This window comes from Ochlerotatus camptorhynchus, unplaced genomic scaffold (genome assembly GCF_037179485.1).
Source record: "Ochlerotatus camptorhynchus isolate MF236.1 unplaced genomic scaffold, CSIRO-AGI_Acam_v1.1 ptg000664l, whole genome shotgun sequence".
Taxonomy (NCBI): domain Eukaryota; kingdom Metazoa; phylum Arthropoda; class Insecta; order Diptera; family Culicidae; genus Ochlerotatus; species Ochlerotatus camptorhynchus.
The window spans coordinates 1-72,089 of record NW_027041143.1 but is presented as its reverse complement, the minus strand read 5'-3'; the positions used below and the strand labels follow the sequence as shown (position 1 = coordinate 72,089).

The following is a 72,089-nucleotide window of genomic DNA, read 5'->3' as shown; positions in this document are numbered from 1 at the left end:
TCACACTCGCGCCCCCGGCACTACACACTTTTTCTATTTCGACTTTCTCTTTCTTTCTGGTTCCAGGGGAGTCCGTCCGTGTCGTGTGAAAATTTAGGGAAAAAGACCATGACTATTAACAAAAATACACACTATCTTCCCCCACAATCCCTTGAACGGCGACACTTTGGGCTTGAGCTCGCTTGAGGAAAAACACCAACACACTACAGCGCAATTATGTATGCAGTTTTTGAATGAATTGCGATCACTGGGGATCTCCCGACACGCAACACTCGTCTCTGACCTCTGTGCAGCTGTTTGGATGTAATATTCAACAACTTTTTTTCCTGTGTAGTAAAGAAAATAGTTAAATTTTCCAAAAGACAGAAATAACGGTGGGCGGTGCAGTAAAAACATGGTACATAATGGTTTACAAACTGATTTTGAACTATGGGTTTGCTGACGATACATGACAGTTACGTTAACAGTTAACTCATGCATTGATTTTGACATCGAAAGAGCACGCAATAATCTTCAAATGCGTAGAAGAAGAACATGACAGTTACGTTCATGAATGGAAAGTGTGTTTACAAAAAATTAAAAATAAAGGTTCAACGTTAGTTATAATAAAAAAAAAAAAAAAAAATTCTTGCTCATGAGATTGCATCTAAAACATTAATAACTCCAATAAGGGTATTATCGAAGACAACTAATCAAGAAGACTGGCAACTCTTCTTTATTTTATCATACGAACGTTATGAGACAGGTACAATCGCGTCATCTGCCGCTCAAAGGTAAATGCTTCGAACGAATTTGATAGCAAAGATTACATCCTCAGGAGAAACGTTTGTGTATTTGTTCGTTTTTCTATGCGTTGCTTCCACCTTCACTCAAGTGCAGCGCTATTGTATCTGTCGCTTGGATTCTGGAAAAGTTGCCAGTTTTCTTGATATGATGTATTCGGTATTATTCAAGTAGCAACAGTCATCCACAACTGAAATTTTGCATACCTGCTAATCTATCTGATTTCACCGTACTTCTTAAGCACGTTTTGGCTGTATCCCATAGGAATGTATTTTTCACTTTTAGGATCATAATTAAATTATGGACAGAAGTAAATAAATGAGGTAGCTATGATTTCATATAATGAGAATCCAGCCCAGAACATGTGAAAAATAACATAACAATATTATTGTGCCATCACCATGAAGGAATTCAAGAAAAAATAAAAATAAATTAAATAGCATTGATTTTTTACCAGAAAAGCTTAAAACTACCTCTCACTAATCTGTGAGTAATCTCTTCTGAAAGTTTAAATTTTTAAAAATCTCGAAAATACAGTGTTGTAGCCCAGAAGGATCTGGGCACTTTAGAGCAAAATCAAAAAAGGTGTTTGTTCAGAATGCCAAAATAAGCGTTTTGGCCAGGTTTGGCTCAAATCGGTGGCATTGACCACAGGTGGTGTACCCATTTGAGCTGGAATGACCCATATATGAGTTGCATAAACTCCAGATCGCGTCTAGCCAAAATATCCCGAACTGGGACATTGGTTGTCTACCTCGAGCCCGAAGGGAATCGTACAACTCGAATCTGACTCCGCATATGACCAAATAATGTGATCTGCGTCCTGGTAACCTTGTCCACATTCACAGAGATTACTGTCCCCCAGCCCAACACGAAACAAGTGAGCGCTTAGCGAATAGTGATTGGACATGAGGCGAGACATCACACGAATACATTAACCTAATTTAATAAATAATTGAAATCTCTAATCCACCCAATCAACCATAACCCATGCTTTATTAAGTACCTGCACTTGTGCATGCGATCCAAAATTTAACGTGTTTCATGTTATTTTTAACATTGATCTATATATAAGTTACCGAACGGATCCAGCCAAGCCACAACGATAAACACTTAGCCGCACCACACTGTGCGGCAACCACTGAGACCAGCAACATCAGCATTTCCTTGCCCGCGCAGACGACGACCACACGACCCATCAGCACTACACGTTCTGCTGACGTAGGAAGACAACCGACACCCCACATCCACACATAGGAACAGTCCAGTAGTGCATTCTTAGAGGATAAGACATTCGATGTAACTTAGCATTAAAATAAAGTCATTCTTATTTCGGCCTTCAGCCAAGCAAGTTCTTTTTTTAAAGGGTCCGTCCGAAGGCACGAAAGTTATTTGGCGCAGTCGGTAGGATGCGCTTAGTGTTTGCTAAAAGTGATTCTATTTGTGAAACTTTCTGTTGACTTGTGATATCAGTAGTGAGGACCTGAACTCAGTGATTCATATTGGAAAGCTAGCGAAAAGCTTTGTGAAAGTTAATCGTATTAGTACCAGTGATAATTGAAATAAGCAATTCATATTACGATCAAACGAAGAATTATCCTGGTCTACAAGGAATTCACGGCCGGCGGCACAGCGTATCCAAGAACAAGGGACTTATCCGTGGAAACACATTTGTGACGGCTTCTCACGAATGCGATGTAAGTTTCTTCACCTTTTAGTTTAAGACATAAAGTGTAGTGTAACGTAGTGCAACGAAGTGTAGCTTTAAGAGTAACCACCAGAAAGAACAAGTGCTAATTTAAATTAATTCATTTCAGAGAAAAGTGTAGAAGTGCGTGTTAGAAAGTGATAATTTCAATTTTTATCCTGCTACAATTTTTGTGTTGAGTGACAAAACTTCATTTAAGTGAATTCCAATCTTGAATTTCTCTTGATTTTGATTTCTGAATGAGACCAGGTTTGCGATATGGCAACAATATGGTTCAAGATCAGGTTAATCAGCAACAGCAAATTGCCAATCTTAATAGACTTTTAGACGATCGCGACGAACAAAGTTGGCAAAATCGCTAAAAGTTGCCAAATCAACCGTTACAAATGTAATTAAAGTCTTTGGGGAACGTTTGTCGACAGCCAGGAAGTCTGGATCGGGGGGAAATCGAAAACCGGAAGCCGCTGAGACGACAAAGAGAGTTGCCGGTAGTTTCAAGCGAAACCCTAACCTCTCTCTCCGAGATGCCGCAAATAAGCTGGGTGTATCGTCTACAACCGTGCATCGAGCCAAAAAACGAGCCGGACTATCGACTTACAAGAAGGTAGTGACTCCAAATCGCGATGATAAACAAAATACGACGGCCAAAGCGCGATCCCGGAGGCTGTACACGACGATGCTGACGAAGTTTGACTGCGTGGTAATGGACGACGAAACCTACGTCAAAGCCGACTACAAGCAGCTTCCGGGACAGGAATTTTATACGGCAAAAGGAAGGGGAAAGGTAGCAGATGTTTTCAAGCACATGAAACTGTCAAAGTTCGCAAAGAAATATCTGTTTTGGCAAGCCATCTGTACCTGTGGCTTGAAAAGCAGCATTTTCATAGCTTCCGGGACTGTCAACCAAGAAATTTACGTGAAAGAGTGTTTGAATAAACGTCTGCTGCCTTTCCTGAAGAAACATGGTTGTTCCGTATTGTTTTGGCCGGATTTGGCATCTTGCCATTACGGTAAAAAGGCCATGGAGTGGTACGCCGCCAACAACGTGCAGGTGGTTCGCAAGGACAAGAACCCTCCCAACACGCCAGAGCTCCGCCCAATTGAGAAATACTGGGCTATTGTCAAGCGGAACCTAAAGAAGACCAAAAAAACTGCTAAGGGCGAGCAGCAGTTCAAGGCAAACTGGCTTTCTGCGGCGAAGAAGGTGGACAAGGTGGCTGTACAAAATCTGATGGCAGGGGTCAAGCGTAAGGCCCGGCAATTCGGATTTGGAAAAGTGGAAGCCTAACTGAATATTTTTCCTGAATTTTATACTAATTGAACTTGAAAAAGAAATTTAATTTGATTTTTTAAATAAACGATTTCACCGATTTATACGCGTTTTCCCTTGACCAAATTTTGACCGTATCACCCTTTAGTTACATCAGAAGAGGTTAAACCTAACCCTGACAAAGTAATGGCTATCAAAAATTGGCCTATTCCAAAAAATGAATAATAAAATAAAAAAATAATTTAATTTAATTTTATATCATTGTAAATATATTTTTGTAGCCCCGTTACAAACTAAGGGCTGGTTGGTTATCGGAAATTATTTTCTTTGGGATTGTGTAAGTGGTTATTAATTTTATTAAACCAGCTCTTACATCTGGGATGGACCAAAACGCGAGAACTTATCGACCCCAGAAAGAAATAAATTTGGTTGCGCAATAAAGATGTCGAGGTGAAGGGTTTCAAAGCGTTTATTTAGGATTTCTGGTCCATGGAGTGTTATGTGGTAAGGGTTTCGTTCGTATTTATTTTCTAAGCATGTTTCACACAAATTGACGTATCGTTGAATTTGTCGCTTCATGCCTGGAAAATAGTAGCATTTTATTATTTGAGCGTGGTTCTCCTGACCACCTCTATGAGCACGTTCATGTGTCTTAGCGATTACTTCATTCTGCTCCTCATCAGTGCGTAAGTCAGTTAAAATCTTCTGACTTATCTTCACTTTGAAGGATTTAGATTTACTGAAGTAATTGCGATAAACTATCTGTAACGTGTTAATGAGTGATTCATCGCACATTACGCAATTTACTTTACGTGGACTCATGAATTCTTTAAATAAGTTCAGAACTCGAGCCACGGAAAAATCTGTTCGAGTTATCGTTCGCCTGATAACCTTAGGGAAGATTTCCTCGTATTCATTGGAATCTGATTCGCCCTTTTTCAGAATGATTTGGTTATTGAAAAAGCTAATGGGTAGTCCCGTCATTTTGATCAGATCGTTTGCATCAGATTCTGCAGAGTGACATGTTTCGACATCTGCTGAATTAGTTTCATTCTCATTTGACAATTCGTTAGATGCGGAAGAAGCATCATTAACGTTCAACTCTTCGTGTTTTATTCTAGAAAATCCGTCGGCATCAATATTTTGCATACCTGGGTGGTACTTGACATCGTCCTCAAATTCTTGCAGTCTTAGTCTCCATCTGAGCATCTTTTCATTGGGATCCTTCAGACTAAACATATAAGTAAGGGACTTATGGTCTGTAAAGAGCGTGAACTTCTTGCCGTATAAGTATGGCCTGAAGTACTTGCAACCCCAAGTGATCGCTAGAAATTCTTTTTCGATCACTGAGTATCTCTCTTCTGTTCTCGTTCTCGAAGTAAACGCAACAGGTCAGTCTTGGCCTATTGGTCCTTGCGAGAGAACAGCTCCAATCGCGAAACTGCTAGCGTCGGTTGTCGGTATAAACGGCTTAGAAAAATCCGGATACTGAAGGACGTGACTGCTAGTTAAAAGGATTTTACATTTGTTAAATGTTTCAATAAATTCTTCTGTGTGTTAAACTTTCTCGCCCTTCCTGAGAGGTTTAGTTAATGGTTTCAGAATTCGTGCAAAATCCTTAATAAAACGACGGTAATGCGGTTATTACTTAAATTAAATTCAAACGTACAGAATTACAATGGGACAAGTCCCCTCGAGCACGTTGGTAGCGAGTAGCGACAAGCTAAAAAAATTCATGACGTTCATATGGGGTTACATTCAACCAATAAAAAACGAACACGTCCTCGCGGTAGAATGTACAATAGAACCCAAAAGGGGTTTGGGAAAAAAATCCGTAGCATCGTTCTCAGTCCGGTTTGATCATTTCGCTAGAATCTTCCACCCTGTGTAAGTGGATACAGTAAAAAAAAAAACGTGGTGAGAAAATAACAATCAATTGTATATTAAACAGTAACTAATTGTGTGAACTAAATTGAAACGATTAATCAGAAATTAAAGGCAAGAAATTATTGCGTACAATTAAATGCCAATGATACCTCTGCGAGTAGTGCAAAACGTTTATCAGATTTCCTTTAAACGAAGGTCGCCGGTTGGGGCATAACCTGGTTTGCCACCGGAAATCACCACGTGCGAGATCCCACCCTTGACAGCCGGAGAGTACCGGCTAGGGAACGGTAACGTCGTATGACCGTCATTTTCATACGGCAGCCGTGAGAAAAATCGTTACATCCCCGGAAGCACGCCATCGGTACGGAAAACTGCGGTACCCCTGTACTCCACCATTCGGTCCGTCATACTACCGTACGATACTGAAGGTATCCAGTGACGTCACGATTGCAACCCATGCTTCCCTTCTCGAAAACGGCATCCAAGGACCTAGTAAACGTCCTTATACACCACGGAGAATATTAGCGGTTGAGAAAACGGTCACCTGCTGTACTTCGACCATCAAGCACCGCCCGCTGCCAGCATAAAGCACGCGGGGTGGAGAGTTCATCGCATTGATGCTTTTTAACATCGTTTATCATCCCGTCGCATCGTACCGGTACGCAACGCTACACCTCCGGAGTCAACTAGTATCACCAGCCACCTACGGTTCATCAGCCGCCGGAAAATCTCGTTCATTCAGGTGATACTACATATAGGACAATAAACGAAGAGGAAACCATTCCAATTGGAATAGTTTCAGTCTGTTAAACTAAGTAGTATAACCGTAGGCGAACGTAGTAGGCGTCTTGACTAGACTGATCGAGAATATATGCTATAAAATTTTAAGTTTTGTTGGGCAGTCGTAGTACTAATAATTTGAGTTAGAATTCTGGACTAGTTTGTTGGATATATGGTTGCACGTGTTCAGGTGTTGCAGGTGTTCGGAAGTGATCCTACCAGCAGTCTCATCGGGCATTCATCACATCGCGGCTTTGCGACAGCTTTGCTGTCTGGAGCGGAAGCAAGGTTCGTTTTTGTTGAGCTTCCACGCTTGTTACAAGATCCATCGAAATCCGATCCCTTTTCCAAAGACTAAATATTGATACTCAATATACACCCTCCAATCATAGTGGAACAATCGGCATAGTGGAAAGATTTCATTCCACAAAAAGATTTTTCAAATTGTCTTGGGACTGTATAATAGAACTATCTATACAGTGCACTAACGAAAACCATTTGAGATAATATTCGAACAAAGAGAGGAAGACGATCTCCGATTAGACATTGACAAACTGTTTGACAATCGACTAGACATCATAGACGAAGTGACACTCCAACTCGAGAAAACAGCAAAAAAAGATACAGATTACCACAATAGAAATAGAGAAAAAGAGCCAAATTTCCGGGAAGACGAAGTAGTTTATAACACAGTCCAAAGAATAAAGAAAAAAAGCCAAAGTTTAAGAGGACAGTAGTAAAAGTAAATGGATTCAAAACAATTGTTGATGCAAGAAATATTAAGCTTCATAAATCTAAATTGAAACGAAAACAAAAACACTAATGTAAGAAATATAAAATTCCTTTCCAGATGGAGATAACGAGAACCATTATATTGACTATACTGACTATAACGACTATGACTGAAGCTTCACAAGCAACAACACAAATCCAACTCCACGACTTATCAAACAACCCCGGATTAGTAACATTACAAACTGGCATCGGACGTATAAGGATAGGAACACATAAAATGTTTCATGTAATAGATTCAAGCTATTTAAAATTAACCATAGACAAACTTAGAACCATGTTGAAAGATTTAAAAATGTTCAATGTTGCGGACTGTATTGCGCTCATGACAAGAAAATCAGATATGATCAGGCATGGAAAATCATTCATACATTCATTTCATGCATTCATTTACATTGATTTGCCTCTAACTTTTTTCATCAACAGCATTCCGCAAAATAATTATAGAGCTTTATAGGTTTATAGGTTTTGTTATAAGCTAGAACTTTTGCTCATATCTCAAATCTGTATCTCTTATGCCTCACGAATTAGAGCGGGCACAACTTGTTACTGTTTTACAGTGAATGTAAAATACATTCACTAAAAACAGTAGTGGCTTCTGATCGCTCTGGTCCGTCACGCAGTAGTTGAAAAAAGTTGTAGCTAATAACAAAACCAACAAAAGTTCCGTACATCATTTTGCTGAATTCCGTTGATGAAAAAAGTTAGGGGCAAATTAATGTAAATTATTTAATGCACGAAATGAATGCAAATGATTTTCCATGCCTGGATATGATGGAAACATCATTCAGACATATTTCACCTACAAAACGAAGCAAAAGAGGTCTTTTTAATGGAATCGGAAGTATGATTAAAGTTATAACGGGTAATTTAGACCACAACGCTTAAGTAAAAATTTACGTGCAATTAGATAACCAATAAGAGCAGAATAAGGATTTAATTTGATTTTACGGTTTAGTGACTTTGCAGTCAGTCTTAGAGATGAACTAGCCTAAGGCTAAACATCTCTTTAATAAAGATTAAAAAAAAAAAAACTTTACAGTCAATTCAATTGTTTATTAGAAAGTTTGAACATACTGAGAGGTAAGCACATATCGGTAAGAGACGTGTGTGTGAGAAAATTTGCGAAAAAATCTAAGGGCCACCTAAATCTAAAATCCCACCGGTGCCCTTAGATTTTTTCGCAAATTTTCTCACACACATGTCTCTTACCGATGATATGTGCTTACCTCTCAGCATGTTCAAACTTTCTAATAAATAAGGATTTAATTACAGAAAATAACGAACAGATAAAAATAAATTTCATGGTTCAAGATAGACTCAATCGCATAATTAAAACTGTAAATCAACAACAAAACATTTAAAAAAAAAACAATTTTATTAGATTTAGACAAAACATTATGAACGGTAAAAATATTTCAGATGAAATTAAAGTTGTAAAATAAATTTTCAATTTAAATCTCAAAATTGATATTTTGGCAAATCATGTGAACAATATTTTTGAGGCTATACAAATGTCAAAAGCCAAGATTATTTCCAAAGATATACTATCCTTAGAAAAACTCAACGAAGCTACACAAATACTAGAAAAAGAGAATGTTATAATCGGAAGTATTGATGAAATTATACAATATCTTGACCTGACTGTCGTACATAAACAATCAAAAATTATATTTATCATATTTCTACCGTTGCTGAGGAGAGACACCTTTGAAACACCAACCGATTGTTCTTGAGCCGATTGCCAAGGATGGAAAATTGCTGAACTTGAATTTTAATGAGGCTTTAACTAATAATCGCTCAACATACTTAATTACCGGAGAATGTACTACAATAGGCGACAGTATCATCTGCAACGAGCATCACCTCAGAGATGTATCTGGGGATACATGCTATTCAAGAATCCTACAAGGAATATCAGGCAGCTGTGACCTCGTAGAGGCCACAACAAGAATACAAGTCAAACGGATCTCCAGTAATTACATCATTATTACAGGAGACGAGAACATTCCGATAGCAACAAATTGTGAGCTATCGAGCCGAAACATATCTGGAGACACGCTTATATTTTTTTCGGAATTGTACTGTCAACGCTAATCATACATTATTCACATATATTGGATGGATTAAAAATTATCGGCAAATCTATCAGTACAAATTTCACACTACACACACTGAAGGAAATCAATCTTCAGAACAGACAACAGTTACAACTTCTGCACAAACAACAGAAAAATTCAACCCTTGGAACATCATTAGTAAATATTGCCGTTGTTATCGTTTTGATACTCTTCCTGTCCAAAGATCATTCTACATGCATACGGAAATCACATAGTCAAAACGAACCGGGACGGTCCGTTCTTCAGGAGGGAGCAGTTACCGAACAGATCCTGCCAAGCCACAACGATAAACACTTAGCCGCACCACACTGTGTAGCGGCAACCACCGAGACCAGTAACATGAGCATTTCCTTACCCGCGCCCAGGGCTCAGCAGCTAGCAACAACGACGACGCAGACGACGACCACACGACCCATCAGCACTACACGTTCCGCTGACGTAGGAAGACAACCGACACCCCACATCCACACATAGGAACAGTCCAGTAGTGCATTCTTAGAGAATATGACATTCGATGTAACTTAGTATTAAAATAAAGTCATTCTTATTTCGGCCTTCAGTAAAGCAAGTCCTGTTTTTAAAAGGTCCGTCCGAATACACGAAAGTTATTTTATATATTATTATAAATTATATATCAGCTCGTCCCAGGTGACGCCTTCAAGAGACTAAACTGCTTCACTTTGAAGTTAGTTTCCTAGCTGATTTTTAAATAACATAGGGTATATGCTCCAACTACGCTCACACGTTTCCACTATGTAGCACCACAAAAATACGTATGGGTATGTCACAATAGAAGCAGCAGTGCGCCACAGTGGAAATCTCGAGCTATAGTTCAAACACTTATCCCAAACCAAAATGAAGCACATATAATATAAGTTGCAACACCATGTACAAAAATGATGTTTAACATTGTTCCCTGAGTAATGCTTCAATGAAAACAATAAAAGCCCGTCACCCAAATAGAAGGAGCACCGTTGGGCACCTTCTAAAATACTTCAATGGTATAACTCCCGAACAAACCCATCTGTGTAAAAATAAATAAAACAAGATTGATTTGCGGAAAAAATACCAGCCAGTATCGCACCCAACGTCAGTGCCTATACGTAAGCGTAAGCGTCTTAAAAAAAGGAGTAAGAGGTGTGATAATATCACTTCAGACTAGAACTTTGGTTCTCTCATGCAATGGTTCATCAGAGAGGGGAAGCTCAGTAATCCTCATCGTATGCTCATGGCGCCATTCTGCCACGGCATGAGCCAACGATGCCGGACCTAAACCAACCGTCTCCAACGCTCCACCATGAAGCATAATATTAGACCCGCCCACCAACGTCCAGGTTAAAAACTAGCCAAGGGGAGGGCTTCATAATAACCCGGAGCGGATCAATTGAACATCCTACTACACAAAAATAAGATTAAATACAATTAGATTGGTCTCACCCGATATTCTTGAAATACTTGACGTTTTGAATGAAACATTGCCATTTCCAGACTTCGTGTTGTTAGTTTTCTTGAAGGTCTTGTGCTTAATGCTTGATTTGTCGTTTGCTTCGCATTTCTAAGAATTGACTCTATAAAAAGATAAAAAACAAAACAAAAACAAACACAACGTTTTCACACATTTTTTTTCCTCGATTTGTTTTCCGCCGACCTTTTTTTCCGTGCTGAGCCCCAATGGTATCGATGCCAGGGAGGCAGCTCCTACACCTGTACCCTACCTATCGACCCATCAACTCATGAATCGGGGACCAACGGCTTTACTTCCCGAAGGAAGGCGTGATCAGAGATGTTATGCCTCAGAACATCCCGGTGGCAGCGACTGGGATTGAACCCAGGCCTGCTGAGGTGAGAGATAATCACGGCTACCACTACACCACCGGCGCCGCTTTAGAAATAAATCCAATTCAATAATGGATCGATTAAAAACAGATGATTTCCACTGCGACTAAATCCAGCATCCCTACTAAAATATGAAGTGATGTGCTTAATCATTTATTATTAAAGCAATAAACAATGTACGGTGATAATTAATCTGTTAAAATGCTTATATAACCGGTTCAAATGCATTTTTGGTAAGCATCAACACTGATCTGGCAACACTAGTGTGCATCTTTCAAATGTGGTAAAGATACTGGGACCTGGTAGCCTAATTAAACTACCTCAAGGTTTTGCCAAAGCCCAGGGAGAAGCTTTCGTATTTTCATGCGAAAATACGAGTAGTGCTAAAATAATGATCTGGTGCAAGTGAGGCGATAGTTTCTAACGTATAATGTATTGCCGCCAACTCAGCAACATATACGGAACAAGGAGCATGAAGCATTCGAGAGGTGCTATGAAATTCGTTATAAATACCAAAACCAGCGGACGCCTCTGTTAGTGATCCATCTGTGAAGAACGATCTTGCGGAATCAATTTGGCCAAACTTTGCAGTGTATAATGACGGAACAATCATGGAACGATGATGTTCTGGGATTCCGCGAATCTCTTGCGTCATAGATAAATCAAAACTAACTGAAATGCCGAAGTCGGAGAAGCATACACGATTAGGATTATGCGGTGAAGGGCTGACATCCTGTGTTATGTACACGTAGTACAATGACATAAAACGGGTTTGAGGGTTCAGCTCAAGAAGTTTCTCAAAGTTTTCGATTACCAGTGGGTTCATAACTTCACAACGGGTGAGGAGCCTTAGCGACAATTCCGAAAAACGATCAGGGAGTGGCAACATGCCCGCCAACACTTCAAGACTCATCTTATGAGTCGAGTGCATGCATCCTAACGCGATACGAAGACAACGATACTGGATACGTTCGAGTTTGATGATATGTGTTTTAGACGCCTACTGGAAGCAAAAACTACCGTACTCTAAGACCGATAAAATCGTTGTCCGTTACAACGTTAGAAGATCTTGCGGATGAGCTCCCCACCACGTGCGGTAATTTTTCGGAGAAAATTGATCCTTTGTTGGCATTCTCGTCTTAGATACTCAATGGGGGATCTCTAGGTGCATTTAGAATCGAACCAGACCCCAAGATATTTGAAAGACATGGAATGCGTGATCGGTTTACCCAAAAGTTGAAGCTTTGGTTGTGCTGGGCTATGCTTCCTAGAAAAAACGACCAACTCAGTTTTCTCCGAGGAGAATTTAATACCTAGTTTCCATTAGAAAAGCTCATATGTTTCTCTGACAGCAAATTGTACAACAAGTTATTAATTAATGGAGAAAGGCCACAAGCGTGGAGTTTGTCTGAAAAGACTTCAACCGGTACTGAATCAAAAACCCTAAAAACTTTAATATCCAAGAACACAGAAGCCATTTGCTCTTTTTTAGCAAAAGCCATCTGAGTTTCTGTGAAATGCATCGCGAGACAGTCGTTCGTTCCCTTGCCTCTGCGGAAACCAAATTGAGTATCTGAGAGTAGGTGGTTCGTCTCAACCCATTTGTCCAGGCGAAAAAGGATCATTTTCTCAAACAATTTTCGAATGCATGATAACATCGCGATGGGACGATACGAGTTATGATCTGACGCGGGTTTTTCAGGTTTTTTAATGGCTATAACTCTCACCCGCCTCCAATCATCCGGAACAATATTGAGCTCCAGGAACTGACAAAACAAGTTCAACATGCGCCTCTTAGCGACGTCTCAGAGGTTCTTCAACAAGTTGAACTTGATTCTATCAGCCCCCGGAGCCGAATTGCCACACAAAAGGAGCGCGAGTGAGAGCTCCAGAATTGAATAAATCTGGCTGATCTCGTCTACCGAATTCGTCGCTTCGCGAGGAATCATCTGTGCTGGCACAGAATCAGGACATAACGGGTGTTCAATAAAAAATGAAAAAAAAATTCAGTCAAATAGCTAGTAGTATACAATTTTTTTTTCAACGGATTCAGTATTTTTTTTATTAAAAACATAATGTTTATTCTTCAAAAAACGTCAATGAATATTGGAGAAGGGACCCTGATCAGCCGTACGACGCAAATTAGTCGCGATGCTCTCACAAGAGCGCTGGACGGCACTGAAATCATTCTCATTTTTTATTGAACACCCGTTACTTTTCGCGCGAACTTGAGAATCCAACTATCCGAGTACTCCTCGTTCTCGTCGTTTGACCGGTTACGCATCCTTCACGCCGTGTTCCACAGCGTATTGATCGACGTTTCGCGCGATAATCCGTCCACGAATTGCCGCCAGTAACCGCGTTTCTTGGCTTTGATGAGGCTCTTGAGTTCGCCTTCAAGAACCGAGTACGCTTCTAAATGCACGGGTGCTCCACGTTTCCGGAAAAACTTGAACGCGTCGGACTTTTTACGATAAACCTCAGTGCATTGCTGGTCCCACCAAGGGGAAGGAGGTTTCCTACGGAAAGACGTTCATGGAACCGGCCAAGTTTGAGCTTGAAGCGCGCTGTACAAGATCAGATTGGAGAGGAAGTTATATTCCTCCAATGGTGGAAGCCCTTCTACCGACGTTAGGGCATCTTCTATCACTTTCTTAAACTTTGTCCAATCGATATTATGGGTAAGATCGTACGCGACGTTAACGGGTTCCGACGGATTGAACCCACTGGCAACTTTAACTTTGATCGGCAAGTGATCACTACCGTGGCGCCGTGCAATCCAACGATAATTAGTTAGATCAAAGTGTGAGGTCTAATTTGCTTTCATTCGAGGATGGGCCAGCCAAACGTGTTGCTTCTCCATTGTTAAGAATTGTCATATTGAAGCTGTCGTAGAGGTTAGGTTATATATCAAAATAGAACTGTTGTCATCATACAGTTCCCACCAGCCTGTTCCGTGGGAATTAAAATCTCCAATAATCAACCGTGGATCAGGAAGTACCGAACAGATATCTGAAACTTGTTTTCGATTAACAACGGCTTTAGGAGGAATATAAACAGAAGCAATACAAAGGCTCTTACCTTTAAAAATAGCCTGATATGCGACAGTTGTCAGTTGCAATACCTGGAAATTGTGGAAGATTCACTCTATATAAGGAATGACACTTTTTGATCCCTAAAAGCACCCCTCCTCCACGCGAATCCTCACGATCCAGTCGAATAATGTTAAAATCATAAAAACGAAGATCAATATCTGAAGAGAGCCAAGTTTCACAAAGAGCAAATGCATCACAATCATTATTGTGAACTAAAAACTTAAAAGAGTCTAAATTGGGAATAAGACTTCGACAATTCCACTGTAGAACAGTGATCAAATCCCCGACCTCGTTTGGATAATTATCTATCGAAGGAAATCATTGCTGCAAGGAGGGGCCACTTCAATGTTAATTGCTTCAAGAGGGTCTGCACAGTAGGAAGCATTGCCAGAACAATGCTTTACAGAGGATCAGCAATATCGAGATACTTGAGGATACCGTCCACAATGTTATCAAATGAGAACAACCCACATGAAGAAGGGGCTTCTGTTCTTGCGGAAAACAGGAGGAGTTGAAACTTCTTTTTTTTTCCCCCGCTCCTTGATTTGGGCACGCTGATTTGGGGTTCCTTATCTGCAACTTTCCGCACATGATGCGTCTTCGTTTCCGTGAATAATTGAAAGGAGTTCCCTCCTCAGCCAAATCAGAGTAAAACTCGTCCTCTGACAAGAGAGCAAAGGGATTTTTGTCGTCGGTCGATGGCGTGACTGTCTTAAGCATTTCTGCAAAAGACTGCCTAGAACGTTCCTTAAGGGAGCGTTCTAGTTTCTCTCTGCGTTGTTTGTACGCCGGGCACGACGAGATACCATGAGGAGTTCCCTTACAGTACACGCATTTTGGTGCAGTGACTGTGCAGGTGAGAACCGTTTCATCAGATCATTAGTAATTTGGATTACATTCAAAGGTTTCTTTTGGGGCTGAAAGTAGAAAACCCATAGACAAGTCCAGTATTCTCGGTAGGCTCGCGATCGGGGGCTTTTCTGTCCCTGTCCATTGCCAGACTGAGATGGTGAACCAGGGATGGCATCATCTGAATTCTGGGATCACAGACGTTTGCGACCCTTCTTGCCATCGGGTGACAAGGTGGTGTCATCTTCCGACAAAACGTCAATTTCGTCTTCCATTGTTGCCGCACTAGTGGGAGCGAAAAATGCTCTACCTGAAACGAAAATCAAAACCTCACAGACACAATATACAGACAACACTACTAACACAGACACACAAAATTAAATTTTACTGTTGAGTGAGAGAAAGAAACAAGAACAAAAACTTATCTGATAATCATATAGTACTACCACCGAGCGTTTACACAGCAGCAGCGGAGCGACGGGTAGCGTGGATGATCTTCGATCCACGTGTGCGGGTGGTCTTCTTTGGTGTGTGCTTATGTGAGGGTCGGCACTCAGCTGAACACACGAAAAAACTGATAATTTACGTCAAGGAATAGATAGAAAACTTCCAAATTAACGGAGCGCAAAACAAGTCTACCGTACTTCTTGCTAGGACGCAGTGGTGTGAACATCGAAATTGTAAGTATTATTTGAATAATATTCATAATAAATAAAATAATTAAAAAAAATTCCTGAGCTAATTTTAATATTTATTTGCATGCAATAATATTTACCATAAAAAAAGAAAGAAGCGTCAAATACATTCTCTCGAATAAATAGTATCGATGCATTGTAAGTATTTTTCGATTTTATACTATGGTAAGCATATACCATTTTTATACTAAGTTTGCATTCTCTCCCTATATACCGAGAGTTGCGATGTAGCGTAACTTTTATTCTATTTAGATTGCAATATTTTTTAAGTGAACGGAAAACAAGATCGACGAAAAAAAATCTTGGAAAAAAGCCTCTTGTTGCTACCGTCAGTTTGACAACAACAACAACAACAACAACAACAACAACAACAACAACAACAACAACAACAACAACAACAACAACAACAACAACAACAACAACAACAACAACAACAACAACAACAACAACAACAACAACAACAACAACAACAACAACAACAACAACAACAACAACAACAACAACAACAACAACAACAACAACAACAACAACAACAACAACAACAACAACAACAACAACAACAACAACAACAACAACAACAACAACAACAACAACAACAACAACAACAACAACAACAACAACAACAACAACAACAACAACAACAACAACAACAACAACAACAACAACAACAACAACAACAACAACAACAACAACAACAACAACAACAACAACAACAACAACAACAACAACAACAACAACAACAACAACAACAACAACAACAACAACAACAACAACAACAACAACAACAACAACAACAACAACAACAACAACAACAACAACAACAACAACAACAACAACAACAACAACAACAACAACAACAACAACAACAACAACAACAACAACAACAACAACAACAACAACAACAACAACAACAACAACAACAACAACAACAACAACAACAACAACAACAACAACAACAACAACAACAACAACAACAACAACAACAACAACAACAACAACAACAACAACAACATCAACAACAACAACAACAACAACAACAACAACAACAACAACAACAACAACAACAACAACAACAACAACAACAACAACAACAACAACAACAACAACAACAACAACAACAACAACAACAACAACAACAACAACAACAACAACAACAACAACAACAACAACAACAACAACAACTGAGATGGACAATTTATGCAAACATGTTTATGCATTTAGAGTATGTTATTTATTGTTTTCGAAGTATACAACATACAACTTGGTGCCCAAGAAGATACCTAGATACCTTTATCAATTACGTCACGCTTAAAAGGCCTAATTTCCCCTCTATTTCACGTATTTTTGTGTGGATCTGTAATTCTATCGTTTGCATCGTCACGATTTCTAAAACCCTCCCCCTTCCTTGCATGACATAATCAATTAGTGTTTCCTAGAGTCGGTGTATAATGAGTCACGCCAAGAGTGAAGCCAAGTCTACCTATTGAACTGTCAAACTGGCTACCTATCGTGCAAAATAAATAAACATTATGATGCTATGAATGCTACACGAAAGGTATTGCAATAAAATATAAAATTTAATCGAAGAAATGACCATACACACGCAGTGAGCATTTAAATTGTAATTAGATTCGTTTGGTAATGATTAGTAATGAGAATTTGTAATATATGTTGCTGATTTAATCCGACAAAATCACTAATATAATAATTTACTGCAGCCGGTAATTAAATTTCTCGCTAGAAGTCCTTTGAAGTTGATGCAGACGTCCTCTGTTGCCAAGTGAAAGGGAAGGGAATCTTTCGAAAACCGTGATGCGACTTCCACTGTTTTTCTCTTGGCGTGACTCATTATACACCGACTCTAGTGTTTCCTAGAGTGACAGTCCAATTTGGAGGCTGATCATAAACTACGTAGACGGATTAGGGGGTGGGAGGCGTGGCAGTTGTCTACGGTTCATTCAAATTTCTAAAAAAATTGTATGGGCGATCGTCTACGCTGGGGGAGGGTTGGGGGTTTAAAACGCCAAAAAACATCAACGTAGTTTATGTATAGCCCCTTGTTATATATTCAATTTGTTCCCTCCTATCTCCAAGAACGATATAATTGTTAAAATAGTTTAGTTAGGGTTAATAATTTTGTGCCATCTTGAACCCCGAAATAAACAATAACTTATTTTAATTTTGATTTTATTTAATTATCTTTGTTGTGCTTAAGAAAGGGAGATAACAATAAACATTGAATATCGTTGAATATTCAAACAATATTTGAAATAAGTGTAGGTTAATCTTTATTGTTGTTAATTTCTTGCAATCCATACTTCAAACGTTCCAGTCGCTCCACCGCTTTTTTGATCATTTCAATTTGTTTGTCTTCTGCTCGCTTTGCTCGTTGTTTGCGCTTTTCTTAAGCCTTTCGAAATTTCTCTTGTTTTCTTTGTCTTGTTCTCTCTTCTGATGAAGCTTTATACGTTTTCGAGAAGTCAAAACTGGTGGGCTCTTCGGTTTGTTGAACTTCCTGTTCTTCTTCTTAGGCGTACTGGGTTCACTTGATGATGATGATGGTCCCACCTCTTACCCCTACAAAGGTTTGAGCTGGACGAGTTATCTTTAAGATAATTAAATATAAACATTTTAACCAGGTTTGCAAACAAAATCGAGCTGGTTACAATTACAGATATAAATGTCCTGTTAAATATGCTATAGGCATCAACCAAAAACATTCAAAGGTGTAACTAGTTATCAAAAGTCCAAGTATAGTCCTCGACAATACTTCCATTTACACGTGACCTGGGATTTACACGTTTAAGCTTCCGCAGTGCCAGGACTATATCCAAGGAAACGACTTCCAGCCAACCCTTTACTAATTCAAGGCTTTTGCCACAATTTTCACGTATTAGTCATTTATACCTGTATTCCGCGCGCGAGGCTCAAACCATCGTAGACTACTCAAAGCTATTTTTACTATTACTACTACAAAATCAAAAAACTAAAAATCCATCATCACCATCGAGGCAAACAATGTAGTTTTTTGTATATGCTACACCAATTACTAAAATGTCTATATGACAGTCTCCATACAAAATAATCCGTTAGAGATAACTTTGTCAAGATACATGATTTATCCATTCATAAAAATTTAACTGCTCAATAAACAGCTTTTACATGTGAAATGCAGCGTCTCTTGAATTCTGTAAGTGTAGTTGCACGCTTGATGTGTCTAGGCATCGAATTGAAAACATTTATACCTTTGAAAAATAATGAATTTTGTGAAGCATTATTCAAAAGATGTGGTGTTCTTACTTCATCCGCGTTTCTAGTGTAGTAGCTCTGAATGGTCTTGTCTTGGTCAGTACAGTTTGACAAGGACAATGGATCTTTCTCAGAATTTGCATTTTTCATACATAAGATGTCCGGATCATCAAAAGAAGCATCTTCCATCAGGTCATGAAACGAAGGGATCGGATCGCTCGTGTTGATTTTATCTTGCGATGAGCGGGTGTCGATATCGTCAGAGAAATTGATTGATTGATTTATCTTTATTAGGGAGGCTTTCAGCCTGTGGCTGGTTCGCCTCCATCGTCAGAGAAATGATGGAGATCAGTTGTGTCATTAACTTGACCGAGTTCACCGGTTTCATTATTAAGCACCTTAGGGTGGGCCTCATCTTCTTCAGAAAAAGCTTTAATCTCGCTGTAATGAAAGATATCACAATGTTATTCAAAGAGACAAAGAAATAGGTAAAACTTACTCATCTGAAATGGAATCAGTGCACATCTGTTCACAGCTGAGTTCGGCTTCATCATTATTCTGACCAAGTTCGCCAGATTTTTCATTAATCACACGTTAATCGAGGGGCTGAAGAACTGCTTTATACAATTGACATACTATTCTCTCTGATTCCCCCGTGAAAAAATCCACATTAAGTTCGCGGTAAAAGGTAGCTTGCGCTGGACTAATCTGCTGAATTATTCCCTCGAGCAATTCACGCAAAACAGCAATAGTAGATTCCTTTGTGGAAGGAACACTCGGTTCCGGATTTGTCTTGCCTGCTATACATTTCGAGTAATCGACAGCGTTTGCATCGAACGGAAATATGTATGACAGTTTCTGCTTTAAAAGAAACGTCGATGGCCTGTTGTTAAACTCTACCGAACTCGTCCGTTCGAATTACCTTACCTAAATTTGGAAACGTGAAACAAAATAAGAAAAACCACAACATAACTTCATGAAATCTACTACCTTAGTGTGCAGCCTGCCAAACCCGTACCTGCTTGGTCCACCAAGCCTTCAGCGAACGAAAAATTGCTACGTCAGCTGGTTGAATAATATGTGTACTGTTTGCGTAGAGACATACAAGTTGAATACACTCTTCAGCAGTTGCATACGCGGTATGGCTCTTATGCCCGTCAATGAAATAGATCACCGGAAGTGGAATATTTTCTCGCATCAAATAAGGGTGAACACACACTTCTAATATAGGCCATAAATGTCTCTGCCGTCATCCATCCACTGTCTGATTTTCCAACTCCCCAATCGGCGGGAAAACTTCGCGCAATGTTCATAGGAATTCGCTGATACGGTAGAATGACGCAAGGAGGAACTGCTATTCCTGCTGCACCGTACGTATTCAAAACAGTGATGTTTTTCTTTGAGCCGGTATCAATAAGATAAGCGTTTTTTCCTTTTTCGCAATGAGCACAGCCTTCGTTTCTGCATCGAGACAAAATCCGATCTCATCACCGTTAAATACGCGTTGTGCGTCCTCTAAGATTACGATTTACGATCAATCAGTAACTCACGAACAGACTGGAACCATTTTCGGATGCTCACTTCAGTCACAGTGGCAGCAGCCGATGATACCTTTTCAGGTTTACGCACCGAAATTTCGGGATGACGCATCATAAATCCATTGAACCATTTGTATCCTATAACATATGAATGATTTGAGTAATATTACATACGATGAAAATAATTGCTAGCTTATAACTTACCGGCTTTCATTTGAATATTTCCCTTACGAGGATTTTCAGTTAGGAATTTCCTAACAGTTAAAACCAAGCGTTCTTTCGTGATAGGAAATTTCGTGCCATTCGCATAATCCTTTGCACTATTTCCGATTCTTCCTGGGCCGTTAGCACTGTTGGTGGTCCCTTCCGTGCTTTCCCGGACCATTTTTCACTTTGCTGAAACTTGATTGTGGATCGAGAAATGTTGTACCGTTTGCAGGCCGTCTTGATTGGAACACGGTTCTGAATCACTTGGAGACATTGAGTAACGTCCGACTCGGTGTACTACCTGGATTTTGACACTTTTCCCATATTTATACACTTCCCGAACCGGAATATACGACAGAAACCGTGAATCTGTTACCAGCACGACGATTCGATTACGTTTGTTTACCTTTTCAGTCAGTGAAAACTAGGGGTGGCCAAAATGGGAAAAAAGCGGCGCCGGTGGTGTAGTGGTAAGCGTGATTACCTCTCACCCCAGCAGGCCTGGGTTCAATCCCAGTCGGCGCCGCCGGGATGTTCTGAGGCATAACATCTCTGATAACGTAAGGGAAGTAAAGCCATTGGTCCCCGGTTCATGAGTTGATGGGTCGATAAGTAGGTTCCAGGTGTGGGAGCTACCTTCCTGGCGTCGGTAGCATTGGTGCTCAGCACGGAAATCAAAATCGACGGAAAACAAACCAAGGAAAAAAAATGGGAAAAGTGTGATTTTATTTTCCTTTACTGGACCCCGTAATTATTTAACAAATTTTGATGGTTTTCATTAATGTTCGCATGTTTTTTGTCTAACTAATTCATATTCTTTCATGTGGGAAATAACAAATGTCCCAAATATAATGAAAATTGCATGAAAATCGAAAAAGAATTGAACAGTCTTTCTAACCAAAGCCAATACTTTTAGTGATTAAAAAGAATAAAAAGCATATAATTTTTCACTGAGAGTGTTTACAAATTAAGAGTAGGTATGTTCATTGAAATTTTATTTAAAGAAATCATTATTTTAATTGAATTATCATTGAAAAACCCCTTGAGGGTGTTCAATATAGGAAAGGGGTCCACTATTGGTTAATATACCCCAGACAATTATCCATACGCAATTATTAAAATTTGTATGGGCCGTGCAAAAGGTTAAGTACAGGTTTATCGCGATATAAAATGGTACCCGTACTACGTGCGTTGACTGATCTAAGGAACATTTTCGCGTTTTCAATGTGTTAAAAATTCAAACTGCCCGAGAATATTTTCAACATTTAAAGCTTACCCACCGGAATGTATCAGTTTCTCGTTGAAACAAAGTATCCCTGAGCTATTGATTCCAAGTTCGAAAGCCATATTTTTTGGTGTTATTGCTACATGGACGGTAGGGTTTTTATAGCTGAGGATAATTATTAATACTTAATCTGGATGCTCTCTTTATCAGATGATAAACCATCGAAAATTATCCTAAAACATTTTAATAATTATTCTGCACACTTTTTGTAGGTAGAGGTATAATCCAGAAAAAAAAAATCAAAGTTGCACTACATAATTCTCTATCCAGTGATTCTTAATAACTCTCATGACGGTAAAGTGTACGACTTCATGAAAATCGTGGTATTCATATTTTCTATTTACATCAATTAGTCACTGCTTTATACAGTTTACAGGTGTAACTAAGCAATCGACATTGAATTGAGTGTGAAAGTAATGTCATCCGCAATAAATGATTTACTCATACATAAATGCACGTCACAACAGTAACAACATCTTTTGAAACAGTCCCTGTAGACCATGGTTCGTGATCCAAGATCGGTCGTCAGATAATCATATTATTGTTAATTTATCATGGCTTATAATACTTGAAAGGAATGCGGTTCCACTTTTGCTGCGTGTTCGCCAATAGGCTGTACGTATTTTAAACATTTATGTGAAAATTATTCTGGAATCTATATGATATTAAATTAAAACTAGAGTAGTTGAAAATATGTCTAACTCAAGTAAACTTTAGTCGGCTTGCGTATAGCAGCACACAATAAGATGCATAGTTTCTTAGAGTCAACAATCACCGGAGGGCTGCAAACATATTTGTCGATGGGAAGCGACGATTTCATCACTTGATGAAAATCCACCTGAGAGTGGACACCTGATCATGCGTTTCTCCCAAGCAATTTGACTTGCAGCATACATACAAACAAAACTGTCAGAGCTCAACTTCTCAGGAGGAGAAATTTTTCTACGAGCTCGTCTCCATTCAGGTGTGAGGTCCACTAAACGCTGATGGTTGCCGCTACTGCCTCGGACACTTTTTGACAACATTTTGAACATTCCATGATACCCACAAAGCAACAAATATAACAACATGTAAAGGTAAAAAGTGTAAATTTAGGACTTTTTATATTTTCAAAACTGCTTATTTCAACTGGTAGCAAAAATCACCTAAATTTCCTAAATCTTAATTTTCTATCAATAGATTTATTTCATCCTTAAATTACTCTTAGATCATTATTTTTTTTATGAAGCAGCAGATTTGAAGGCGACGATGAGAACAAGACTTTAACGCCCGGTAGGAAATATAGAAAACGAACCTGAAAAACTGACGCTACCATACCGCTTCGTATTTCTTCTACATCTCTTACAGATAAATGCTACCTACACTACTAAGGTAGGCTGCTGAAGAATGTTACCTGTCTTACGAAGACAATGATCAGTATGTGCCAGGCGGTTGAATGTGAAAGGTGTGTCTTGAGCGTAGAAATCATCGTCTTACACTTTCTCGGTTCATTTTTCTTTAGTGTTAATATTGTAATTTGAAATTAATAACAATAAATTAAGCTGCGCTACATAGTTTTATTATAGAAAGAATTTGAAGTTTTAGAAAAACTGGATGTTCAATCATGCCAAGGAATAGTGGCAAAAACTGAATACGTTGGCATTTTCTTTCTTCTGTTTCTGGATCTTGGCATACATTCTTTTTCGATGTATTTATGCGGTTCAAGTGTGTCAGTGAAAACAGGCTTATTTGTGTGAATACGTGGAAGCTTAGCGAATAACTGGAATTACTTTTAACCTGGAATTTACAGTTTACACAAGTTGAACTATTTTGGATCCCTACTAGGACTACGGCATGATTTCAACTCTAAGTACCATTTAATACAAATTCAACGAATCTCAATGCACTTGATCAATCAAGACACACACACACAGGCTAGAAAGTGTGCAACTATCGGGTGTGAAAAGTGAAAAGTAACGGTGGCCTAATAGCATGACTTCAATACTCAGTAATACTATCATGTTCGAACCTGTTTAGCTTAAAATTATCGTTTGTAGTGAATAATTATCTGAAAATAGTGTATTTTATCGTTTATAGCTGAAACTCGCAGTCTTCAATGATGAAATAGCCACAACCATTTTTGCCTGGATATTATATCGGAAGAGAAAGAAACATTCAATGTAAGTATAACTTTCTCATAAAAAGTATTGACATTTTGCTATAAATGATTCAGTTATCGATCGAAAGGAATCTCATGGTAACATTGCTAATCAATCAAGTCTTATACAAAATGCATGTTACACACATGTTATCAGTAAATGTAACATGAACTAAAATATATCTTTGATATCTCACCCTTTTACGAATATCATTTGTCTTGATTTGGCCAGAAAAAGAAACTTTTCGGTTTTTTTTTCCCTCTTTTTAATAAGTTTACGCGAGCGACAAGTAAGGCTATGCTTCTGAAAGGCTGTCAAAAATCAATAATAAATCGATTTCGACTGCATATTTTCGATTCCAGTGACTATTAATTTCGGTCTTCTGTAAAGGTAAAATTATCCTTGACGTTTTAAAGTGCTTTTCATCAACAAAATTAACAATTTAGCACACAGACTTTTAAAACGAAACTTCTTCTACTTCTTCTGTCATTTACATTTAATTTTTTTTTGATGATTTCACCGCTAAAAAGTCTAGTTGTTTATTTTTCCCCCACAACGCTAAAACTAAGAATATTATAGAGATAATTGAGTCCAAGCCTGCTAACAGTAATGTATTTTCCAAAACATCGTTATCACAAATTGGTTTTCATTGCATATCCATTACGGGCTGTTCATTAACTACGTAGACAGTTTTTTTTTGGGATTCTTGACCCCTCCTCCTCCCCTTCGTAGACAATTGTCCATACAAAAAAAATTGTATGGGCCGTGGATGATTGCCAACCCCTCCCCCCTAAACTGTCTACGTAGTTTATGAACAGACCCTTATCAGTACATATTAGGTTAATATTAAAGCCCCTTTTCCACAACACTTTATCACTGAATCTTTTTTAAATATTTTGTTTTGTCCCTGATCTTGTAAGACACCCATAAATTGCTTCCATTACTGGAGAGTTTACTTTGAGCTTCGTGATCGTGGAAATGTAGTTGGTTGGCGACAATTGGTTAGGTATATTTTATGTGTTATGAAGTGAGAGTTCGATATTGCTCTGGTTTTCTTTCCCTTTACTTTTCGTAAAAAAATTTCCTCATTGATTTACTGGCCTAAATTATGTTACTAAACGCTACATTTTCAGTCCTCTCAACTTTCGGCTATTCTTGTTTGCCTTCATATACTAATTGAATTGTCTTCAAAACATGTTTATGTTTATGTTTATGTTTTCAAAGCATAAATGATGGTTGATTGATTGATTTCAAAATGTTTTCATTTTTGTGAGTGACTTAAATCACCAACACTACAAGTTCCCTCTAAACTGGAATTTCAATACACGCCTACAGCCTACAGGTCGAACAGCTTGAGAACAAAAAATCCACATTCACCACAACTGGGAGAGTCATTATGGTTACCCTCGCCAGTTTGTATGTCTGCAGCATCACAAGTGGGATCGCATACGAGTACATCGGATATATCTTTGACTGTGGGGAAACCAAATCTTGCGCTATCACTTTTCTATTTGTCTTTCATTGGGAATGGCTTCTTCGGCGTTGTCGTCACGTTTTACATCAAAGGTAACTGAACGCAGAGTTGGAAATCAGCTGCAATTCACATATATTATTGTTTTATTGCGACCTATTCAAAAGTTTAACAAAGCTACACAATTTTCATGCAAATTTTGTTTGCTTGCGTTGCAACTTTTTCTAGCATCCGTGACATGAATTTAATCTAAACAATTTTCGATAAACCCAAATGTGTGAGTGTGTTTTTTTCAAGAAGATAAACATAGTAAGGCAACTAATCACTCAAAAATCTTGCTATGATCCTAACACATTTTAGCGTTTATAACAATTGATTCAGCCGTGTATCAATGTGCTGCAATGGTGATTCAGAGCCTAATGTTCAGCTCACATGCAATGCATAATGACCAGCAAAAAAGCAAATCGAGTATTATGATCTAAGGTCACACGATCACTTCCTCGCTGTTGTAAATATTGTTTGTGCCGTACTGTGAGGCTGTTTTAAGTCCAAAATATAGAACGAAACCTTCATGCTGCATAAGATTTTTCTTGGTTACGATAATGTCTAGAAGATTTCACTGAAGATTAAATTATGATTGTGAATATTTCAAAATGAAATCAACGCTGTTTTACCTAGAGAAAGGGTTGTCATTTATGACTCTGGATTAATATTTGTCGCTGCTTAGTACTCTCAAACGAAACGAATTATTACAATGGCTTTAATCAATAATATTGACGCATAATCAAAATAGTTGGGTTTTGTGTTCCAATATTTCCCCAGCAGCAGATGCGGCATTTTTTTTTATTAGAAAAGTTGTTATTTTCTGTTAACAGTTCATCGGATATAATAAATTTAGTGAAGAGCATCCAGGGCGGATTGGTGACCTACCAAACATATTCATGAACATATTGATCTATCATCTAAATAATGACAAAACTTCTGTTGTGTGGGATCCACTTAAGCGAGATGTGCTTTTTAATTAGTGAAAGAAATCATTTCCAAGTGTGTTAAGGTCATTGAGGCTTTCAGATGAGGCTGCTTGTACTGCTGCCTTGCTTCCGATGTTGCTCAGGCTGTAGTAGTAAAATTTCTGCCGAATTCTCAATACAACGCGTTGCACAGGTGGGCTCAATTATCGATTTAATTAAATTTTGTTTAACTCTAGGCTGATTCAAACATTATTTTCATTTTATATCGAACATCATTCAAATAGGTCAAATGAGGGGAGGGGGGTTGGTTAAAAAAAATGTTTTATCAACTCATTTGAGCAGCGCCGGTCAATTTCAGTCGGCGCCGCCGGGATATTTTGAGGCATAACATCTCTGATCACGCCTTTCATCAGAATTGAACTGATAACGCCTTTCTTCGGAATTGAACTGATAACGCCTTCCTTCGGAATTGAACTGATAACGCCTTTCTTTGGAAGGGAAATAAAGCCGTTGGTTATCGGTTCATGAGTTGATGGGTCGATAGGTTGAGTCCAGGTGTGGGAGCTGCCTCCCTGGCGTTGGTAGCATTGGTGCTCAGCACGGAAATCAAGATCGACGGAAAAACAAATCAAGGAAAAATAATCATTCATAAGAATTACTGATGCTATACATAAACTAATAATTCCGAAAAAAAAAAATTTAAATTTAGTATATAGGTATGTATCTAGAGTATTTAAGTTGTGGTTTTTACCCTTCTTACAAAGAAGGATATACATACCGCTTGGAAAACCAAGTGTAGATCCGAGGCCCAGAAGGCTGAGTTTTTATATTTCAATCAACTCTGCTTAATGATATCGGAAAATATCTGTGTTTGTGTAAAGTAAGGTGGGGCAAAAGTTCAACCTTAGTTGAAAAAATTAAAATTTCTCAAAACTCCAAGCATTTGGAATCAAACAAATTCCATACAAAGCATCCCTCACTCATGGTTTACAACTTTATCTTACAGAACATTGATGAGTTTTCAGTCCATTCGTTGCTAGAACGATGGTGGGGGTAGCGTTAGCGTTGTTATGATATACTTCGTAGATTGTATACTAGCGACACTCACGTCTCATCTGAAATTCTCAGTTATACTACTTTAAGGAATAATGCTGGGGAGTATACATTGGTTCCAATCTAAACAAGAGTAACAGAAGCATGACTGTCGCTATTCCCGGCCGCGCCCATCTTTACCATAACTAGGAATAGGTAAGGAAATGTTGATGTAGTACTTACTTCACGAGAGGCCACCGACTTAGCGACACCCTCATAAGTGCTACGGAGTTGGAGGGTTGGGTAGGGTATTCGGTTAGGATTCACCTCAAGTTGGCGATGCAACCAAAAGTATGTATTGTTTATTTGTTGTTTATTTATTTGTTGTTAGCCGGCTATCGAAAGAACGTATTCATTTTGTTTAGTGATCATGAATTTTAAGAGTCATGACGGAGAGCTTGGAATCAAACCCATGATTTTCTACTCAGTAAGCAAAAACGATCCCTCCAGGGTCATCGAGCATATCATAATCCACAGCGCTTCGCGTCAAGGTACGAATATATAGATGAACTATCTATTATTGAATAACTATTATTTACAATAATTACATGAAAGAAATAAACTATAAACTACAAACAAAACGTGACTACAAAAATCTCAAAAAGATATTCTCACAAATATATTTCACGCAACCAGGAATCTCAAAACCATTAGACGCTATACTATGTGCAGAATATGTTAGTCACAACCTTACCTTACCAATCAGGCTAAGGCCTTGTTGCCCTCTGCTGTCCGAAGAAGTCGTCTCCACTCTACTCGATCCATGGCCACAGTTCGCCAGCCTCGTAGTCTGCGAAGGGTCCGCAGGTCACCTTCTACTTGGTCGATCCACCTTGCCCGCTGCGCGCCTCTTTTTCTTGTTCCTGTTGGGTCGCTTTCTAGAACCATTTTCACTGGGTCGTCGTGCGCCATTCTTACGACGTGCCCAGCCCACCGTAGTCGCCCAATTTTTGCAATGTGGACGATGGATGGTTCTCCCAGCAGCTGGTGCAATTCGTGGTTCATTCGCCTCCTCCACGTTCCGTCATCCATCTGCACTCCACCGTAGATGGTACGCAACACCTTCCGTTCGAAAACACCAAGGGCGCGTTGGTCCTCCACGAGCATAGTTCAGGTCTCGTGGCCGTAGAGGACCACCGGTCTAATCAGCGTCTTGTAGACAGTCAACTTCGTGCGGCAGCAAATTTTATTCAACCAGAGCGTCCTCAGGAGTCCATGGTAGGCACGATTCCCTGCCATAATGCGTCTTTGAATTTCTCTGCTGCTATCATTTTCGGCGGTCACCAGTGAGCCCAAATACACGAACTCATCGACCACTTCGATTTCGTCGCTGTCAATCTGAATTCAGGGTGGGAGGCTAACATTGTCTTCCCTAGAACCTCTTCCTTTCATGTATTTGGTCTTTGATGCGTTGATGGCAACCCAAGTAACAATTTTGGTTTTATGACGGTTCTGGAGACCATGATTTAGACTTGTAGCATGCTTTAAAACCTCGATAAAACTTGAAATGTTACTTGGGAAGTCCAATCCGTCTAGCTTCAGCCTTCAGTCTGATGTACGTTTCCGCCATCATCTCAAAGTTCCGTACCATAATGTCAATGTCATCGGCGAAGCCAAGGAGCTGGATGGACTTCCTGAATATCGTGCCACTCGTGTCTATACCAGCTCTTCTGATCACACCTTCTAACGCGATGTTGAACAGCGGACACGAAAGTCCATCACCTTGCCGTAACCCCCTTCGAGGTTCAAAGGGACTCGAGAGTGTCCCTGATACTCGAACAACGCACATCAGTCGATCCATTGTCGCCTTGACCAATCACGTCAGTTTGTCCGGAAATCCGTACTCGTGCATAATCTGCCATAGCTGATCTCGATGGATTGTGTCGTATGAACAAATGATGTGTGGGCACGTTGTATTCGCGGCATTTCTTCAGAACCTGCCGAATCGCCTGGTATTGCCCCACGAACTCTCTTGCTAATGGTGACAGGCGACGGCATAGAATTTGGGAGAGTACCTTGTAGGCGGCGCTCAGCAGTGTGATCGCGCGGTAGTTACAGAAATCCAACTTGTCGCCCTTTTTGTAGATTGGGAATACGACACCTTCCATCCACTCCTCCGGTAATATCTCCTCCTCCCAAATCTTGGCAATTACCCAATGCAGCGCTCTAGCCAGTGCTTCACCACCGTGTTTTAATAGCTCACTTGGTAGTTGATCTACACCAGTTGCTTTGTTGTTCTTCAGCCAACCGATCTCCTCCTCAACTTCTTTAAGATCAGGGGCCGGTAGCCTGTCGTCTTCTGCGTGTGCTCCAAGGTCTGTTGCCGTGCCACCTTCGTTTTCTGCTGCTTCACCGTTGAGGTGCTCGTCATAGTACTGCTTCCACCTCTCAATCACCTCACACTCGTTCGTGAGAAGGTTACCGTCCAAGTCCTTGCACATATCGGCTTGTGGCACGTAGCCTTCGCGCGAACTATTTAGCTTCTCATAGAACTTCCGTGTGTCGTTTACGTGGTACAGATTTTCCATCATCTCGCGATCTCGGTCTTCCTGCTGACACTTCTTCCTTCGGTTCCTTCGGAAAACCGAGTTTTATCTGTTCCGCGGTTGTCTGTATCGCTCCACATTCAATCTCGTGCGGTGTTGCAGCATTCTCGCCCGTGCTGCATTCTTCTCCTTAACTAACAGTTTGCATTCGCCGTCAAACCAGTCATTTCTTCAGTCCGGGATTGCAGTACCTAGTGCAGCTACAGCAGTACTACCTATGGCGGAACGGATGTCCCTCCAACCATCTTCAAGAGAAGCTGCGCCAAGCTGCTCTTCCGTGGGTAGTGCAACTTCCAGCTGCTGCGCGTAGTCCTGGGCAACTCCGGCGTCCCGTAATTGCTCAATGTTGGGTCGTGGCGTTCGACTTCGACGTGTGCTATGCACCGTCGAGAGTTTTGAGCGCATGTATACTGCAACTAGGTAGTGGTCCGAATCTATGTTCGCACTGCGGTACGTGCGGACGTTGATAATGTCGGAGAAGAATTTCCCGTCGATTAGAACGTGATCGATTTGGTTTTCTGTGTGTTGGTCAGGTGATCTTCAGGTGGCTTTGTGGATATCCTTGCGGGGGAAAAAGGTACTTCGAACTACCATATCCCGAGAGGCTGCAAAGTTCACGCATAGTTGTCGTTCGATATGGCATGCAGGCTGTTTGACCCGATTGCCGGTCTATACATTGCCTCCCGTCCTACCTGAACGTTCATGTTGCCGATGACAATTTTGACGTCCCGTTGCGAACAGCCGTCACCTGCTCCAGCTGCGCATAGAACGCTTCTTTCTCGTCGTCGGGTCTCCCTCCGTGTGGGCAGTGCACGTTGATGATACTGTAGTTGAAGAAACGGCCCTTAATCCTCAACTTGCATATCCTCGCGTTGATCGGCTGCCAACCAATCACGCGTTGGCGCATCTTACCCAGCACTACAAAACCGGTTCCCAGCTCGTAGGTGGTGCCACAGCTCTGGTAGAAAGTAGCCGCTCGATGCCCGCTTTCCCATACCTTTTGTCCCGTCCAGCAAAGTTCCTGCAGTGTTACGACTTCGAAGTTGCGTGGTTGAAGTTCGTCATAGATTAACCTATCGCTGCCCGGAAAGCCAAGCGATTTGCAGTTCCATGATCCGAGTTTCCAATCGTAGTCCTTATTTCGTCGCGTAGGTCTGTGCCGATTGTTCCGATCCGTATTTCTTTCTTCAGTATTTGCAACTTTGTTTTTTTCCAGGGCGGCTTGTTGGGCCTGCCCCAACCCCCTGTCTCGCCGGGGGACCATCGTGCACAGCTCTGTTTAGAGTCCCACGCTGGCACTAGGACGGTGATCAGTCGCTCTTAACATGGAGAACAGACGCCGTTTTGAGCCGCACCTCCATTTTAGTCACAAGAATAGGCCAAAAGCAAGCGTCCGACACACAAAACCCGCCAGATCCACTTGCAGTCACAATCAACGATTCTACGAATCGCGAGCGCTCACGAATCATAAAACCGCTGACTGCGACACTCTGAAAGCGAAATTGACAGGCTCTATGCGTCAAACACCCACCCTCCAATCTTCTCCCGCATCCAACAACACAAATCTCCATAGCAACATCTAACGAATTCAAAACTCTGAAAATCACTCATCTATAGCAAGTGAGTGGAAGGAATCCTGCATGCAACCATTCTTCATGATACACTTTTTCTACCTATCTTTCTATTAGGCCTGTGGACATGCGTAAGCTTCGAAACTTCTAACCAAACTGGTAAAATTTTCAGATCAAAAATAAAAAAAAAAAACTTGAAAAAATTTCTCAAAGGTTATTACAAGTATAATAAATATTGATTATTTTACGCAAAAACGAGCAAGTAATATTAAATATCTTGTATCGCATGCTAATGCTAATTGACTGTTACAAAAATTATATGCTTAAATAAAATAAAATATTAATAAAATTATATGCAAAATTTACTAGAAGATCATTACTTTATTGGTGAGAAGTTTCTAATAAGCCCTCCCAGTTCCTCTGTATACAGAACAAATCTGATACTATAATCAGAATTGCTCGGTCTGCGTGAAGCAGCCGATTTCATCAAGGAAGTTAACAGCCAAGAATTAATCATTTGAGGCATACTGAAACATTAAGAAGGGGATTTGTGTCACTATAGGAAATCATCATCGCTGCAAATATAAAGAAATTAAACATAACACTTTGCTTCAGTACCGTCAACCTCCATGTCCATGGGTAGGGCTAGAACGATGGTGGTGTAAAGGTCATAAATAAAACACATTTTTGTGCCGATATATTGTCAAAACTTGGCGAACAACGTAATCCACTCAAAAATAATGTTTTCTCGCAATAAAAGCAATAAGTTTGCAATTTCTTTGCGGTTTTTGTCACATTCTCCTCCATATGTGATTGTTTACAGTAAATAAATGTATTGTAGACATTTGTGAATGATAACATGGGATTGCAACACGACCAAAAGCCGTTTTCTCCTAAAATAATCTTCAAAAAAACACAATCATATTCTGAAGTAAAATTTCCCCTTGCTTATTGGATTTTTCTTGATGTACGCCCCCAAAGTTGGTACAAATATAATAATGCATCACCTCGAAACACACTTTTGCTTATAGTTTATTGAAAATACCAAAAAAAATTGTGACTTTTTGGGGGAAAGTCTGTTTAGAGCCAGACCTTCCAAACAAGCGACAAAACAGAGAGTTTTATATTACACGCCCCACCTTTCTCTATGCGTAAAGGTTTTTTATTTTGTCGTTTTTATCACCAACCACTTATCCGAATTGAATGTAATAACCGACAAGTGTAGGTACTATGCTCACTTATTTTTGTTATTTTTGGAATCGGTCAACTTGTTTCGAAGATAAGAACAGAACAAGATCTAGAAATCACAGATTTTGCGAGCTAAGTTGTGTTTGTCGGCATACACTGATCAGAATTGGACGCAACAACTATCAAATAAAAGGTATCATGGTTCCATAGAACGCAATTGAATAAGTTTGGATACGGCTGGAACAAGCTCCAGTGAATATTTTTTTTTTTAAACATAAGTCGTGTTTCTCAGCAGCCACTCAACCTAATTGGACGCCCCAACGTCCAAATGAAAGGTACTGTGGTTCCATAAAACATTTTGTCTGGTTCCGTAGTTATTTCTGGAACATCTTCCGGTTTGCATTAGTCATGAGACTAATCCAACCTGAAGGAAATCATTCCGATCATGTGACACATTAAATGACATGAGAATTCAAAACCAGTTCAATAGTAGTAATTTGGCGATGAGTGACAAAAATGTAAAAAAAAGTTTTATTTGTTTCACCATCTGAGAAAAATGGCAAGGTTCTGAGTATTCACTCTGCGGAAAAAAAATTATCAACTCATTTTTGTACACCAGGTTTTGATTATGAATACGTTTTAAACCACGCATCTTGACCCCCTGGGAAGATACTTGCTTCGGAAAATGTGTTTGTGTAGCTTAGGACTTCCGGATGCTGAATAAATAAATTCAGTACACTGTCATTACGCAGTGGTAGTATACATGTGAGCCTCCTATTTATGATATCTATAAGCTGTCTTTCAAAATCCTGATCACCTGAGAAGTTGGTGTATTTGGCAAAGTTATTCAAGTAGCGGAGGCATTTCAGATAGTTCACATATTAGTAACTTTTGGTAAACGACTTCATAGGGAATATAAGAAGTTACATAAACATAGCTATGACCAACTTTGCTCTCTACTGTACTCTGGTACTTTGATTCTGATGCTGTCAAAAAAAAAGTTATTTGATCATGTGTGTTAAGTCCTTCTTTTAAATTTAACAACGAAAAATATATTTAAAAATATTATTTAAGTGGCTGGTATTATTCTAGATTTAGTTCTTCTTGTAAAATTACAAACAGAGCATTCTCGAGTTTTTTTTTGATAGCATCGTTTCAGTATATTTTTGACTATTTCAGGTTTTGTAACTCTTAATATCCTTTTGAAGATACTCTTTACAATTGTCATTCAGCATCAGCAATCGGAATTCAATAGTTTGTAGTTGTGAACAAGTTTAATTGAGCTCTTGGTGAATATCTTAATTTATATTTTCCACTTCCAGAAGAGTGACGTACAGAATTAATGTCAAATTTAGTCGAAGAAATTGAAAATATTTGTGTTTTATTGAATGCTAAAGCTACTATGATCATGAAATAAATTCTAAAAATATTGTACGATGTGCACAAAAAGAGCGAAACACTTGTTTTGTCACACTGTCCAAAATGTTACCAGAATCTAAGATCATAATAGTACCTAAAATAATATATTATTAATAGATTTCGTTAAGATATCTTATAAAGGACATGAAATAAATAGTTCCAGATTTTTTTTTCATTTGTAAGTACTTTTAATGGATTTGGAAAGAAAAATTAGCTTTCACCTTTTTTTCTATATAGTCCTTACACGAGCAAAGTCTGAGATCAAATTGAAATCTAAATTTAATGTTGTGATTTCGCTGATAATGATTGCTCAGATTGCTGTCATTTTGGTGGTTTTAACGGTTAAAATATCAAAATTGAGAGCAAAAAACTCGTCCTGTAACATCACATTGAAAACTATTTCTGCTATCAGTGAGAGCAAACTGAAAACTCAATTTGATATCAATTTTTCCTGTTGATAACAAAACAAGTATTCAATTTGATGTTATGCAAAGGCAATGAAAACAAACCCGCAACAAAACATTTTTAAAGAGCAAATGTACAGCAAAATGAAAACAAAATTTGTTATCAATTTTGTCAATTGCGTAAACTGAAATAAAATTATGATTTCTGTTTGATGTTGATATCAAAACTTGATTTCAATTTGCTGTCATTTTGATGCTTGACTTTGCTCGGGTATATAATCCTCATATTATGTATGTCGTTCGATTTACTTATTTTAACCTGTAGAATATAATAAACGAAACAACATAACAACAGGTTTTGAGATATCAGTATAAAAAAAAGCTTTATCAAGCCTCATTGTACGCTAATATTTTACCACAGTAAATGCTGACAAAATGCTGTAATGCAGGGGTATAATGGCCTAGCGTGGTTTTTAACGCTTTCCCAATCCTAAGTAGAGCGGACGACCCAGTGATAGTTTTTTTTTGGTCTTTATTATAGAGAGTTTATGTTATCTCCGTAGCATTACAGTACGTTCAGACTACAGAGTTATAACATGTTATAATAATTATCGAAAATAAAAATGTCATCAAGATAGTCTTATAGCACGTTATCACTGCTCAGTCTGGCCAGCGTTTTATTGAATTACGGAGGTAGATTTGGGAATATTTATCGGAAACTGGTTTAAGTAGTCTCAATATCCATCGATTACGGGAGAATATCGAGTTAGGGTGAGATCGAGTAAGGGAGAGTTGACTGTAGTTCAACTATCCAGTTATCTGTAATACTAGTTCTCTTTTAACATAGATCATGTTCCAAGACATACTTACCATAGTCGCTAATTTATTGATCCTACTTTTAGAGGAACAAGATTTAATATGTGAATAATTTTTTTATTTAAATTTTGGAATACATGTTTCTGTTTACTATAGTCAGGCTGTTTATAAACCACTTAGACATATTATGTGGAGTGTGTACTTTCTACACGTTTAAGGTAATTCGCAACTTGTCCGAGGAAGAGATTTGAGCTCGTGAGCTCCACTAGTACCGGAAAACCTACTCTGTGGGAATGATTCTTGTCGAAGCCAAACATTAAGATAGCAATAAACAAAATTAATTGGACCATGTTACCTAACCGGTCCATTATTAAATGTCTAACTTGTGAAATATATAACTCTTTTGGCAAAGACCACCTCATTCTAAGAAAAGCAGTTCCACTCACTGTCTCGCAAATAAAGAGCCAGATAATGTGATCATGCTCATTTAGAGTAAACCACGTGTAGTATTCGATATTAAATTTTGCTGTTCATATCTTAATGAGAATTCAATAGGATTTAAATTGTCACTACATAAGTTTCATATCATATAAATCTGTCATTCTTCAATCAAGAGTTTATGAAATGAAAGCATCTTAAAGTATAGTTTTGTTATTAAAGTATTGTTGATTTTTTTTTCATCTGCCGTTTAACTAAAAAGCATTGTTAGTTTGTTTGAGGAAATAAATTAGATCTCAGACATCCCGTGTGAAAACATGGATACTTTCCATTACGCCAGAAGGCCGTCTTAAGATAAATATGCAAGCGAAGAAATAAGAACTATTTACAAGGCTTGGGAGACCCCTTCAGCCACTGGAGATGAACCAGCCTCGGGCTAATAAAGTAAACTTTACCTAAATATTTGCTAGAACTATGCTTCAAAATACCGTGCAGAACCACACTGGTTCATAAAAGCCCCGGTTTACGAAACTTTGTGTTTGACCACGGTTTTTCGAAACACGATATAGGTTAAATGTTCTAATGTCTTCATCAGGTTGATGCTTGAACCTTTATCTGTGAATGAACATCCGATTCATTAAAAAATCACACATTTAAGTGAACTGCAATAGAAACTGTCCGGTACCGCATCGGTTCACTACCCAAGTCTAATATTATGAAATCAAAATCAGTTATCAAATTGAATCTATTGATAGCTGGGGCCACATTATGGAACCAAGTTGTAACGACTGTTTTCATACAAGCATTCATACAAAAAACACTTCGTTTCGATTTCACCAATGAGGCCTTAGGATTAGTTCAAATTTGATTTAACCGTGTATTTTATTTTTCTTTATTATAGAGGTTTTTAACTGCGGTTTAAAATGTTGCTCTAAGTTTTGGTGTGGAACCATGTGAAATAAAAGCTGCTATAAAAAGCAATGCACTATTGCATATATTTTAGTATATTGATCAATCCATTCATAACTTTGCTGTGGGCTATATTAAGTAGGGTAGTAGGAAATTAGCTGTAGTTGTCCGTCCCCTGAAACATCTCTTTCACGTCGCGAAATTCTTTTGGTTGATGTCACACTAACGAAAGAATGTCATTCATATGGAGCTTTACCGAATGTGTCGATACAAGCATGAGTAATAAGTATTTGATTGTCGTAGTGTTGTATCAATCTAACGGTTCCTGATCGCCACTTTCTTTCGCCTGCGTGCATACCTTTTACAGGTGTGGAATATCGTCGCCGTCGTAGCTGCGCGCAGGTAAAAAAAATGTGCCAGAGAAGACTTTCAGCGTTCATATGCTAATGTGCCGAATGTTTTGATAATTTATTCAATGATAGCTAAACAGTATGAATACGTGAGATTGAATTTACAGAACCAAACCAGGATAGCACGTTGAAGTTTTTAAATAATTGTTACTACGATAAATGCGATATCCACTGCAGAGCTTCCATCATATGTGCCAAGCAGTGCGTTTCTATCACACTCATTTGTAGAATATATGCGTGCAATAAGTCGATGTTAATTAGATATGTCATATTCATTCTCACTATATTTATGGCTAGGGAAATTTACAACAAGACATATAACCATTTTCCTTGCTGCTAAGGTACGAATGTATGGCGGTCAATCATACAGAAAAGGAAACAGATGATTGAAGCTATAAAATTGGTACATCAGTGACATGGACAAAATAGAAGCAAATACGCTCGTCCGTTATGTTTAGTTTCTACAAGTGACCTATTTTAATTTATTCAAATTCATATGATGATTAGCCTTATAATGCAGACAAGAAGGCTTGCTTTTGGGGAATAGAATTCCAACTGATATGCTAACAGATCCGGTGGTAAGCGTGGCTGCCTTTCACAGCAGTAGTGGGTCTGGATTTAATCCCAGACGAGGCTGTTGGGAATTTAAAAACATAGACAGTTGACATCGTCTTCGATATGAGGCTACACAGACTGAAAATTTAGCACTAGACAACACCCAGCCAACTCCCGGATGGAGTAGCACATTACGGTTCTACCTGGTGACTAGACTGGCCCACAAAATTAAAGTTCTAATTTTCCAAAATTTCAGCTCATTCTGATGTAACACGAGCTGGCGCTTTTTGTTTGAATTTTGTTTGGGGAATTTGGATAAAATACATGACAAAATAATACTCCTACACTCTATCGATCATAACATAAGTTTCCTTATTCTCGATTTGATTCAGATTTTCAAAACTTGTAGTTCAATTAATGAGCAACAAATTTTCTGAAGATTGCATAATAAATCCAGTTAGTTTTTTTTTTGAAATATTCGCTTTTGAATGTATATGAGCATTTTGTGTATAAAAATTTCAACCAAATCTCCCATATTAAACCAAAAGCGCCAGCCCGTGTAACGTCAAAAAAAGCTGAAAAAGTGGTTATTTCACCAAAAGACACGAGCCTGGATGTTGGCCTGTGGAAAATATGTACTTTTATTTTCAGTGTTAATCTAGTTGATATGTTGCATAAGCTGCCTGTATTTTGTTGCAATATACGAGCAGAATGCCCACAATTAATTAATATCTCCATAATACTAACTTGAATCCTGATGCTGTCCTCAACAAAGTTGTTCCTTATAGTTCAAGCTACGTGTGCTAAAATTCTAAGCTTAATCGAGTTTGCGGAACCAGTTATTTCTCCATTCATTTCAACCAATATTCCCATATAAGTTTTAAATCAAAAGCCCCAGCTCGTGTTACACCGAATGAGCTAAAATTTTCAGAGTGTGGTTTTAATGGCACAAATCTAGGGGTTGGCCCTTTGAAAAAAAAAAAAATGATAAAAAATTTCCCCCATATGAATGTGGGTCAGTCTACTGGTAACACTACTAACCTCTCGCTAACGCCCTCAAACTTCATGAGAATCTCAGAGTTCTCTGGTCCCGTCGTCCTTCCTAAAGAAAGTAAGCCATTGGTCTCGGCTGATGTGTTGATGAGTTAGATTTAGGCTTATAGTCCCTAATGTCAGCCAAAGCATGTATAATATTGGGCCAAAAGAATACAGTTTTTGACATTTTTTTTTGTTCTAATAAAAATTTAAGATCAGGAGATTTTTATCGATCGACCCAATCTTTAAAATCATAGGCCAACATCCGAGCCATTTCCCCTGTCTAATTAAAAGTAGGTTCAGGGCAACAGTTGACTTTATAATTTGTTCGATAACAGAGAGGCTCGAGGAATCAGCTAGGTTCACTACATATGTATATTGTTTGAAGTGTGAGACAGTAAGAGTCCGGAAGTAAGAAATCATGTATATCTTGGGATTGGTTTAAAGGCATGGTTTATCTACAAATGGCCGTTACATTGCTGATTTTTGTTGCAAAATCTATCAATCTTGTCCTCAACGTATTTAAAATAAAGCTTTATTATTACAAAACATCACAAAATTATTCCGACGATCTGATAAAATAATGAATTTCTTCGAAATCCCCTCCATTTTCTCTCGTTGCTAATTGTCCAATATTTCTCTATTGGGCGGAATGGGCAGTTAGGTGGATTAAAATAAATTTCTACCAGTTTTCGCTGGAAGTTTCTTATAGTTTCCTTGAAAACGAAAATTTGATTTCACTGGAAGTTCCTTCTTACTTCGTGCAGAAGCTTTTTCTCACTTCGCACTGTAGTGGCAGCTTTCCAAATCTGGTTAAATCATCATGGGCCCTTTGTGTGCTCTAATGAACGGTAAAATGTGTTTAACAGGCACTGTTGTTTGTACATCTTCCAGTCCATCGTCTTGTTTATAGCGAAAACCTAGGTATACTGTCCAGCCCAAATTTGAAAATTTATGAGCTAAAACGAACTTAAACTTGCCGGAGACAACGGTTACGGACGATGCACACTGTAGATTTCAACGTTTTGATGATTTGGAGCTGACCACGTCAGATTTTTAACGTGAATGTGCAAGCACAGGTTTCATAATCGCAACGTTCGTGGTTCGAGTCCCCCAGTCGGCAGTTTTTTTTTCGATATGATTAATTTCCCTGACTCTCCGCATTTTTCTTTCTTCATTTTCTTGCATTGGAATGCAGCTCGGTATATCGCATCCTCGGTTCATGCGGTCTCCACTAAAATCCTCTGATGATGAATCCCCATAATTGTAAGCAAATCTTATATCCGCGGTTGGGTGTAGAAATTGGATAGTGGATAGTCAAGCTCAGTGTATCAAATTCCATGTTTTAACTGAACAGTACGGTCAGAAAGCAGGCTTGTGTATTCAGTGAAGTTATTGTGATGGACAATATCTATCGCATGATTGGCCTCATAGTTCAGAATTCACTCACTATACAGCGCTAGTAACATTTGATTCAAAAGGCTTGCTTAAGCAATTTACATTAACTGAAAACGAATCTTATTCAGTGAGTCACTTTTACTTAAGTTTCTCATGTACTGAGTGTCCAACGCTTTTAGAAATGTTTCCTTACGAATGGGCAAAAGTTACTCATTCTATGAGCTAGTTTCGTTTTTTTTTGTTTCACTCTTTATTTGTTCAAAATTCTAAATTAATTACATTTCATTTTAACCTAGGTGCTCCAGCTACTACAGAAACTTACCAGCCTTAATTGTTATGATATATATCTAAGTTGTTCCTGCCTAGGCAATTCAGTATTTTAAACAGGTGTTTTAAACCTGCATTTCAGTATAACAATTGACATCTTAAAACTAAGAACTAAAACTAAATCTTATATAATTAAAAAGGGAACTAATTGAGGATTGCAGCGAATTTTGCCTGAAATTATTAACTATTTTGTTGGACTTTTGTTCTGAAGTCTCAACATTCGAAGTTCTATGTACTTCGGTATTACTGCACCAGGGAGGCAACTTCAAAATCATCTTCAAAACTTTGTTCTGAATCCTTTGAAGTGCTTTTTTCCTCGTAGTGCAACAACTAGACCATATTGGCACAGGGCAAAGCATGGCAGGTCTAAAAACTTTTTTAAATAACTATTAGAAGATTATTCGTCAGGCAAAGTTTGGATTTCGTGTATAAAAGAGGACAACATAACATTCTATATATTTGTTACATTTGGCTTGAAAACCCTTAAGATGATCTTTAAAACTTAATTTTTGGTCTAGTACTAATCCAATATATTTTACTTGGTTTGACCAGGAAATTGGAACTCCGTTTATAGTGACTATGTGACTACAACTAGATTTCAAAAAGGAAGCTCTAGGTTTATGTGAAAATATTAAAGTTGAGTTTTTGAAGCGTTGGGAGAAATCTTCCATTTTTTGTTAATAAGAAGAGAAAATATCTAAACTTTTCTGTAGTCTGCTGCAATAACATAACAATAACAAATAACAGATTTGTGGCAACCCTGAGGCAAATCAGGGAGGTCCGAAGTGAAAATGTTATACAATATAGGCCCAAGAATGCTACTCTGAGGAACTCCGCTCTAACTGGTAGTCGTTCAGATTTGGAATTTTGATAATTTACCTGCAGAGTTCTGTCAGTTAAATAATTTTGAACTAATTTCATTTAATGTAATGTGGAAAATTTAGCTTTTTCAATTAAGCAATCAAATCTTCATGCCAAACACTGTCGAATGCTTTTTTTATGTCTAGAAGAGCAACTCCAGTTGAGCAGCGATCAGATTTGTTTGCACGAGTTAAATTGGTAGCTCTTAAGAACTGATGAGTAGTTGAATGCCCATGGCGAAATACAAACTGCTCATCTGCAAAAATTGAATTCGTATAGATGGGAAGCATCATTCTATTCAAAATTATCTTTTCAAAAAGTTTACTTATTGAAGAAAGCAAACTTGCATCTCGCTGACCGTTCTTAACAGCAGAGGAATTTGTACCTGGTCAGGAACGTGGAGCGTTTTCTATCTATCGCTTAGAACGAGATTGTAGTCTTACACTCCCAAAAATTTGATTTGTGGGTTTCATCACAATTTGAACTTTCAAATTTCTTAGGATCTTCCTTCACAGGAATTCGTCCTTTGCATGAGAGGAATCACCACAATTCATGCATTTAGCTGACATGTAGTATTTTTTTTTTTCGTGACCCCATTATTGCTGGCACTTACGACACTGGGTGAGGTTTTGAAAACTTCCTTCAGTCTTCCTGAAGTGTTCCCACTTCAGTCGGACATGGAGCATAAGGCTAGCTTTTTCTAAGGCCTTGAAGTTGTCATCATTAAAAACCCCGTTGCGTGAATCGCCTGGACGGGATTTTAGTTTCATTTTGATTACTTGGACTCGCAGAACTCCAAGTAATTTTACCAGTTCATTTTTGATCTGATCCAGGGATTCACCACTGGACAGACCTTTCATGACAACCTTGAACACACGTTCAGTTTTGGTGTCGTAAGTAAAAAAAATATGCTGCTTCTCAGTAAGATACTTGAGAAGACATTTGAATCCGTTCAAGGTTTCAGCCAATACACGGCGTTTACCCCGACGGCCAATTTATAGTGAAAACTAGAATTTCACGAAGTTCAAAAGTTCCATACGGAGAGCATGGAAATCGGAAGTGGTTATCACAATATGGAAAATCTTTTCCTTTTTGGCATTAAGCCGGGAAAGTTTATTAGATTTTTTTTCTGGATGACGGATCATTCTCATCATCCGTGGGCAAATCAAATTGAATGCTAAAATTAATTTAATCAGAATGGGGATCAAGAGATTGCCCCTTTCGTTTGCGCTTAGGCACCATGGCGGCAGTAAAACGTTTATCCAAATCGACTCCCAAGCAGATTACTATAAGAATCTGAAGGATCGAAGAGGAATTTTCCAATTCGATATCCAAGCAGGATTACTTCGGGTACAAACAAGGATCGAAGAGGAATAAGAGTCGAACAAGGTAGAAAATTTACAGGTATATTGAGCACCAAAAAGTGCTGTTTAAATTTGTTGCAGCTTAAGGTAGCAGTAACACTTCCTTCAGCAAAAAGCAAATACATATATCCGCACGGCAAGAGAGCATGATGCGGACTGAGTTTCGTTTTCTCTTTTTCGACTAGATAGGAGATTGCTATCTCTTAGTAATGTTGTTCAGATGAATAAGACCTATTGTATACTGGGAACAGAGTGACCAGTGAACCGGGAAATCGGGAAAAGCAGGAAATTATAAATCACCGAGAGAAGTCCGTGAATTTCGACGATGAACCGGGGAAAAATATACTTCGTCCTCTCTTTGGAAAATAATATTCTTCTCAACTACTAGAATTTATTTGAAGAACTTAATCGATAATTTTGATGAAAATTCCAAAGGATTCTAGAGATTTTTTTTTATATTAACTTTATTTGTACAGGCTCAATCGAATAAACTTTACAGAGCCGAGTTATCCTTTGCGTTATACATTATTGCTGTCTTAAATTTAAAGTTAAAGGAACTGGACCGAGTACTCGCGGTTGTCTCGAGGTTAGTGGAGATTTACAATTTTTTGGATGGGAAAAGGGAAGAAGGAGGTTTGAAATGTGGTTTACGATACAACTATTTACTTAATCCTAAAGCATGAAGTTATTTCTATTCATCTTGAAAAACATTGAGAAAAAAAAACCCCACACGTACAAAATACAAACTAAACACACGGTTAATCAAACTTACAATCTAAGGTTAATATCCTTAAAGTAAACATATATGAGTTTCATAAACTCCAGATCGCGTCTAGCCAAAATATCCCGAACTGGAACATTAGGTTGTCTACCTCGAGCCCGAAGGGAATCATAAAAATGTGATCTGACTCCACGATACTCCGCACAAGACCAAAGGATGTGATCAGCGTCCTGGTAACCTTGTCCACATTCACAGAGATTGCTGTCTCCCAACCCCACACGGAACAAGTGAGCGTTTAGACAATAGTGATTGGACATGAGACGAGACATCACGCGTATGAAGTCTCGACTCAAGTCCAACCCTTTGAACCATGCAAACTTCGACACCTTAGGGATAATTGAATGTAGCCATCGTCCCAAGCTCCCTTCACTCCATTGATGTTGCCAGCTAACGAGCGACTGCTGACGATAAATAGAGAAAAATTCACTATAGGCGATCTGTCGATCATAAATGTCGCCTTCCATAGCGCCCACCTTCGCAAGTGAATCCGCCTTCTCATTGCCCAAAATTGAGCAATGCGAAGGGACCCACGCGAAGGTGATGATGAAAGAGCGCACGGATAAAGCACTAAGCAGTTCTCGTATTTTCAAGAGAAAATACGAGAAGTGCTTTACCGGCCTAATGGAACGGATAGCCTCGACAGAACTGAGACTATCCGTAAAAATAAAGTAGTGGTGTGGAAGAAATGAAGCAATAGTTTCCAAAGTGTAGTGAATTGCTGCCAGTTCAGCCACATACACAGAACAAGGAGCTTCAAGTTTTCGAGAGGCGCTATGAAATTCATTAAATACACCAAAACCAGCGGACTCCTCTATTAGAGATCCATCTGTGAAAAACGTTCGTGCAGAATCAACATGGCCAAACTTTGCAGCGTATAATGACGGAGCAATCATAGGACGATGATGCTCTGGAATTCCGCGGATTTCCTGCGTCATAGATAAATCAAAATTCACTGAATTGCCGAAATCGGAGAAGACTACACGATTGGGAATATTTCTTGAAGGGCTGACATCCTGTGTTAAATAAAGGTAGTACAAAGTCATAAAACATGTTTGAGGATTTAGCTCCAGAAGCTTCTCAAAGTTTTCGATCACCAGTGGGTTCATTACTTCACAACGGGTGAGGAGCCTCAGAGATAACTCTGAAAAACGGACGGATAGTGGCAACATGCCCGCCAGCACTTCGAGACTCATCGTATGAGTCGAGTGCATGCATCCTAACGCGATATGAAGACAACGATACTGGATCCGTTCCAGCTTGATGATGTGAGTTTTAGCTGCCGACTGAAAACAAAAACTACCATATTCTAGAACCGATAAAATCGTTGTCCGGTACAACGTCAGAAGATCTTGTGGATGGGCTCCCCACCACGTTCCGGTAATTGATCGAAGGAAATTGATCCTTGGTTGGCATTTTCGTCTCAGATACTCAATGTGGGATCTCCAGGTGCATTTGGAATCGAACCAGACCCCAAGATATTTGAAAGACATGGAATGAGTGATCGGTTTACCCAAAAGTTGAAGCTTCGGTTGTGCTGGGCTATGCTTCCTAGAAAAAACGACCAACTCAGTTTTCTCCGTGGAGAATTCGATACCCAGCTGAATAGCCCAAGTAGACAAATTGTCCAAGGTATCCTGTAAGGGTCCTTGCAGGTCAACCTCTTTTGGCCCTGTGATAGACACTACGCCGTCATCTGCAAGTTGTCTCAACGTGCAATTGTCATTAAGACAATTGTCAATTTCTCTAACGTAGAAATTGTACAAAAGGGGGCTTAAACATGAGCCTTGGGGGAGACCCATGTAGCTAAATCGAAAAGCTGTAGAGTTTCCATGAGAAAAGCTCATATGTTTTTCTGACAGAAAATTGTACAACAAATTATTCATTAATGGAGACAATCCACAAGCGTGGAGTTTCTCTGAAAGAACTTCAACGGATACTGAATCAAAAGCCCCCTTGATATCCAAGAACACAGAAGCCATTTGCTCTTTCTTAGCAAAAGCTAACTGAATTTCCGAGGAAAGCAACGCGAGACAGTCGTTCGTTCCCTTGCCCCTACGGAAACCAAATTGAGTATCTGAAAGAAGGTGGTTCGTCTCAACCCATTTGTCGAGGCGAAAAAGGATCATTTTCTCCATCAATTTCCGAATACACGCCAGCATCGCGATGGGCCGATACGAATTGTGATCCGACGCGGGTTTATCAGGCTTTTTAATGGCTATCACCCTTACTCGTCTCCAATCGTCGGGAACAATATTAAGCTCCAAGAACTGATTGTACAAGTTCAACATGCGCCTCTTAGCAACGTCTGGGAGGTTTTTCAGCAAGTTGAACTTGATTCTATCAGATCCCGGGGCAGAATTGCTACACGAAAGGAGAGCGAGTAAAAGTTCCACCATTGAAAAAGGCTGACTGATGTCGTCTACCGAATTCTCGGTTTCACGAGGAATCAACTGCGACGGCACGGAATCCGGACACACTTTTCGCGCGAATTTAAGAATCCATTGATCCGAGCATTCCTCGCTTTCGTTGTTAGTAGACCGGTTACGCATTCTTCGCGCCGTACTCCAAAGCGTATTCATAGACGTTTCGCACGACAATCCGTCTACAAACTGCCGCCAGTAACCCCGTTTTTTGGCCTTGATGAGGCTCTTGAGTTCGCGTTCAAGAGATGTGTATGCGTCGAAATGCTCGCGTGTTCCGCGTTTCCGAAAAATTTTAAACGCGTCGGACTTTTTACGGTAAACCTCCGTGCATTGTTGATCCCACCAGGATGGTGTTTTCTTACGAATTGACGATCGCGGCACCGGTCGTGTTTGAGCTTGAAGTGCGCTGTCGACGATGAGACTAGAGAGGAAATTATATTCCTCCAACGGCGGAAGCTCTTCCACTGACGATACTGCATCGCCTATCGCGGATTGGAACTTAGTCCAATCGATGTTACGGGTTAGATCATACGCGACGTTAACGGATTCTGACGAGTTGAACCCACTGGCAATCGAAATTTTGATCGGCAGATGATCACTACCGTGCGGATCCTGGATTGCATGCCAAGTGCAATCCAACGATAGTGAATTAGAGCAAAAGGTGAGGTCTAATCTGCTACCATTCGAGGATGGACCAGCCAAACGTGTTACTTCTCCATTGTTAAGTATTGTCATGTTGAAGTTGTCGCAGAGATCATAAATCAAAGTAGAACGGTTATCATCGTACAGCTCCCCCCAGCCTTTACCGTGGGAGTTAAAATCTCCCATGATCAACCATGGAGCGGGAAGTACCGCACATATGTCGAAAAGTTGTTTGCGATTAACAGAGACTCTAGGAGCAATATATACAGAAGCAATACAAAGGCTCTTACCTTTAATGGTAGCCTGACATGCGACAACTTCAATACCGGGGAATTCGGGAAGATTCACTCTATAGAAGGAATGGCACTTTTTGATCCCCAATAGTACCCCTCCTCCACGTGAATCCTCACGATCCAATCGAATAATGTTAAAATCATAAAAAGGGAGATCAATTTCTGAAGAGAGCCATGTTTCACAGAGGGCAAATGCATCGCAATTATTGTTATGGACTAAATACTTGAACGAATCTAATTTCGGAATAAGACTTCGACAATTCCACTGTAGAACAGTGATCAAATCCCCGACCTCGTTTGGAAAATTATCCATCGAAGGAGATGATAGCTGCAAGAAGGGGCCATTTTGAAGTCAATTGGTTCAAGAAGGATTTCACAGTGGGAAGCAATGTGAGGACAATGCTTTTCAGAGGATCAGAAATGTTGAGGTATTTGAGAATACCGTTCACAATGTCATCAAATGAGAACAACCCAGATGAAGAAGGGGTTTCTGTTCTTAAAATTGGGGCATCAGGGGTTTTGGATGTCCCCGGAAGAGGTGGAAAATCCTGGATATAGTCAGTTCTGCGGAATCCAGGAGGAGTAGAAGTCTCCTTTTTTCCACCACTCCTTGATTTGGGCAAGCTGATTTGGGGTTCTTTATTTGCAACAATCCGCGAACGGATGCGCTTTCGTTTCCGTGCAGAACCTTCCGGAAAACTGAAAGAAGTTCCCTCCTCAGCCAAGTCAGAGTCAGTCTCGTCATCTGACAAAAGAGAAAAGGGATTTTTGTCATTGGTCGATGGCGGGGCTGTCTTAAGCATTTCTGCAAAAGACCGCCTGGAACGTTCCTTGAGGGAGCGTTTCATTTTGTCCCCGAGCTGTTTGTACGCCGGGCACGACGAGAGAGCATGAGGAGGAGTTCCGTTGCAGTACACGCATTTTGGTGCAGTAGCTGCGCAGGCGCCATCCTCATGCTTCTCCCCGCATGTGGAGCAGCGTGCCTTGTTGCCGCAGTGGGAGGCCGTATGTCCCAACCGCTTACAATTCTGGTAGTTCATGACCCGAGGTACAAACAACCGCACAGGAAGACGAAGTTTTCCCAGCTCGATGTATTGAGGAAGGGCAGATCCAGAAAAGGTCACCCGAAACGAGTCTGTGGGGGTAAAACTCTTTTTACCCTCGCTGAGCGATACTGACTTCATTCTATGAACGGCCAGTATCTTTACCGGAGGAAGCAAGGGTTTCTTAAATCGGCCAACCGCTTGCTTCTCCAGTATCTCGGGGTTCAGGCTCGCCTCAGTGACCACGCCTTCGATCTCCACATCAGAGGCTGGAATGTACACCCTATATTCCAGTGTGAAAAACTGGGAAACAGCAATTTCATTGGCCTGTTTCAGGTTAGCGACGGTCACACGAAGTTTGTTGTGCCTAACCTTCGTTATTTCGGTCACGGCAGAGAATCGCTTTGTCAGATCATCAGATATCTGAACAACATTCAAGGGTTTGTTTTTGGGCTGAAAATAGACAACCCATGGGCCAGTCGAGTCATTCGGGTAGGCCCGCAATCTGGAGCTTTTCTCAGCCTGCCCATTGTCAGACTGAGACGACGAACCATGGATGACATCATCATTTTTCTTAGATGAATGGTCATCCATGTCGTCTTCTGACAAAACATCCATTTTGTTCAACTAGTGGGAGCGCAAAATGCTCTCCCACTGAACGCACAGACACAATACACAGAAAACAGTACAAACACAGAAATACAAAATGAAAATTTAACTAATGGGGGAGGAAAAGAAACAAAAAAAAAAAAAAACTTATCTGATAATCCTATACTACTACCACCGAGCGTTATATGTGTAGGCGTTCACACAGATGACTGGGAAGCGACGCGCAGCGTGGATGACCTTCGCTGTGGTGCACTTGATCGAGGCGCGGCACTCAGCGCACACAGGCGCACGATGATTGATGAACGATGAAGATGTAGAAACGGGTGCTCACACTCGATGATGATGATACGTGCGTGGGTATGCGTAAGCGCGTATGCGTGACCACGCAACGATGATGCCCAAATTGGTTCGCGAATTTCCAATAGCACGGATTACTCTTTCCGAAAATGACACTTTCTACTAAAAAAAACTCACTTTTCGATCAATTTACCGGGAACTATGCCAGGAGTCACTTAGTGAGAAAAAAAACTGATAATTTATATCAAGCGAATACCGAGAAAACTTCCAAAACAACGGAGCGCGAAACAAGTCGACCGTACTTCTTGCTAGGACGCAGTGAGATGGATTCTAGAGATAATAATGTATGTAAGATACAAATTCCAATAGAGTTCTTAGAAGTATTTTTATAGAGTTACTACAACGCCAAGTCAATTGTTTAAGTTTAAAGTAAAATTATGAGTTGGTTCTGTGTGAAATAACATGACGATTGTAAAGAGGATTATAGGGTAATTTCTAATGAATATTTTTTAATAAATTCCGAGAAAAACGTAAAGAGAGTTTTTATGAGAACTTAAAAAAAATCTGAGAGTATTTATATAATTATTAAATATTAAATGGAACAACAAAATAGTCTCGTAGTTCTACGTCAACAATGCGGTCGTGCTTTGTACAGAACCCTTAACTTTATTTTAATTATTGACATTTTGTATGCTTGCATCATGTCATATGAATTGTGATAATTCTTGACATTTTGCATGCTTGCATCATGTCATATGAATTTATATTTTATTTTTTGTCACTGATTTATCAAATGCTCTATATTGACGAATAGAGTTGCCAAATCATTCACCCTCCCACTAACACAACTCTTTCCTTCCTGTGACACCTATGAAGGTAGTATGGGTTCCCTGCACCTTCTTAAGTAGATGTTGGATTAACTTTCCCTCCCTTCCCATGCGATTGTAAGGATGTGGCCAGGTGTATAATGCGATGCTTGTATTGTAGATTTTATTTTCTTGTGGGGAAAATCACTAATCCCAAGTGATATTTTCTGCGTCAACACTCGATATTTTCTGCAAAACGTATTAGTTGACCATTATATAGCCACCCACGATTTGTACAATCGCATATGCTATGCTATGCTATGCTATACATCATGTCATATGAATTGTGATAATTCTTTTTTAATTCTCTTATCTTGACATTTTGTTGACAGGTCTGCTTCATCTTCTCCATTGCTGAATTAACTGCGTATCGTATACGTCTTCTTGTATCTTCTTCACTTCTTCTGATATTTTGTTGGTTCTTGGTATTCTTCTAAATCCACTCTTTGATCTATTTTCTTCTTTGTTCTTTCCATGGTTCTGTTTATTTTCTTCATTCCTTCATCCTTCTTTATTTCCATTGCCTTGTTTTCCGCTCCTACGTTTTAATGTCTTTTCCTTCGGTAGCGGCACCGGTGGTGTAGTGGTAAGAGTGATTACCTCTCACTCCAGCAGGCCTGGGTCCAATCCCAGTCGGCGCCGCCGGGATGTTCTGAGGCATAACATCTCTGATCACGCCTTGCTACCGACGCTAGGGAGGCAGCTCCCACACCTGGACCCTACATATCGACCATCAAATCATGAACCGGGGACCAACGGCTTTACTTCTCTTCCGAAGGAAGGCGTGTTCAGAGATGTTATGCCTCAGAACATCCCGGTGGCGCCGACTGGGATTGAACCCAGGCCTGCTGGGGTGAGAGGCAATCACGCTTACCACTACACAACCGGCACCGCAACAATTCACGTTGTTTCTCATTATGCTTTCCATCCGCTATCCGTTTTTCGTTCTTCATTAGCTTCACCTTCTTTACATGACAGTATAAATTTTCTCCGCCTACTCACTTAGAAAGGTCCCTCACACATACGAGCGACAATTTTGACATAAATTTGAGTCATAACAGACGCGAATCAAGGATCCAAACAAGGATCAATCAAACTTATTTAAATCAAACGTACTTTTCGTCGAGCAACGAACTTTTCAGTCTCGGAGCACTCATGACATGTTTGTTTACGCCTCATCTTTTATGTCAAAGACGGATTCCGTCCCGTGTAAAATTAGTTATTTCTAATTGTGTAGTTCACCTTTTTTGATCTTCATCCTGTTATATGTTTTCCTTCTTCACATTCATCCTTCCTTTCTTGTTCAGTTGTCTGCTTAGAATCTCTAAAAATGTCCCCGTGGTTTGTAGGCAGGACCTTTTGTGCAATTTTCCGATGTATCCCAAATGACTGATCACCTTTTGTGTCAGCTTTTTGAATATCAATCCCGCCTAACGCTTGGAACAGTTGCTTATTATTATTTAAAAAAATGTTAGTTAACCTTGCATTTTCTCTTGTTTATTTCTTTTCAGACATAAAGGATGGCTAGGCATGTAGCACATAAGATAATATTGTTAGCTTCAGTATTTATTACAGTATTAGCAGAGGTATGTCAATTAATAATTTGATAAACTTAAATATGATCTTCAAATTATATTTTACGCAGGACCCATTTTCGTGTTCGATAGGTTGGGAACTGAGAGCGCTGAATTGCTACAAATATTTTAGTGTAAAACACTCATGGGAAAAATCAGCTGAGCTTTGTAAACGGTAGCTTATTCTTAAATTGCACTTGTATTTCTATGATTGAAATTTTTACATTTATAATAGATATGGTGCTGAGCTCGCAACTATCGAATCGTTTGAGGAGAATGAAGCAACAAGAGAAATTGCTCTTTTTGGCGAGTCTAGAGGACGAACGGCGAATATGTATTGGTTAGGTCTTGCTTCATTAGATGACCTCAGAACAAACACACTAGAATCTACAGCAGGGGGACTAGTTTCGCAATATTCAGGATTTTGGGCTCTGAATCAACCCGATCCTGCAGCTGGAGAATGTGTTGCGGCTTCAAACGTAAATAGCATGCAGTCCTGGCAGTTAGAAACGTGTGAAAATTTGTTGCCATTTATGTGCAAAAGGCCTGCATGTCCCCAAAATTCAGTCCGATGCTCTAATGGGGCTTGTATAAACCAGGCATTCAAATGCGATGGAAATGATGACTGTGGAGATGGAAGTGATGAGCTGGACTGTCCAAACGCGTGTCATTTCCACATGCAATCGGGTGGAGATGTTATTGAATCACCAAATTTTCCTCAAAAGTATCCAGCATTGGCAGGGTGTAAGTGGACACTGGAAGGACCTCAGGGCACGAACATAATTTTGCAATTCCAAGAATTTGATACTGAAAAAAACTTTGATATCGTTCAGATTTTAGTCGGAGGTCGAACTGAAAACAAAGCGGTGTCGCTGGCCACACTGTCTGGTAAGAACGATTTAACCAGTAAACCATTCATCACTGCGTCAAATTTCATGATTATCAAATTTACGTCTGACGGAAGCGTTGAGCGTAAAGGTTTTAGAGCAACATGGAAAACTGAGCCTCAGACATGTGGAGGCAAGTTGCAGGCAACTACCCAAGCGCAGATGCTGAATAGCCCAGGTTATCCAAAAACATACCCAGGTGGACTTGAATGCTTATATATAATAAAAGCCCAGAACGGCCGAGTGATTTCACTAGAAGTTGATGATCTAAACTTAAATGAAGATCGCGATTTTATTCTCATTCGTGATGGAGATAATGCCCATAGTAAACCAATTACCCGTTTAACTGGTACATCATTGAACGATCGTAATAGAGTAATAATTTCTACGGGCAACCAATTATACGTATTTTTCAAAACATCTCTCGGAGGCTCTAAAAAAGGATTCAGCATGAAGTATACACAAGGATGTGCAGCAACTATAACAGCTTTGAACGGCACTGTTACTTCTCCTGCTTATGATCTGTCAAACTACCCTAATAATCAAGAATGTTTTTTTAAGATCAAGAACCCCATGGGTGGCCCGCTTTCTTTACGGTTCAAAAACTTTAAAGTGCACAAAAGCGATAAAGTTCAGATTTTCGATGGCTCTTCCACATCTGGTCTGCGTCTTCATCCTGATTTTGGTTTCACAGGAAATACAGTGCCAAAAATCACACTTACAGCGTCCTCAGGAAATATTCTAGTAAAATTTATTACTGATGCCTTACATAACGACAAGGGGTAAGATACTGTTATTTTATTGGGTTTTCTTGAATAATTTATGTGACTATCATTTCCCAGATGGTTAGCACAATTTTCTGCGGATTGTCCAGATTTAAAACCTGGGTTTGGAGCCCTAGCATCTAGTCGCGATACAGCTTTTGGGACTATCATTACTTTCACATGCCCAATCGGTCAAGAATTCGCAACTGGCAAAAACAAGATTGTAACGAAATGTCAAAACGGAGGAACTTGGAGCGTTGACTACATTCCCAAGTGTCAAGGTAGATAAAAACATACATAAATTTTTAATCGATTTGGATTCAGAGAGTGTAACTATTAATATATTATAGAGGTATACTGTGGTCCAGTTCCTCAGATTGATAACGGATTTTCGATTGGATCTTCAAACGTGACATACCGTGGTCTTGCAATGTATCAATGCTATGCCGGATTTGCGTTTGCTTCGGGCAATGCCATTGAAAAGATTTCCTGCTTGGCTGATGGTAATTGGGAACGACAACCCTCATGCTTAGCATCACAATGTCCACTACTGCAAGAAGTTCCTCACGCAAATGTTACCATTCTGAATGGAGGTGGACGCAGCTACGGCACAATCGTCAGATACGAATGCGAATCTGGTTATCAGCGCAACGGTCAACCTGTGCTTAATTGCATGTCGAACGGAACTTGGAGTAGTCTCGTCCCTACATGCACTCGGAAGCGATGCTTTAAGTAATTTCTGAATAATCAAGTTTGAAGTTCTATTTCAACGACACTGCTTTTAATTTATTTCCAGTTATCCAGAAATTGAAAATGGATTCTTTGTGGATAGAACTCGTCAGTATTTCTTCGGTGATGAGGCACGTATTCAGTGCTATAAAGGTTATAAGCAGATTGGTTCCAATATAGTTAAATGCAGCGCTGATCAAGAATTCGATACATTGCCAACATGTGAAGGTAAAATTAATGAGACTATTTGAACTTTAAAGGCACTAATCATGTATTTTTAATAGATATCAACGAATGCATAGCATCTCCATGCGATTTAGCATCTACGGAATGTGTAAATACACCAGGATCATTCTACTGCCAGTGCAAAGCAGGTTTCTCAGCGTCCACTGAGTGTAGACCAGTTGGTGACTTAGGTTTAGCAACTGGTGGAGTCTCCGATAACAGCATATCCGTATCTTCAACTGAGGATGGGTATGATAAGTCGGTAAGAAATAACGTATATTATTAGCTTTTATCAACAAGTTAAACTCATAATTCTACTATTTACAGATGTTGAGACTGAATTCAGCTGGTTGGTGTGGAAATTCTATGGATCCAGGTGCCAACTGGGTACTGCTTGATTTCAAAGCCCCAACAATCATGAGAGGTTTCCGTACTATGTCAGTACAGCGATTCGATGGCAGCTTAGCTTTCACTTCTGCTATTCGTATTCAATATACAAATGATATAACTGATGTGTTCAAAGATTATGCGAACCCTGATGGCACAGCTGTAGAATTTAGAATCCTAGAACCCACACTATCTATTCTCAATCTACCAATACCGATTGAGTCACGATATGTGAGATTTAGACTTCAAGATTTTATGATAGCTCCGTGCTTGAAATTAGAAGTAATGGGCTGCACAAGGATCGATTGTATTGATATTAATGAGTGTTCAAACAAGAATGGTGGCTGTAGACAAAAGTGTATCAACTCACCAGGATCGTACTCGTGTGGATGCAATACGGGCTATGAGCTTTTTATCAGCAATGGAACAGCAGGGTAAGACTTATGTGGTAGCAAATTTGTAACGTTTGCCATTCTAACCTCTGCATTACCATCAGATTTACTATTGAAAACTCCGAGAGTGGCGAACGCGATGCAGATGTGTATCAACGGAACAAAACCTGTGTGCCGATGATGTGCCCCGTTCTAAGTGCACCTGAAAATGGCAATTTGCTAACGGACAAAACCGATCATCATTTCGGTGATGTTGTTCAGTTCCAATGTAGTTTTGGATACGTCATTTCGGGAAGCACTTCGTTGCTATGTATGTCAACTGGAGAGTGGAACGCCACCGTACCAGAATGTATATGTAAGTTTCTAAATTGATTTATTTAATTATTTAACAGATAACTTTTATATCGCTTACTACTTCGATATTTCGTTTTTCTTACTTTAAAGATGCAAAATGTGTCTCTCTACCTGATGACAAAAACGAAGGACTTGCAGTGCTTCGTCAAGATAAAGACAGTATATTAGTACCGTTCCGAGAAAATGTTACACTGACTTGCAGTTCTCCCGGTCGCAATCTACGAAATTCAATTTCTGCTGGATTCAGACAGTGTGTTTACGATCCAAAACCAGGTTATCCTGATTACTGGCTTTCCGGAACTCTTCCATCATGTCCACGAGTAGACTGCGGAGAACCGATGCCTACACCAGGTGCAGAATACGGACAAAGAGGAGATACCAGATACCAGAGCTCTTTCTTCTTTGGTTGTCAAAATACATTTAAATTGGCTGGACAAAGTTCTAGAAATGATAATGTTGTTAGGTGTATGGAGAATGGTGTGTGGGACTTTGGTGATTTACGTTGTGAAGGACCTGTCTGTGATGACCCGGGAAGACCTAATGATGGGTATCAGATCACCAAGAGTTATGAACAAGGTTCCGAGGTGTTGTTTGGATGTTCAAGGCCCGGTTATATACTTATTAATCCTAGACCGATTACTTGTATCAGAGAACCGGAATGTAAGGTAATCAAACCTTTGGGGCTATCTTCCGGTAAGATACCAGATCATGCAATCAATGCAACTTCAGAAAGACCAAACTATGAGGCAAAGAACATCCGTTTGAATTCCGTTACCGGATGGTGCGGAAAACAGGAAGCTTTTACATATGTTAGTGTAGACTTAGGAAAAGTAAATCGCATTAAAGCCATCCTTGTCAAAGGTGTAGTGACAAACGATATCGTTGGAAGGCCCACAGAGATTCGATTCTTCTATAAACAGGCGGAAAATGAGAACTATGTCGTGTACTTCCCTAACTTCAATCTAACAATGCGCGATCCAGGAAACTATGGAGAGTTAGCGATGATTACTCTACCGAAATTTGTTCAGGCACGATTCGTCATTTTGGGTATTGTAAGCTATATGGACAACGCATGCTTGAAGTTTGAACTTATGGGCTGTGATGAACCAACAGCTGATCCATTGCTGGGTTATGATTATGGATATTCACCTTGTGTAGATAATGAGCCACCAGTATTCCAAAACTGTCCTCAACAGCCAATAATCGTGAAACGTGATCAAAATGGAGCTATTCTACCAGTAAACTTTACAGAACCCGTGGCCATCGATAACTCAGGATCAATTGCAAGGCTAGAAGTGAAACCTCAAAGCTTCAAGACTCCATCTTATATTTTCCAAGACACTATAGTAAAGTATGTAGCATTCGATTACGATGGCAATGTTGCTATTTGCGAAATCAACATCACCGTACCTGATATTACTCCGCCATCTTTGAGTTGTCCGCAAAGCTTTGTCATAGAGTTAGTTGACAAGCAGGATAGTTACGTAGTAAATTTCAACGACACGAGAAAACGTATTAAAGTTTCGGATAACTCTGATGACGTTACTATTAAGTACATTCCTGAAAGTGCTACTATTCCAATTGGAGGATTTGAAAATGTCACTGTAGTTGCCACCGATAGGTTCAACAATAAGGCAACATGCAACTTCCAGGTGTCAGTACAAGCAACACAATGTGTCGACTGGGACTTGCAGCCTCCAAACAATGGAGATATTAACTGCAAGTCCACCGACAAAGGAATTGACTGTACCGCAACGTGTAAACCAGGATTCCGATTTACAGATGAAGATACTGTCAAGAATTTTTCATGTGAAACTAAACGGTTATGGAAGCCATCATCAGTTGTTCCTGACTGTGTTTCTGAAAACACTCAACAAGCTGACTATCACGTTACTGCTACAACAATATACAGGGCTAATGGTGCTGTAGCTTCGTCTTGTTTACTACAGTATCAAGAAATGCTTGGCAAATATTATCCAAATCTGAACAATATTTTGTCACAACGTTGCTCTGCAGTTAATGTAAATATGAATGTATCGTTTATCAAATCGGTTCCTAAGCTACTGGAGGAAAACATGATCCAAATAGACTTTATTCTGTCTATCGTTCCTGCCATCAAACAACCTCAATTATATGATCTTTGTGGATCCACACTGCAATTGATCTTTGACCTAAGTGTGCCGTATGCAAGTGCTGTTATTGAACCAATATCTAATGTATCTGCTATTGGTAATCAATGCCCTCCACTTAGAGCATTGAAGAGCTCCATATTACGAGGTTTTACTTGTTCAGCCGGAGAAGTTTTGAATATGGACACTAGCGATGTTCCACGGTGCTTACATTGTCCTGCTGGAACGTATGCTGGAGAAAATCAGAAAACATGCACTCCATGTCCAAAAGGATACTACCAAAATAGGGAACGCCAAGAATCATGCCTAAGATGTCCATCTGGAACGTACACTAGAGAAGATGGGTCAAAGAACGTTGCTGCTTGTGTACCTGTATGCGGTTATGGAACTTATTCTCCAACCGGTTTAGTTCCATGTCTGGAATGTCCTATCCATTCATTCTCTAGTGAGCCACCTACCGGTGGATTCAAAGATTGTCAGGCTTGTCCCACAAGCACTTTTACATTCCAACCTGCCGCTCAATCCAATGATCAGTGTCGCAAAAAGTGTTCACCTGGGCAATATTCACCAACTGGACTTGCACCGTGCTCGCCATGTCCGAAGAATTTCTATCAAAATATTGAGGGAATGTTGACCTGTAATGAATGTCAAACGGGAATGAAAACGGATGGATCTGGTGCAACAGGACGCGAAGAATGCAAACCAGTAATGTGCAATGAGAATTCTTGTCAACATGGAGGCCTATGTGTGCCAATGGGTCATGAAATACAATGTTTCTGTCCAGCAGGCTTTTCTGGTAGACGTTGTGAGATTGATATTGACGAATGCGCATCTCAACCGTGTTATAATGGAGGTACGTGCAAAGATCATCCTCAAGGTTATAAATGTACCTGTGCTCAAGGCTACTCTGGTATCAATTGTCAAGCAGAGAAAAGCGATTGCGGTAACGACACGTGTCCTTCGAGAGCCATGTGTAAGGATGAACCTGGTTATAATAATTTCACTTGCTTGTGCCGCAGTGGATACACTGGAGAAGAATGTGATATAACGATAGATCCATGTACAGCGAATGGTAATCCTTGCAAGAATGACGCATCGTGTGTTGCACTTCAACAGGGCCGTTTCAAATGTGAATGTCTACCAGGCTGGGAAGGTCAGCTTTGTGAAACTAACACAGATGATTGTGCAGAAAATCCATGTCTGTTAGGAGCAAACTGTACGGACTTAATAAATGATTTTGCCTGTGTATGTCCCAATGGATTCACTGGTAAGCGGTGTCAAGAGAAGATAGACTTGTGTCTATCGGAACCTTGCAATCATGGCATGTGTATTGATAGATTCTTTTATCACGAATGTGTGTGCCTGCCAGGCTGGACAGGAGAATCCTGTAACATCAATATAAACGATTGTGCAAGCGATCCATGCCAAAACAACGGTGATTGTATAGATTTGATCGATGGATATCAGTGTAGTTGCGAACCTGGTTACACAGGCAAGAATTGTCAGCATTTCATCGATGATTGCGCTAGTAACCCATGTCAAAACAGTGCAACATGTGTCGACCAACTTGATGGATTCCAATGTAAATGTCGACCAGGGTTCGTTGGATTACAGTGTGAAACTGAGATTGATGAATGCTTAAGTGATCCATGCAATCCCACTGGAACTGACCGATGCCTCGATAAGGACAACACCTTTGTCTGCCAATGTAGGGATGGATATACAGGAGCACTGTGTGAGACTGATATTGATGATTGTGAAGATGCACCATGTCTCAACGGAGGCGTATGCCAGGATCGTGTTGGAGTTTATGAATGCGAATGCCCAGCTGGTTGGAGCGGTTATCGTTGTGAACACTTGATCGAATCATGTGAACCAGCACATCCATGTAAAAATGATGCTCGTTGTGTTGATTTGTTTGAAGACTACTTCTGTGTATGTCCAAGTGGAACAGATGGCAAACAGTGTGAAACTGCACCAGACAGATGTATCGGTAACCCGTGCATGAATGGAGGACAATGTAAGGACTATGGATCTGGATTGAACTGTTCTTGTTCCATGGACTACGCTGGAGTTGGATGCCAATATGAATACGATGCATGCGAAGCGAAAGTTTGCAAAAACGGTGCAACCTGTGTGGACCATGGAAGTGGATACAAATGTGTTTGTCCTGCTGGGTTCACTGGTGAAAATTGTGACCAAGACATCATTGACTGTAAAGACAACTCATGTCCACCAGGAGCAACATGCATTGACTTAACAGAAGGTTTCTACTGTCAATGTCCCTTCAACTTGACTGGAGATGATTGTAGAAAAAGTTCGTATATTCAGTGTTGCTCATGATGTTAGATTGATTAACGTTTTTCATTTATATTTCAGCAATTCAGGTAGATTATGACTTGTACTTCAGTGATCCAACGCGATCATCAGCTGCACAAGAGGTTCCGTTCTACACGGGTTCACCCGATAGTTTCACAATTGCATTGTGGGTACAGTTTGCTCAGAAGGATGATACGGGCATATTTGCTACTTTCTACGCTGTTGAGTAAGTGTAGCTAGTTAAGCATAACATATATTAGCCATTATAATTAATTGATACTACCTAAAATTCCAGTTCCGCGCACGATGTTGTGGAAAGACGTGTTATCCTGCAAGCTCACTCAAGTGGTGTTCAAGTGTCACTGTTTGCAGACATACAGGATGCTTTCCTGGCATTCAGAGAGTACACCACAATCAACGACGGCCAGTGGCATCACGTAGCAGTTGTATGGGATGGAAAGACTGGTCAACTTCAGCTCATCACCGAAGGATTGATTGCCGGTCGTACTGAATACGGTGCTGGACGTACATTGCCTGCTTAGTAAGTATTATCAGTGTTGAAAAAGTTTCAGAAATCTATCCATTACTATTACCGCAAAGGCTCGAAAAGGATACTTGGTCCGCAAATCTTGACACTTTATCAAGTTGAAGCTATGTTACATTTGGTAAATTTTCTCTTAAATTTGAGACTTCAAAAATAAATTAGAATGTTCGAAAACTCTGCTGTTGGTCGGACGATTTTCGTGTCTGTCAAAACGGATTTCTCGTCAGTCAGAAATAAGTTTGCTATTCTTGCAGGTTTATTTGAAAATGGAAATGGATTATCTTTGAAAATCATCACGCTTATTTATTAAGTTGCAAAGTAGAGCTACATCTATGAAATTAAAAAAAGGGTCTTAATAATCGAACCGTTCGATATTTTGTGCATTACGGTACTATCTATAACTAACTATATCATTTATTTTCAGTGCTTGGTCAGTCCTTGGTCGTCCTGCATTAAAACCAAATGAAACCAACTCTGTTGCTTACAACGAAGCTGGCTTCCAAGGAAAAATTACTAAGGTCCAGATTTGGAGTAGAGCATTAGATGTTTCGTCGGAAATTCAGAAGCAAGTCAGAGACTGCCGTAGTGAACCTGTTCTGTACAAAAATTTGATTTTGAACTGGGCTGGATATGAAAATAGCACTGGTGGTGTAGAAAGATCTGTTCCTTCGTCATGTGGCAGAAGGAAATGTAAATCTGGTTACACAGGAGCTCAATGTAAACAGTTGGAACATGATAAGGAAGCACCCAAGGTTGAACACTGTCCGGATGATTTGTGGATAATTGCCAGGAACGGTTCTTCAATTGTTAATTGGGATGAACCCCATTTCAGTGATAATGTTGGTGTAACGAAAATAATTGAACGAAATGGTCGACGTTCTGGACAGAGTTTCCTTTGGGGCAGTTATGATATCACGTATATTGCTTATGATGCCGCTGGAAACACAGCTAGTTGTAGTTTCAAGGTGACATTATTATCAGATTTCTGCCCGCCATTGCCTGATCCTATCGGAGGATCGCAAAACTGCAAAGACTGGGGTGCCGGTGGACAGTTCAAGGTATGTTCAATTGCTTGTAACCCTGGCATGAAGTTTTCGGAAACCGTTCCTGAATTTTATACGTGTGGTGCGGAAGGATTCTGGCGACCAACTGAAGATCCGTCAACACCACTTGTGTATCCATCATGTTCGCCTGCACGACCTGCTCAACGCATTTTCAGAATCCAAATGTTATTCCCATCCGACGTTCTATGTAATGAAGCAGGGCAAGGAGTGCTCCGTCAAAAAGTAAAAAATGCTGTAAACTCTTTGAATAGAGATTGGAACTTCTGCTCATATTCAAACGAAGGATCACGTGAATGCAAAGAGCTTCAAATAAATGTCAAATGTGATCGTTATCGCCACTCAAACGATATCGTGAAACGCCAAGCTGTTAATCAACCTGCCAAACAAGATGTGAGCACATACGTTATGGATGCCAGTATTCCTATCACAGGGTAAGTTTCACGTTTTTTGAACTGGAATGAATGTTATGGCTACCGGTTATTACTATATTTGATATTACATTGTACTCATAAATTGTTAATCATCGGGCTGTCTGCTACACTGAATCAATCACTAACCATATGTTTAATTTCCTTATATAACCTGAGATGACCTTTATCACTATCGTATCAACGTCTTATATAGTAATTTTAAATATTAAATGAAAATATTACGACTACACTGATTCAAAACAAAAACCTATTTCACGTTTTATTTATAAAACGTGATATTTATTTTACATCACAAAACTTTCCAAAACCAACATATCTGTAGTAGGGTAGGAACTACTTCGACATGAGCGTACATTTCCGTCATATCGAGCATTTGAAACTCGTGAATTATTTGTCAAAAGTCACGCCGTATGTGTTGTTTTCTAAAGTTTGACAATTTTTCATAGCGTCTAATAGTGAAATTATCTATATTTGGGTTGGTTATTCTGACTGCTATTATATGTATTGGAATGATACTGGCATTTTGATCTGGTTTGTAGTGAATCGGTTACTTTTAAATTAATAATCGGTAATAAATTTAAAACATTCAGTGGAAAATTCAAAAGTTTTAAATAGGCAAAAACGTTCGATGAAATATTAAATATGAAAATTTAATTTCCAAATGAAAAATTGGAATGGATGACAACCCAAGTAACACAATTCTGTCCCAAAAGTTGCAGCAACTTGTTTATACCGGAAATAAGTCGTATATAAGTTTCCAAGACCAATTTATAACAAGGGTGCTTCTAGGGAAGAGCACCATAAGCCCAAAACACATAAAAAATTAATTTTTCAAAGTCACAAAACATAAAATTGTGTAATCGGTACGCTCTGTTTGTAGTAACGCAGCAAACAAAGAATAGCAAATTCATATTTATATGTTTTGTGGAAACTGACATTTGTGCTTTTGAAATTTCACGCTAGAGTTACGCGAAGCATACAGCCACCGGTGAAAAATAAACATTTTTTGTTTTTTTTAATAACGAAAAGTTATATTGAAAATCCAAGAAAATCTACGAGCAAAAATATTTTGTCTACACCATGATGGTAAAAAGTTTGGTAAGTTTGAAATAGAAAAAAAATGTATTTACGCATCAATTTTCTTTAGCATCACAGGAAAACTAATTTTCTTTGATTTTTGATATAAGTATTTATCCAATATTAATAAAAAATGCAATGTTCTTTAAAAATATATGAAATGTTCCCTAAAAAATACTAAAATGTTCAATAAAAATATGAAATGTGCCAATAAAGAACGTTATTTTTAATGGCATATTTCATATTTTTTATTGGATAACTTTATTTGCATTATTTTTAAGGATCATTTTATCGTTAAAAGCTTTTTCTGGACGCTCGCCCTCGCTCCACTCATCAAATTAAAAAAATCATGGGCAAGATAGTAAATCTATACAGCGATAAAAAGATTAAATGCTCCGTAGGGAATGCTTCAATGTTTCATAACAAATAATATGTGACAATAAAAATTTGAAAGATGCTAATAAAAGAGATGAAATAATCCATATCAATCTCTGACGTATATGGAACATTTTACATTTTTTATTGATGCATTTTATTTTTTATGGAACATAACGGAACTTTTTTGAGAACGTTTCATATCTTTTTAAAGGAACATTTTTTATCGATCATTTCCCTTTTTAATGGAGAATATTTTTAAATTTATTGGTGCACTTTTACTTATCGTGCCTCCACTTTTTTTTATTGAGCATTCCATCTCAAATATTGGCATATCTGCCTGTTTTTATGGGGTGGATTTTAAAATTTTATTGAACTTAATGATTAAAAACTGGACATGAAAACATTAGAAAACAGCCAAATAAGGGGGTAGTTACAATGAAATACCTACGCTGCTGTGCGGGGATTAAAATAATTCATGATCTAAGCATGGGTAAAATTTCATTAAATTCAAAAAATCCTCAGATACCAATTTTTTTTAGCACTTGTTCGGAAAGAGAGATATAAGATAGTTTTTTTTTTAAATAATAGCAATTTTATTAGTTTGATTTATAATTGGTATAGACTGGGTGTACCTGCTATGGCTAAACGTTCCTATAATGGTGTATATGCACCAGTTATGGCTATACAGGCATAATTGGAATACACCATAATAGGAACGTATAGCCATAACCTAACCTGTCTAATATTTAACATGGAAATTGGCTTGCACTGCTTTTATTTGAAACAGCACTGTAAATTTACGCCATAAAAATTTTTCCCAAACAAACTATGACATTAAAAACACAAACAGTAGTGTCACTGAAGAGCTATAATAATAAGCCATAATTACAGTATAAATCTCAATTTTTGATTAAAATCGATAGTTAACAACTTTCCCTCCACTCTCTTCATTCAAATAAGTAGGATCACATCATGGTATTATTTTATGAAAATAGTTGTCCCATTGTGAGATTTAACCTATGTAAAAAAAATTCACACAAATCTGGACAGCTACAGCACTGCTACACTCCAGCAGATTAATCATGCTGTAAACGAGAACAACAGAATCCTTGATTTATGTTCTGTTAGCTCCTATGACAATGCCCCATCGATAACGTTGGTCCCAGCTCCGCTGGTGAAGTTCGTACCTCATCATACACCGTTGCATCTCAATATCGAGAGAAGAAATGTAAAGGAAGACACTGTCAATCCATCTCCTGTCATTTACGATTTCAGGAATGCAGACTATCACAGCATCATTCTTCTTCTTGAGACACTAGACTGGGAGAACATTCTTGACGGAACCAAAGTGAACATAGCTGCACAGACATTCTGTCATATTCTTTCATATGCGATCGACTGACATGTTCCCAAGAAGACGGTAGCCGTTGGTCGTACCCCATGGCTCACTCCCGAACTCCGAAGGCTGAAAAGACAAAAGAGAGCCGCCCTAAGAAGATTTTCGAAAAACAGGAGTGTATCGCTGCGTGACCACTACGTGAAGCTGAACATAATCTATAAACACGTAAGCAAGAGATGTTATATTCGATATCAGACGGGGTTACAACGAAGACTCAAATCCCACCCACAATCCTTCTGGGATTATGTCAAACAGCAATGTAACGAGTGTGACCTGCCTTATTAAATGAAGTGGAATGGGACCGTAGCCTCTGAACCACAAGCCATGTGTGACATGTTTGCCTCGAAGTTTTCTAGGATTTTCTCTAACGAATTGCCATCCGATAGACAGATATCATCAGCATCTAGCAACACACAGCCTTCAGGGCTAGCTATGCCTGAAGTCACTGTCAACAATGATGCGATTATGGCAGCTGCACGTAAACTAAAAGTGTCAACGTGCTTAGGTCCCAATGGAATTCCGTCATTGTTTTTGAATAACTGCATTGACAGCTTACTCGAGCCACTTCAAGTGATCTTCAGCTTGTCGCTTTCATCCGGAGTGTTTTCGTCCTGCTGTACCTGTACACAAAAACGGCGATAGGAAGAATGTTGATAATTATCGCGGAATATCCTCGTTATGCGCTGTTTCCAAACTCTTTGAGCTTGTTGTGATGGAACAATTATTCTTTCATTGCAAGCCATTTTTAAGCCTAGACCAGCATGGTTTCTTCCCGGTCGTTCAACCGCGTCAAACCTTTTATGTCTCACTTCTTACGTAACAGACAGTATGCTTGAACGAGCACAAACGGATGTACTATATTTGGACTTATCCGCAGCATTCGATAAGGTCAACCATCAAATTGCTGTACCGAAGCTTGAAAAGCTTGGAATTCATGGAACTCTTTTGGATTGGTTCCAGTCCTACTTGAACGGTCGTCGCTCGCAAGTAGTCATCGGCGAATCCACTTCAGCTTCATTTCCAATCACGTCAGGGATTCCGCAGGGAAGTCATCTTGGACCATTCATCCTCCTTTTATACTTCAACGATGTCAATGCAGTGCTGGATGGACCAAGGCTTTCGTTTGCTGACTTCAAGCTATATTTCAAGATTCATTCTGAGGCTGACGCTCAGTTTCTGCAACAACAACTTGATGCATTCGCTCATTGGTGCCAGATGAATCGTATGACCGTAAATTCTGCAAAATGCTCAGTTATTACGTTTTCTCGACTGAAAGATCCAAAACTCCATGATTATTCATTTTCTGGAGTACCACTGGTAAGAGTGAACGAAAAAAGGACTTGGGAATTATCCTCGGCTCCCAGTTGACCTTCAAGCAGCACGTGTCGTTCGTAGTGAATAAAGCTTCAAAATCTCTAGGCTTTATCTTCCGGTTAACAAAAGATTTGACGGACATTTATTGTCTAAAGGCGCTCTACTGTGCATTAGTTCGGTCGACATTGGAGTACTGTTCGACTGTTTGGAGCACTCACTACCAAAATGGAATTGAGAGAATAGAATCAGTGCAACGGCGGTTTGTTCGATTCGCACTTCGTCGACTACCATGGCGGGATCCATTTTGTTTCCCAAACAACGAGCACCGATGTCAGCTAATTCGTCTGGATACACTTAGTACATGAAGAGACGTTGCTAAGGCTATGCTGGTTTCTGATGTCTTGCTGGGTCGAGTTGATTGTCCTGAAATCCTACAACGAATCAACTTGTATGTGCGACCAAGATCTCTACGGAACAATGCAATGCTACGACCTCAACCTCACCGCACCAATTACGGAATGAACAGAGCCATTACTGGGATAGAGAGAGTTTTCAACCGGGTTGCCAGTCAATTTGATTTTAACTTCGCGTGACCTGCTACGTGCTATATTTCTTAATGTTTTTAGATAATTTGAAACATATGTGTAGTTTTAATGTATATTAACTTAGTTCATTGGCAACAACTTATCCATCATTGGGGCTAAGAAGCCTGTTGATGAAGAAATAAAAAACAAAATAAAAGAATGATTCCAATAAATAAACATCTGTTTATTTTGTGGAGTTCTACAGAGCGTGATGCTGTGTTGTAGAAGGAATTTAATACATGGAAGTCCTCTTCATCTAACTAAATCGGAAGTCTGCTGGAGGTGGTTAGTTCGATTCCTGGTCTAGTCTAGCAATAGTCCAGGTGTAAAAATTAAACGCCCACCGTGGGGAGTATAGTTGTGCGTGTATAGTACGAATGAACAAAATGGTATAGAGAGCTTTGAATACCAACTGTGGCAGTGTTCATGGAACACTAATTTGAGGCCCGGTGTGAAGTTCCAAATGGGGTAGAAAAGAATTGAAGAAGACACTGAAAAACTTGCCAGCCTACTCGATTCCTGAGAAAATGAAGTTCATAATCAATGTTTAGAGGCAAGGTTGGAAATACTCATTTCAGCTAAAATAATGTTTTTCGGAATAATAAAACCAAAAGATAGAATGATGACATATTTTACTTGTAACTTACAAGAAGAGGTTACACAGTATGCGTTTGAAACATAAAACCTGAAAATTTTGCTTTGTATGAGTCACAATCACCGATTTACTGATCGCTGAGTGAGTGAGTGAGTGAGTGAGTGTGTTAAAAATTACTGATTGTGCCTTTCATGAAGGTAAATAAACAGGTTTAATATGTCAAACACATTCTTTGCAACCTCATCTTGTATCTTATCTATTCAAAATATGATCATAGTATCTAATTATTTCATAATTTAAAAAAAACATTTTTTTAGCTGAAATGAGTATTTGCAACCTTGTTTAGAGGTGTAACAAGGCTATTCTATTTGGCATAGAACATGTCTTATGTGTATAGCGGCATGGTGTTATGAAAAAAAATGAATCCCATACACAAAAATAACTACAACATATCGTTACTAAAATGTAACAAAAAAAAACATGATTGATTCTTCCTTACTTATGAGCTTCTTTAGCAGACTGAAGCTGTTTTTTATATATTTGATTATTTCAGAGTAAACGGAAATATGATTATTAGCCAATTAATCTCGTATGAAAAAATAATAACAATTTAATCGAAATAGAATTAACATCATTTCTACATAGAAGCATTTAACCAATTAAATTAACCCGACACGAGTGTCACGATCATGGTAAAGTGTCGTTAATGAATAATAATAATAGTTATAAGGAAAATAATACTAACAATAAATCAATAATAAATTCATCAAAGTTTCAACACTTTTTCCGGCTCATCAATTTCCGACTTGTATGGTGATGGTGATAAAAAACAAGACAATCTGAAACGTTTCAAGAATTAATAAATTAAAAAAAAAATGCCTTTTAATTGAGTTGGAAACCCTTTCTCTGTTTTAATTATATTGCCCTAAACAGCAATAAAGATGGTGCTCAATTTATCACTGAAGACAGAACGCGTCAAAGTAGGCAACAGAATGGCGACACCTATACGTTGGAGATGGTATTTCCTGCGGTTAAGTATGTGTTATTTTAAAACATGATTTATCATCATTATAATTCAATTCACTCTTAGATTATATTCACCCATTTGGTAAATTTGTAGCGAAGACTTCACCTACCAAACTCTTTGGATAACTCTATGATTTTTATTTTGTATCACTACTTACTGCTCTTGAAGCATCATACCACAAATATCATCAATAATAAAATGCTATCTTGATCCTATTCCCGAGTTTGTTCAAAACGGGTTTCTTTATTTTTTTATTAAAATATAATTGAAATGATTATGTTAAAAAAAAGGGCCAAAAGTGAACTTTGTTCATACAATCAAAACAAAATTCACTCATTTGTTATGCATATGACGCTTTGATAGTACAGCACTTGATTTACTTTGTTGGGTTTAAATCGGTAAAAGAACTATCACTAAGTCTAAAATTAATACAATTACTATAATGACTGTTACAAAATCGTAGCGGTCTTCATAGAGAGCAATCTTTTCGGGTTTTTATGAATATTTATGGAATTGAATACGATTCTGCTCATGTGAATCAACAATTCTCGCTGTCATACAGGCACTGTTAGAGCTGCAAATTATCTCATTGATATCAATATGTTTGTAATCCGTGTGTTTATCGTGGTGACATTGCCCAGGCCAAGCTACCATTTTGTTGTTGTCATGGTACAATTTCCTGAGTCTATTTAGGTTTGATATGTTAAGGCAAAAGTATTAAATGAACGTTGATAAAAATAAATTACTTCTCCTTGAATACTGTGACTACATTAAGTGTTGCATGCATTTCGAAAATGTTGTGTGCATTTTATTTTCGCCTGGAGTTATCATGAAATTATGTGTATTCAAATGATTAATCTTCAATTTTCACTTAGCGATCCTGTGTTACATTCTTCGAGCGGCGAAAGATCAGATGTGCGCTCTCTACTCGAGAAGCTTATCCTTGAAGATGATCAGTTTGATGTACAGGACATACTTCCCAATACGTTCGCTGATCCAGCATCTCTGGTACTGAATTCTGATTACGCATGCCCAGTTGGCCAAGTGGTACAGGTTCCAGACTGTGTTCCGTGCGCTGTTGGTACGTATTTCAACACTACGAGCAAAACATGCATCGCCTGTCCAAGAGGATCATATCAATCGGAGATTGGCCAACTACAGTGCAAAAGCTGTCCTAACATTGCTGGCCGATCCGGTGTCACTTCTATTACCGGAGCACGATCTGCAGCTGAATGCAAAGGTATTATGAAGGCAGCACAATTAATCATCAATAAAAAAAGCGAAATGAGCAATAAAAAATCTCAAATTGGCCACTAAATACTACAGGGTGCACCAATAAACAAAAAACAAGTTGAAATAAAAATGAAGAAAAAGGCAATAAACAAATAAAAAGCTTCTTTTAATAATTTGAATGTGAGCGGTAAAAATGGCAAAAAGGGGCAATAGTAAATAAAATACGCTCAATTATATAAGGATGAATCTCCACTAAATTATGAAATTTGAGCACTAAATAACTCACTTTCGTCACCTGCAGTTGAACATATTTTCCCATAAAAGTGGCAAAATGAGCAATGTTATATTGAATAACCGCAATAAATAAATCTAAAATGTCCCACACAAAGCGCACAGTTATCACTGTTTTAATCCAATTATGCTGTAAAATCGTGATTATTTCCCCAAGAAAAAAAAATTAAAATATCTTTTAAAAACTGAAAAAGTTCCAGGAATTAGGAGATAAATGTATGCTTGAACATGAGTATGAGCCATCATAAAATATGAATAGTTCTTAAAGAAAAGAAAATAAGTCATGCAGGAAAGTAAAAATGAGCAATTAAAAACGAACACTGCGCAATATAAAATAAAACAAAATTCCAATGATATTCAGGAAATATTCCTTTAAATTGAAAGTTTATGAGCCAATAACCCCGATCAATTTCCATATGGTATTTTCAAGACAGCGATAAGTAGTGATACTGTGTCTTGGCTAACAAAGTCGATGTCGATAAAGAAGATTAACGAATGTGGGTCTCATTGAAAAAGGTACCATTAAACAAAATCAAAAGAGCACTAAAAACAGCTGTTTGAGCAATATATACGTCACAAAAGAGCACTAGAAAATGCCATTTGAGCAATATAAAGGTAAAAAAAGGCACAAAAAGCACAATGAATGTCTAAGGGAAAATTTCAAAACGCTCAACAAAAAATAAGAAATGAGCAAGAAACGTATAAAATTAGCACTCTGAAAAATAAATTGAGCATTTTATAGGCCATGAAGGTCACTAAGAACGAAAACAATATCTTTTGAAAACCTGCAAATCTTCATCGAACCATAGAGAAACAGACATAACACTCGCATATTGTACATCGAACACGCATTTAATGTCAATTTATATATGTGTTAGTTGATAACACCTCCGCCGGTGGCCCCCATAGTTAATTTAATCTTGCCTTCATTTGATTGTTGTTAAAAAAAATGAGGCGATAGTTCGATCACAGACAAGCAGACATAACACATTGAATAGTTTCCACTGTAAACCATCTTCTCTAAAACATTACCGCCATCTGTTGAGAACACTGTAACGGGTAGCACGCGGGTAGCAGTAGTGTGTAAACATCAAACGCAAGGAAATTAACTATGGGCGCCACCGGCGGAGGTGTTATCAACTAACACATATTTAAATTGATCGTTAAATGCGTGTTCGATGTACAAGATGCGAGTGTTATGTCTGTTTGTCTATGGTTCGATGAAGATTTGCAGGTTTTCAAAAGATATTGTTTTCGTTCTTAGTGACCTTCATGGCCTATAAAATGCTCAATTTATTTTTCAGAGTGCTAATTTTATACGTTTCTTGCTCGTTTCTTATTTTTGTTGAGCGTTTTGAAATTTTCCCTGGGACATTCATTGTGCTTTTTGTGTCTTTTTTTACCTTTATATTGCTCAAATGGCATTTTCTAGTGCTCTTTTGTGACGTATATATTGCTCAAACAGCTGTTTTTAGTGCTCTTTTGATTTTGTTTAATGGTACCTTTTTCAATGAGACCCACATTCGTTAATCTTCTTTATCGACATCGACTTTGTTAGCCAAGACACAGTATCACTACTTATCGCTGTCTTGAAAATACCATATGGAAATTGATCGGGGTTATTGGCTCATAAACTTTCAATTTAAAGGAATATTTCCTGAATATCATTGGAATTTTGTTTTATTTTATATTGCGCAGTGTTCGTTTTTAATTGCTCATTTTTACTTTCCTGCATGAATTATTTTCTTTTCTTTAAGAACGATTCATATTTTACTATGGCTCATCCTCATGTTCAAGCATACATTTATCTCCTGGATCCTGGAACTTTTTCAGTTTTTAAAAGATATTTTCATTTTTTTTCTTGGGGAAATAATCACGATTTTACAGCATAATTGGATTAAAACAGTGATAACTGTGCGCTTTGTGTGGGACATTTTAGATTTATTTATTGCGGTTATTCAATATAACATTGCTCATTTTGCCACTTTTATGGGAAAATATGTTCAACTGCAGGTGACGAAAGTGAGTTATTTAGTGCTCAAATTTCATAATTTAGTGGAGATTCATCCTTATATAATTGAGCGTATTTTATTTACTATTGCCCTTTTTGCCATTTTCACCGCTCACATTCAAATTATTAAAAGAAGCTTTTTATTTGTTTATTGCCTTTTTCTTCATTTCTATTGCAACTTGTTTTTTGTTTATTGGTGCACCCCTGTAGTATTTAGTGGCCAATTTGAGATTTTTTATTGCTTGTGCTTTGTTAATTAGGGTACGTATATATTTTAGTCTATTATGAACCCTCATTATATTCGATGAAATCAATCGAGCAATATTATTTCATTGCATTTTGTGTTTGTAGAACGATGTCCTACTGGGAAATATTTGGACACTGATACTGGCTTATGCCAACCATGTGGATATGGGTTCT

At 38.9% G+C, this 72,089-nt stretch overlaps 1 protein-coding gene across 1 annotated transcript; it reads left to right on the top strand.

The window, feature by feature from the left end:
• Window positions 1-23,501: 23,501 nt before the first annotated feature.
• Window positions 23,502-69,374, top strand: LOC135714556 (sushi, von Willebrand factor type A, EGF and pentraxin domain-containing protein 1-like; the record flags this gene model as incomplete). Its single annotated transcript, XM_065237938.1, has 17 exons — window positions 23,502-23,538; window positions 24,171-24,257; window positions 51,473-51,547; window positions 51,607-51,710; window positions 51,771-53,204; window positions 53,265-53,467; window positions 53,537-53,918; window positions 53,983-54,143; window positions 54,200-54,402; window positions 54,468-54,961; window positions 55,024-55,274; window positions 55,364-59,719; window positions 59,782-59,947; window positions 60,017-60,262; window positions 60,690-61,760; window positions 68,041-68,142; window positions 69,010-69,374. Coding segments are annotated over exons 3-17 (9,604 nt in total), but the record flags the coding sequence as incomplete, so codon positions are not given.
• Between the last annotated feature and the right edge of the window lie 2,715 nt (window positions 69,375-72,089).